The 72,089-nt window shown below is 38.3% G+C and overlaps 1 pseudogene; it reads left to right on the top strand.

Annotated features, from left to right (window-relative positions):
• The first annotated feature begins 19,108 nt into the window (after positions 1–19,108).
• Positions 19,109–19,720, top strand: LOC149261584 (cytochrome P450 703A2 pseudogene; annotated as a pseudogene).
• Positions 19,721–72,089: the final 52,369 nt, after the last annotated feature.

Here is a 72,089-nt window from a genome sequence, read left to right as displayed (position 1 = left end):
CCATGGTCCGTGGACCATGGGAATGTATAAATAGAGCGAGGCTCTAAGTGTAGAGGTTAATTTTTTAGTCTTGATCTTAAGTCATATGTGGGTTTTGAATAAGGAATTTGCTCTGAGTCTGTAAGTCCGAGTCTCGGGTTGTAGTTGTAGGAAGAGGCTCTTTTGCTGTGTGTGCAAAGGCCTGGTAGAGTCTGTAGCTATGTGCGTAGAGGCTTGGTAGATTCTGTAGCTGTGTGCGCGGACCCCTGCAGCTAAGTGCGCAGGGCAGAGTTGGGATTGTAACGGAACATAGGTTTAATAAAAGATAAGTTGATTCTGAAATATTGTGCATCTGCTCATAGATCTGTGTGTTTATGCTTCTGTTATATCTTTACATCTCTTTACAGTTTATGATTGCACGCACTTGTTATGAATTTTGAATGATTGATGAGAATGTTGGGCCCACATAATTAAGTTAAGATCTATAATAATAACACAATAAGGATAAAGGATCTAGACAACCCCTCTTCGTGCTCTGTACCGAGCTACGCAAAGGTCAGACGGCTGCGCGGAGCAACACAAGCACGCAGGATTGGTTCGCAAACTTCCCAGACTTCATCAAGACATCCCCAAGGTATAAAAACCTGGTTCCAGCACCCTCCCATACTACCTCGGGTGAGACCTCAGTCCGCGCACTGCGGATTGTTGCCGAAAGGGCCGGTAGTTTCGGGAATTGTTTCGCTAAATCACTTCTGAACTTGGGTCAGGCCCCAACAAGCCAATAAATGGTTTCGTTGCTAGGACTAGGATCTGCCTAAGGGATGTCTGATGTCGGAACACTGGAATCCTACAAAGAAGGAAATTGAAGAGTCGTTGGACAAGAAGCTTCACGAGTTCATGACACAGGAAAACAAAACTCCGCAGATATCCGAGAAGAGGTGGCTGGATCGCTACGTATATAAGGAAATCCATGAGATATTTTTCACATCCTTCTCTTCTAAACTATATGATTGGATCGCAAGGTTAGCCAATAGCCAAGGAAGGTACAAGCTCGATCAACCGATAGTGTGGACTTCGGAGTTAGTGCGTAGACTAGAGGCATCAGAAGATAAGATTGCACGAGCTGTGGACCATTGGCTTGACAGATAATAGGGGGATTTATCACTGAGTTTGCAGTAGACATGACCATGAGCTATAGTGAAGCAAAACGACGTTTTCTCAAGGGACCACGAGGTAGGTACATTAAATCCCTGAATACCTGGATTAAGATGTTGTTATGTGAAAAGCGGGTTATGCGAATACATTAATGTTTGGAACGACGCGGAGCAGAAATATCTACAAAGGTATCAAAGGATTAGGAAACAGTCCCTTAATTTCACCTTCGCGAGAGAGCGAGGAAGAGCGCGCTCGGGTTTCTCCGAGAAGTGCGGTCAGTTTGATAAGGCAACACATTCCGCAGTTATCACCTCCACTTATGCCATCACCTGCTTCACCTACTTCACCTCCATCTTCACCCACCCCACCTCCACCACCCCCATGGTTCAGCATGGCGAGTGCGATCAAGCTACCTGTATTCAGAGGAGTAGGGAATGAGGATCCGGATCAGTTCTGGTTCGTGGTAAGAGCAGTGTGGGAAGCACAAGGGGTCACGGATGACAACATTAAGAAGGAAACATTGGTGAGCGCGCTGTAGGATCGCGCGCTAACTTGGTATATCAAGCACTCGAATGATTACCAAAATGCAGGAATAACAGAGATCCGGAATGCGTTTAACAGATTATTTAGCCGGCCGAAATCAGAGACACAGTCAATCATCAGATTTAAAGAGATCGCGATGCTTCCAGGTGAGACCCCTTGGGATCTGGATCAGAGGCTAAAGAGTGTGATCCATGACGCTAATATGACGCTAACAGATGTGCAACACCGCGCATGGTTCGTGGCCTCGCTGACACCACACCTGAGGATGACGCTGTTGCAGCAGAAGCTTTCAACCCAGGCCGAAGCGTTGGAAATGACGATGAGGTTGCATGAAACACCGATACAGGATCTGGGATTGGGAGTCCAACAGATCCATGCGCAACTATAGAATCTTTGCTTGGAGATGCAGAGTTTGAAGCAGGATAGGGCGCCACAGCCGGAGGCGCATGAGGAAGTGTGGTGCATAAAATGCAAAGGCCAGGGCCATGACAAAGACCACTATCTAGTATTTGCGAACTACTTGGCGGGAGGGGGGCCAATGCCATTGAGACCAAAGGCACAGGCAGGGCCGAGTGCGGCACCCATGCTTTGGTGCGCTATCTGTTAGATAGGAGGAAAGCACATGACGGATAACTGTCATTTGTTGCAGAAGTATATACAGAGCCCCCAACAACTGTTTTGTAATTTTTGTAGATCAGTGGGCCACGATGAGAGTGCTTGTCGGAGCTACGAGTTAATGATGGATCAGACCCTAGCCTATCGAATGTAGACAGAAACGCAAGCCCTCGACCCAGCAGTGGGAATGGTGCGCAGTGGATTTCAAGGGTGAGGTCGAGGACGAGGAGGAATGGGACCAGGAAGGGGTTGCGGACAGTTAACCTGTTACAATTGCGGAGGACCAGGGCACTACGCTCGCGATTGTACCAACCCGCCGAAAGTATCTTGTTCATACTGTGAGTAGTTTGATCATGAAATGGTAGATTGTCCTACACTGATCACACAAAGGTGCGAGAAAGGGGTACTCCAGCCTACTCTGACTCAAAAGTTCAAATGATGAGGTCTGAACCACGCAAAGAGGACCCAAATGTGAATATGGTGCTTATAAGTGGCGTGACCACAAGGGAGGATAAGAGGAAGCAGCCTGAGGAAGATACATGGGTTTGCAAGGCTCCTACAAAGGAACATGAGTTTGATTTGGAACGCGCAAAGGAGACGTTTATGGAAGCTAAGAATAGCTTCGCGGAGGCCTCTACTTCAATTAGTAAGGATCAACCAGAGACAGGAATGGATCCTTCTATGCTAAGTATCTTTTTAGAGACATGCATGAAATTGTTGTGCGACAATAAGGTGATTAAAGGACTACAGGAGTTGATAACTAGGTGCGCAGGGTCAGGGGAACCGCGTGTATTCTGGAAACTGGGAAAGCATGCATTGCGCACTGGGAGGAAGATGAGATTAACGACGCAGATTGGCAAGTATGAAATGGACCAGGTAATCCTAGACCTAGGTTCAGAGGCAAATGTGTTACCAAAGCAGACATGGGAACGCATGGGCAGGCCCGCGTTGTAGTGGTCCCCTATTCAGTTACGAATGGCGAACCAACAGAAGATTTTTCCCATGGGGAGATTGCAAGGAGTAACAGTTGATGTTGAAGGCACGAGCACACAAACAGACTTTGAGGTGATAGAGATTGTTGATGAAAGAAATCCTTATCCCGCGTTGCTAGGAAAAGACTGGGCGACTAATATGAATGGAGTCATCAAATTGAAGAAGCGAAATATGATATTCGAGAAAAAGTCCCTACGCATAGTAGTTCCGCTAGACCCAAATGAAGGAGCACGCTACATTGAACCTGTGCACGACGATGAGCTGGACTGTATCTACAAGATAACTACACGAGATCAGGATTGGTGAATCTGACTGCAGATGCAAGGATCTCATAGGAGCGCGCATGTTCCTGCACCTCGGATTCAGACAAAGAAGACGAAAGCTGGCACAATCGGTTGAACGAGGCGAAAACACTGAATTCCAACATGATGACTAGATCACTGCATTGCGTAACAACCCAGACCCAAGATCTACCAACATATGATGGACTAACAGTGGTGGATGAATTCTTGAGCAAGTTTGAGAGCGCAGTACTGGAACAACAACAGTTTGATGCATTGAAGTGGGCGCTGCGTGCGACACCTGCATGTTGGTGGGGAACACATCAAGGAAATTTTGAAAACTGGTGCGGCTGTAGGAGGATGATGCGGCTACGATTTGGGAAACCAGAACTATGGCTAGCAGATAAATACGATGGATGTGATGACCCGCGCACGCACCTCGCAAAATGGACCAAGGCCTATGGAGAAGAACCTCAGCCTGAATGGGTACACTTATTCTATCATACCCTGGATGTCATACCCATGAATTGGTATACCGAGACAAAACTCCGACATGGTACGGGCGAATGGGATGTCTTGCACGAGGGATTTTTGTTAACATTCACATTTGAAGACCGATGGTCGGATACTGTTGACGATGCACTGCAAGCCATAAAAGCCACCATCTTCAAAATACCACAGGAACCACGAGAAGTAGTTCAACCAGCATGGACGACCCAGTTAAGGAATGCCCTAGAATGTTATAACGTACAATCAGAGGAGGATGATGACGACCCCTGAAATATTAATATTCCAGAATTTGAAGGGTGTCGCGAAGTTTGAGGACCATCAATTGAGGACCCTAACATCAAAAAAGTAGGTAAACATTGGTACAGACGCGGAGCCAAAGTACGTGACGCTTGGGGACTATTGGGACGATGCTACGGTAGATAAGGTCACTGAGTTACTCCGTGAATATCAAGATTTGTTCTCGACCAAAATCACAGACTTAAAGGGGATCATTGGCGATTTAGGGATGATGAAGATCACTCTGAAACCAGATGCGAAGCCAATTAAGCAGTGACCTTACCGTTTGAATCCAAAGTATAAAGAAAAGGTCCACGAAGAATTAGAAAAAATGCTTGCAGCCAGAATTATTGAACCAGTGGAAGAATCCGACTGGGTGAGTCCTATGGTAGTACAGGAGAAAAAACAGAAGGGTGAAATTAGAATCTGCATGGACCTCAGGAAGCTTAACGACGCCTGTGTTCACGATCCATTCCCGACACCATTTACAGATGAAGTATTGGAGAATGTTGGCGGACAAGAAGCTTACTCATTCACAGATGGCTTCTCAAGGTACCATCAGATCAAGATCACGCAGGAAGATAGGAGTAAGACAACCTTCGCAATTGAATGGGGCTGTTTTCAATACACTGTTATGCCTTTGGACTCAAGAATGCGCTAGTGATATTTTCGTGCGTAGTGGTGGCCGCGTTCAAGGAATACATCCACAAGTTCTTAGAGGTCTATCTGGATGATTGGACTGTATTTGGGTTAGTTAAACACCATATAGCGAGCTTATGGTTGATGCTGGATACTTGCCGACGACACTAGATTGCGTTGAATCTTAAGAAGTGCACCTTCCTTGTCCCCTTTGGAAATCTGCTTGGCCATGTGGTCTGCAAACAAGGCCTGATGGTGGACCCTGCGAAGATTGCTGTTATTCTCAATCTGGAAGCACCGCGAAGTGTCAAACAACTACACGCCACGTTGGGGCACACTAGTTATTATAGAAAGTTTATTAAGAGCTATGCACAAATCACAGAACCAATGGAACAGTTGTTGAAAAAGGATGCTACATATTGTTGGAATGATGATTGCAAGAAAAGATTGGATGTTCTCAAGGAAAAAATGGCATCCGCTCCCATCTTGGTCTTCCTAGAATGGGACATCGAATTTCATGTACATGTTGATGCATTGTGTATCGCGTTGGGAATTGTACTTACTCAGGAAGGTGTGGAAGGCGTGGATCACCCGATCGCGTTCACGATTCAGCGGTTGTCCAAAGCCAAAAAGAACTATTCGACCACTGAGCGCGAAGGATTGGCAATGGTATACGCACTCCAAAAATACCGCCACTATTTACTTGGGGGGCACTTCAAGATGTATACTAATCATTCCGCGTTGAAATACTTGGTGAACAAGCCTGTGTTGGGGGCGCATATGCAAATGGCTGTTATTGTTTCAAGAATATGACTTCGAGGTCATCGTAAAGCTGGGACGCCTAAATGCAGGACCAGATCACCTATCACGAATTGAGACCGGCGAGGAGCCAAAAAATTTGGAGGAAGGACTACTTGATGCACAACTCTATGCAGTGCGTGTCGCGGATGGCCACTTCGAAGACATAATCCATTTCTTAACCACAGGGACTACGCCACAAGAATATTCAGTCCAACAGAAGAAGGAATTGGTGGTACATGCGGCGGACTTTTCTGTCATCGCGGGGCACCTCTACAAAATGGGAAACGATGAGATATTACGAAGATATGTACCTAAATTTGAATGAGGACAGATCCTCGCAGAAGCACATGGGGGGGCTGCAGGAGGACACTATGCAGGATGGGCGATGGCACAGAAGATTCTTCGCACTGGGCTATGGTGGCCAACCTTACATCAAGATTCAAAAGCATACTGTCGGGCCTACGATGTATGTCAACGGACTGGGAAACCATCACGAAGGGATGAGATGCCACTCAATCCACAGATGACGTTGCAACCATTCGAAAAATGGGCAATAGACTTTATGGGGCCAATCAAACCTCAGAGGAAGATGGGTGCGCGCTACATCATCACCGCAACAGAGTACCTAACTTGATGGGTGGAAGCACAGTTGGTTAAGGACTGCACGACTGCCACAACCGCGAATTTTTTTCGACAATGTGTTGACACGGTTTGGATGCCTGAAAATTTTAATGAGTGACCGCGAAACACACTTCCTAAATGAAACTATCAACGCAATCACCGAGGAGTTCCAGGTGTATCACCAGCAAAGTACGTTGTACCATCCACAAGCTAATGGGACAGTAGAAGCATTCAACAGGATTCTAGATATTGCGCTGACCAAAGTATGTAACGCGTAGCGAAACGACTAGGACTCGGGCCTGCTGTATTATGGGCATACAGAACTACGTGCAAGAAATTCACGGGTCAGACACCTTTCAAGTTAGTCTACGGCATAGAAGCAGTCATGCCAATGGAATACATCATACCAAGTTTGCGGATAGCAGTAATGATAGGCATGTCGGACCACGAGGCCTTGGAAGAGAGGCTCGCGCAATTGGAGGAACTCGAGGAAGAATGGTTTCTGGCAGGATTCCATCAATAGGTACAAAAACAACATGAGAAAGCTTAGCACGATCGCCATATCAAGTTGCACACATTCAAGGTAAACGATTTAGTGTTGCTGTGTGACAGCACGTTCGAAAAATTTCATGGAAAACTCAGAATGCATTAGTTGGGACCATATGTGGTAAAGGATGTCACAGACGAAGGCACAGTCCAGTGAGTCAAACTTAACAGAGAGCCCTTCCTAGGAAGAGTAAATGGCAATCGCCTGAAGCCCTACATAGGTGGGTTGACTATCTGACTAACTGACCGAAGCACAGTCTTCACGACCCGACAAGTCGGACAAAGGTGCGGGACTATAAACACAGGTACTAGAATCCAGCATTGAAGTAGAGAATCAAGTCAGACGCAGATGATTCTGAAGCAGAAAGGGAGCAGATCCAGACAACGATAGCATGGGGAGTTACAGACCTTCACGACACACAGGCATAGTTGGATGGACTTCGCGCAAGGATTTCCACACTAGCCGAGTGACTCGGGACGAGTCACGATGATTGTGTTAGGGGCCTGTTAGGTAGCGGATCCCCCCATAGCGGGTTTTTGGGGCTTAAAGCCGAGTTTTGGTCAATGTAATGTAAAGACCCCGCAAAATGCGGGCACGGAGCACGAGAGTCTAGGGTTGTCCGCCCTAAAATATTGTAATTTAATATAGAATGTGTTGGCCTACCCATGGTCTGCGGACCATGGGAATGTATAAATAGAGCGAGGCTCTAAGTGTAGAAGTCAGTTTTTTAGTCTTGATCTTAAGTCATATATGGGTTTTGAATAAGGAATTCACTCTGAGTCTGTAGTTCGAGTCTCAGGTTGTAGTAGTAGGAAGAGGCTTTGCAGCTGTGTGCGTAGAGGCTTGGTAGAGTCTGCAGCTGTGTGCGCGGACCCCTACAGCTGAGTGTGCAAGGCGGAGTTGGGACTGTAACTGAACAGAGGTTTAATAAAAGATAAGTTGATTCTGAAATATTGTGCATCTGCTCGTAGATCTGTGTGTTTATGCTTCTGTTATATCTTTACATCTCTTTACAGTTTATGATTATGCACACTTTTTATGAATGTTGAATGATTGATGAGAATATTGGGTCCACATAATTAAGTTAAGATAATAACACAATAAGGATAAAGGATCTAGACAACGCCTCTTCGTGCTCTGTATCGAGCTACGCAAAGGTCAGACAGCTGCGCGGAGCAGCGCAAACACATAGGATTGGTTCGTGAACTACCCAGACTTCATCAAGACATCCCCAGGGTGTGGAAACTTGGTTCTAGCACCCTCCCATACTACCTCGAGTGAGACCTCAGTCCGTGCACTACGGAATGTTGCCGAAAGGGCCAGTAGTTTCGGAAATTGTTTGGCTAAATTCTAAACCTGGGTCAAGCCCTAACAAGCCAACAATGTACCTGGGTTGAAGAAGAACTTGGTATCCATTGCCATGCTTGAGGATAGAGGCTATGATGTGATCTTCTCGAAAGGAAAGGTGTTCCTTCAACACATAGCCATGGGTCAAGTAAAGAAGATAGGGATTCAGGTGAAGAATATCTATAAGTTGGGGGTAGAGGAGTGTGCTGCTTTGAGCTCAAAAGAAGAAAGGGAATAGAGCCGAGACATTGGCGAGTTGTGGCATAGGCGATTGGGCCACTTGCATCATGGGGGTTTGAAGATATTGCAACACATCTCTACCGGTCTTCCAAAGGTACGCTTGAGCAAGTTGATACATGCAAAGGGTGTACTTTGGGAAAATACACCAAGTCTTCCTTTCACGATAGAGAGAATCGAGTTGAGGCTATTCTAGAGAGAGTCCATTCAGATGTGTGTGGACCATCCTTGACAACATCCATGACCAAACACAGGTATTATGTTATATTTGTTGATGATTATTCTCGTAAATGCTGGAGTTTTTTCGTGCAGAAAAAGGATCAAACTTTCAAAAAGTTTTGTGAGTTTAAAGAATTTGTGGAGAAAGAGTCGGGCAAGAAGGTTAAATCTCTATGGATTGATAATGGTGGTGAGTATGTATCAAACGAGTTTAAGAAATTTTGTGCAGTGGAAGGGATTAAACGGGAGTTGACGACACCCCATAACCCTCAGCAGAATTAGGTGGCCGAGAGGAAGAACATAAGCATAGTAGGGGCAGCAAGGGAAATGTTGCATGATCAGGGCCTACCACTACACTTGTGGGCTGAGGCATGCAACACAACAATTTATGTTCAGAACTGTAGCCCACATTGGATACTTGAGATGAAGACACCAGAGGAGGCTTATTTCGGTAAGAGGCCAGATGTTGGTCACTTTAGGATTTTTGGGTCATCGTTATATTTCCATGTGACCAAAGATGCATGGAAGAAGCTTGAGCCAACAATAGAGTTGGGGATATTTGTGGGGTACACTGATACACCTCACAACTATCGGGTGTACATGTCGACCAGTAGGATGACAATGGTTCACAGGGATGTTAGATTCGATGAGGAGAAGGCCATGCAAGTTTCCCTTGAGAGGGAGCTTGAGCTACATGTGGATGAGGAGATTTTAGCTCCTAAGGTTGAGGATCCTCATATTGATGTGTAGCAGTCACATGCAGAGGATCCGAGAGTGGAGACATCCACTCAGGTAGAGTCTTCCAGAGAGGGAAGAAAATGCACCGGAGAGGGTGATAGCTTGTTGGATGATGCACTTGAGAATGTGGGAGCACCCACTTCTCAGCACAAACAGAGGAGGTCACCTAAGAGGTACACTGGATAAATGGCTCTTATCGGTGAATGTGTTATGACAGAGCCATCTGCCTTTAAGGAAGAAGTGCAGCAGCCAGTTTGGGTTGATGCCATGGTGGAGGAGTATTTCTCCATAGTTCATAACAGTGTTTGGAATATGGTCCTGAGATTGGAGGACAAGTCAGTGGTGAGATCCCGTTGGATTTACAAGGTAAAGAAAGTTGTAGATGGTAGTGTGGAGAAGAATAAGGCTAGATTTGTGGCCCGTGGCTTTTCACAGGTAGAGGGGATTGACTATGATGAGACCTTTTTTCTTGTTGCAAGGTACTCATCAATCAAATCTATATTGGCACTATCAGTACATATGGGTTGGAGCAAACACCCCGTGCTTGGTACACTAGGATAGATAGTTAGTTCACCAGGTTGGGCTTCACGAAGAGTGAAGCGGATGCGAACCTGTACCACATAGTGGTGGAAGGTAAACTGTTGATCATTTTACTTTATTTAAATTATCTTATACTGACAAGTGACGATCAACTAATCAAATCTTGCAAGGAGGACCTTGCAAGAGAGTTTGAGATGAAGGATATGGGGCTCATGCATTACTTTCTTAGCATGGAGGTATGGCAGGGAGATGGGGAGTTGTTTGTGACTCAGGGAAAGTGTGCCAATGAGATACTCAGGAGATTCTGCATGGAGAGTAGCAAACCCATGAAGACTCCTCTAGCAGGTAACTAGAGGAAGGAGGATGCTACTTTAGGAGAAGTAGTGGAAGCCACTGTTTACAGGAAGCTTGTGGGTTCACTCATGTATTTGGGAACACATGACCAAATATGTGCTAAGCAATTAACCAACTTAGTCAAGCGATGGTTAAGCCTACCAAGCTGTATTGGAAGGTGGGAAAACATTTGTTGAGATACCTTAGGGGCACTTCTTAGTATTGATTATGGTATAGGCTGTCAAAGGGAGTGAAGCTTCAATGCTTCATCGATGCAGATTGGGCAGTGAGTCCATCCGACTGGAAGAGCACATCAAGAGGGATCTGCAGTATTGGGTCAGTGACAGTTTCTTGGTACAATCAGAGACAGAGATCGGCTACACTTAATTCGACAGAGGCAGAATACATGGCTACAAGTCATGTAGCATGTGAGGCCATCTGGATGAGAAAGATCTTGGTTGGTTTGTTTGGTCAATAGATGGATCCAACTGTGATTTATTACAATAATCAGAGTTGTATCAAACTCTCTGAAAATCCAGTTTTTTATGATCGGTCCAAGCATATTGATGTCTGATATCATCATCTCAGAGATTTTGTATTGAGGCGGATTATGTTGTTAGAGTACATTCCCACGGAGGACAAAGATCCCGGCATTTTGACAAAGGAATTTTCAAGATGTAAATTCGAGTTTCACAGAGACAGGATCGCGGTAGCTGATAATCCCTTTCTTGTTGAGAGGGAGTGTTGAGAAATGGCAACAAGAAATTCTAGTTTAATTTGTCCTTGAATTAAACTGAGAATTAAAATCGAACTCTATTCTCATGGCAACTTGTAAATAGTTAATTAAGTTTAATTAACTTAATTATCTTAGGAATTTTGATTTGGAAGTCTTTTTGAAGTCATGTATATGTTCTCCCTATTTTATAGGGGTCCAAGATGAGTTAAGTATGAGTTGTAATTAGATAACTTAGTTTATTGAGTTAATTTCAGGTAAATTAGTTCCAAAATGTTTGAGGAACTAATAGCAAGTTAACAGTCAGTTGAAGAACTATTGCATTAACTAGTGTTACTCCAGTTAATTGAAGGTTCCCTCATCAAAGACTCATGCATGCGATTCTGAGAAAGACCTAGTTAAGACTAGAGTGTAGGGACAATGTACTATCAATTGTATGATTTACTAAGTTGTATAGATCATGCATCCAATTAGGAACTGAACCTTGAAGACAATGCGCAGTTTTGGATGCACTGGCCTCCCATTAATATGGGTTTATTAGCCATAGGAATTGAGCAAGGAATAGGGACTTGGAGAGTAGGAGAATTGGCTAAGTGTTGGCCAAGAGTTTGCTTGTGAGTTGGAGATTGATCTTACTAAGTGCTGGGATTGTTCTTGTGAGAACAAACATTGTATTATCATCTTGGATTTCTGATATATGCATTATAGATAGAGGGGTTTTGAGTTGTGGCTTTCCTCGGATATTTATTGTGTTATGTGTATTTGATTATCTTCCTCTTGTCGATTATTGTTTTCATCAATCTATTGGCTTCCACTGAACGAAAGTAGAAGTAGATTCTTGTCCTGTGCTTTAGTACATTGCATGAGCTTGTGAATCTATAGGATTTTCTACACAGATATTAGTAAGGTATGCACTTTTATTTCAATAGATCCATGCATCTCCTTGGAGATATTACATATCTGAATGATTTTGACAAATTTTAAAGCTTTTGACAAATATCACTACAAATCATAATCAAGTGTCTCTCTCACACTCCAACTCTTTACGATTATGTGCTACCTTTGATATTCACTAGGATTTGATTCCAATTGTTAGGATCACGAAAGCAAGAGAAGTGGTGGTGTCTCAAGACATTTTTGCTTAGATCCCAACTGCCACCAAGACGAATTTACCTAGAATCTTACTGCCTTTAAATAGGATACATTAGAGATGAATACCATGGGAAAAATATGGGTTCTCATAGAAGTGGAGCTTCAAGACCTCTAGTAAATTGATTGAGTCAAGTTTACTTGAACCACCCTAACAACATAATTGCTTCAATCATATAATTACTATAAACCCATATGATAGTGGAAGTAGTACCCATTTATCACTTTTAGATCACTCTTCTGGTTCATTTACAATTTTGGTAGAAGCATATAGTAGCAAAGTATTTGATAAATTGAGAAGAAAACATAATAAAGCATAAGCATACTATCATAAAAAGAAAGCCTAAATGTAGCTAATTGAGAAAGCTTATCATTCCTTATTATAATATTGATTCAAATCAAAAAATTTCAAGTCCTTAGCATCAAGTTCTCAATTATTATTATATTAAAAAAATATTAACTACTATTAATTACATCTACAGATTTATAGGACTAGAATTACAAAAATAAGCATTAATTGGAGAAAAATACTGAGAGGTTTCCGCATATAATGCAACTTCATATTCCAACTATTGTAATGAATCCCTTATCATGGAAATTAAGAAAGATATTCCTAGTCAACACTTGTAGGATAATTGAATTCAACCATTTTTCTATAGGCTATATCCAATTCTATATATGTTTCATAGCTAGGGACTGTAGTAAATAAATTTTGAGCTACCATAAGAGGTTGAAATCATCGATTACCTTGTCCACAATTGTTTGTCCTTTAATGCACCTAACATGTCTAAAAAACTGTCAATTTTATTTCTCTCTTTCAAATGAAACTCTTTATATCCTTATTATGAGTTCAAAGATCCTTTTTTACTCTACCAAGTGGGTAAACCCATCTCATCCAGATTGTTGAACTTGTTGAAAAATGTTCCACATTTCTTTCAATTGCATTACATTTATTTTGAGCCTATCGGGTGAGTTTTTTTAGTCATGACCTCATTTTTCTTCATACTTAATGATTTCATGTCTATAACCCTTACTTCATTCAATTCACTCCAACTTTTAGAATTGAGAAACTTAATAATTTTATTGGCCATTAGGGATTTATCATCTAATTCATTCTAAGCTTGTTGAATAACTTGATTTTTCTGATAAGATAATGTAGATTCATCTCCAACGAATGAAAGATAATTCCTTAATTTTTTAATTTCAAACATAATCTAATCCCATAAAATATGTTTTTCTTCTTAAAAGACAATTAAATTGGCATAAGTTTTAGCACAAGTACATCAACTTTTTGAGTACCTTATTTCCATTTTCATGCCACTCCATAACCTTTTTTTCCCACATTGATACATTTTTTTATCAAAGTACAATTATCTTCCAATTATGTCACTTTACTATTTATTCTTATGTATTTAGGAAGGAATTTACCTTTTTATGCTAACCTATGAGAATCCTTGAGAATCACTTCAAGTAGGTTCAAGTAGGTACTCTTAAAAAATGATTAAATATAGTTTCTATAACACCCTGCTGTATCGCTACGACACTTTCAGGTTGCAACAACACCCCTATATAGCTACTATACCCTAGGTATCATTTTGCTACAATAGGTCCTACAAGTCTTGCTGTTGTAATACAACTAAAGAGTTGGTGTTGCAACTCATTGTTGCAACATGACTAAAAATCAAGAATTGAAACTCCAGGTGCTACAACATGAATAGGGTTTATTTCTACAACATGACAAAGTGCAGTGCTACAACTTCATTGCTTCAATGCAACGAAATGCGGTGATACAACTTTGTTGCTGCAACACAACAAAGCTAATAGAACCAGTGTCACAACACACTTAATTTTGATGTTGCAACACATCAGAAAGTAAATTTTGAGGGTAACTGATGTAAATCGGGCATAACATGTATAACGTGCCTCCAAACAACCTCCAATTGCACAATTGTTATCGAAAAATTACAAGTTGATCATTTGACTACCCAATGAAGAAAGTGAAATGAGATAATTGGCTACTAGCAAGGCAAAGTTGCCTGCAATAGAAAATTGATCCAATTTCCTCTTGTCAAAACAATTGAATGAGTTAGTGCTTGTTAGATCATTTCTACTTTTGGTGAATTGTTGTAACCGAGAAGGAAAAACCTATGAATTTGAAGATTCTCAAGGTTTTCCTTCAATATATTAATAAAATTAATACTATAATTCTTTATATAAAACACCCTTATCTACTTGACCGAGGGGAGGACAAAATAAGTGTAATTTTAACTTTGAGTTTCTATTATTATAGAGTTTGTGATTATGTTCCGTTTCATATTTTGCTTTTTGTGAATGGTGTGCTACTAACATAGGTGATATGCTTCTCTAAATAATGCCTTGCCTAAGTAGGCCACCCTCCTTATTCATGTATTTCATGTAACAATATAGATTAGTTTATAGTTTCATTTATATTTTTTGTTAACTTAGTAATTATTCTATTTTTGTATGCTACTACTAATAGGATGAATTACTATGTTTATTTATACTTCTACAACTCACTAATATAACAAGTAATTATGTCTCTTTATGTTGTTGCAACTCACTAATTGGATAAATAACTTTGTTTCTCTATGTTGCTAATTAATATGATAAGTAATTCTATTTCTGTATATTGTTGTTCCCATAAATATGAATAGGTAATTTACTCTTATTTTGAGGATCATGTTTCACTTACTTTATTTTCGAAATTTATATTGTTGTCTTTAGTATATTTAGTTGGATTGGATTCTATATATTGCAATTTATCATCATTCTACCATTTCATAAGCATCTTTGTTCTAGGGACTAGGATCACCATGTAGGTTTTAACCCTGTACAAAAATTACCTGCAAACGAATTCTTAAAAATTGAAAACTATACAATGGTAAGATCATAAAAATATACACAAAGATTTTCTCATGGAACCCAAAACGAGAAAACCAGATTGATTTTTCTTTATATTCCTTTCAATGTTACAATACATTATATATATGCTAAAGCATTCATAAACCCAAATCCATTAACCTTAGATTAGAACATAATTGTAACTTCCTTGACCATATCTACAAAATACCATAGGAAAAACCATCACGCCAAAAAACATGCACACAAAACACGTGTAAAATCATGGGTGGGACGACCCCCACATAAAAACAAATTTCTCGGGGTGCTGCCTCAAACCCTGTGCAAGTGGGTTACTGCATCTTACAACCCCCCGGAAAGGGGGGATGTGGCCCCCCTTGTGACCCCCTAGATGTGCCCCACACGATGTAATAATGCCTTGGGCTAGTTGTGCAAAGAATATGACACATACCCAACATTCCCCCACTTGATGTTTTCTTTCCACACAGGGGGCCACAAGAGTGCATAATAATTGGTCCAATGTTGCAACACCCATTGTGTTAGAAAATTATATATTATGGAGCAATGGAACACATAGAATATTACAGAAATATAAACACAGAAAACGCATAGAACAAGAGAGACACAGATATACGTGGTTCACCCAGTTTGGGCTACGTCCACCCCGAACAGCCAGTCCTTCCTTTCTATTATCCAGCAAAATGAAGAGACACAACCTACAGCAAATCTGTTGTAATATCCTCTGTTTTCTCTCACAGTCTCACCTCTCTGTTTCTTGCTCAGAGAATACACATCTATATCACAACCCTTCTAGGGAAAAAAAACCCTAAACTAAACATAAGTTCTACTATCAGATCATTCACCTAATGAACGGCCCAGATTTACTAGAAATTACTATATTTTTACAAGGAAAAATTACATCTATTTTTGGCTTCGGGGGCGCTGCCCCTGAACCCCCGCCGGGGGACCACTGGCCCCCGGACCCCCCAGCTGGGGGGGATCGGCCCCCCCTGACCCCCGCGGGGGGACAAGTACCCCCCGCACCCCCCCGCATGGAGGGGTGTACAAACTTCCTGGGGTATACATCCGACTGAAACAAAATACCTCTGAACAATCATGCTCCACACACAACACATTGTTTATCTACACTACGAAAACTCCTCAGTGCTCACAGACTTTGTCAATGCGTTTGCAACATTCTTCAATGTCTCCACCTTTACTAGCAACACCTTTTTGTCTTCAACCATGTCCCTCACAAAGTGATAATGAACATCGATATGATTTTTCTTTGATGATAAACAAGGTTCTTTTCCAATAAAATTGCACTTTGGCTATCACAATCTATCCTTATAGCTCATTGTACCAACCCCATACTTGAACATAATCTAGGCAACCAAAATGCTTCCTTGCTTGCATGAATGGCTACCATGTATTTAGCCCCTATAGTTGAAATTGGCACAACAGACTGTCTCTTGCTCACCCAACTGACTACTCCTCCAAATAATTTAAACACATACCCACTTATCGATAGTCTCTTATCCACATTTCCAGACCAATCCGCATCAATAAAACCATATATGTCCAACACTTTCCAAACCTAATCTTCCTTGATATCACAAACCATAGCCACTAGTGCTACAGAAATACCTGAAAACCCACTTCACTACTATCCAATGCTCCTTCCCTAGTTTTGATATAAAACTTCTCAATACCCCCACTACATGTGCAATGTCTAGTCTGGTACAAAACATTGCATACATCGGGTTACCAACTGCACTCACATATGGAACACGAGACATGTACACTTCCTCTTTTTGTGCCTTGGGACACTGTTTAATAGATAAATTTACACTTATAACAATAAAAACCTTCACTGGTTTTCTTTCCTGCATATTAAAAATCTATAATATTGTCTCGAGATACTTCCTCTGGTTTAACCAGATCTTCCTCTTTTCTTGATCTCATTTAATTTCCATGCCCAAAATATAGTTTGCAGCACCAAGATCCTTCATGTCAAATTTAGAGAACAATTGGGTCTCATAACCTAGATAATTTCTCTATCATTGCTAATCAATAATATATCATCCACATATAAGACCAAATACATAACATGATCACTAGTTAATTTAAAATTGACGTACTGATATATTTTTTTCCTTCTGAAGCCATGTCCTTGTATGTATGTGTCAATGTTTTGATACAACATCCTTCGTGATTACTCTAACCCATACAAAGAATTTTTTAACCTACATACCAGTTCTTTCTTACCCTTCGCCAAAAATACTTCTAGTTGCTTCATCTATATTTCATCTTTCAGATCCCCGTGAAGAAATTTTGTCTTCACATCCATCTATTCTACCTCAAAATCAAAATAAAAAAACAATAGATAAAAGTAATCTAATCAAATCTAACTTGGTAATAGGAGGAAAAATATCACCAAAATCAATTCCCAACACTTGGGAATAACCTTTTGATACTAACCAAGCTTTGTATTTTACGACATTTCATTTTGCATTCATCTTCTTCTTAAATACCAATTTGTTCCCAATGGGTTTCATTCCAGCCAGAAACTCAACTAGATCCCAAGCCTCATTTTTGTCTAAATCTACCATTTTTTCAACCATGGCCCTTTTACAAATTTTTCCATCCTCTGAATCCACTGCCTTCCTGAAATTTCTAGTATCATCATTAGTAATATATAAAACAAAATTTGAACATAAATAAAATGGACTATACCTCTCTAGTTGCCTTCTCTCTCGAATTGATCTCCTCAAAACTAGAGTGTGAGATTCTTCTTGTTTTGATTCTTATTCCTCTTTAGAGTCTGATTTTTCATCCTTCAGTTCAAACTCTCTCTTCTCTAGTTCCTTTTCCTTTGGTAGGACTTCATGTTTAATAACATCTTTCACTTCTTTAAACACCACATCTCGATTGTACACAACCATCCTTAATTCTAGGTTCCAAATCTTGTAGCCTTTTAAACCATTCTTATACTCAATAAAGAAGAATCTTTCAGATTTACTATCCAACTTGGTTCTTTTCTCCTTTGGAACATGTACATATGCATCACAACCAAATACCCTGAGATGAGAGAGAGAGAGGGTTTTTTACTAATCCATACCTCATGTGAAGTCTTATCCTCCAACACTGATGAAGGTGATCTGTTAAACATGTAACATGCAGTATACACTGCTTATGCCTAGAATTATTATCCTAACCTGACACCACTCAGCTTGCACCTTACCTTTTTCCATTAACATCCCGTTCCATTATTTATGTAACTCCATTTTGTTGAGGTGTGTATGGATTTTTCTTCTACCATGATATACCACACTTTTTATAGGGCTCTTCAAATTCCTTATTACAGAACTCTCCACCATTATCTGTTCTCAATACCTTAATCTTGTTCTCTCTCTAATTTTCCACCAGATCCTTAAACTCTTTAAACTTGTCAAAGACTTTAGATTTATTCACGAGGAAATGTATCCATGTATTCCTCGAGAAGTCATCTATAAACGAGCCATGGTACACATATTTACCCAGTGTTGGAACTACCACAGGTCTAAACACATCACTATGCATAAGCTCTAATATCCCTTCTACCCTTTTAGCACTAGAGGAGAAACTCACTCGATTCTACTTCCCATGTACAAATGTTCACAGAAATTAAATTCCAAAGAGAAATTAGAAATACCTTCTACCATACCATTACCATGTAGTATTCAAAGGCCCTTCTCTCCAGTATTTCCCAGTCTTTGATTCCATAGGATAGTCTTTTCACCAGAGACTAATATTAGAATAATACGCTGGTCCATTACTGATATTAAAAGTTATAAATATAATTGATATATGTCTATCAACCTACATCAAACACATTTACAAATATTAATGTAATTGGGTTAAATCCATACACATTTAATGTGATTGTGTTATATCTGTGAAAAATTAACTTTGAGTGTGAGGGAGCAAGACATGATCGCAGCTGCAATGGACACTTCGTCCGTGACAAATGAGTGGGCAATGGCACAAGAGATAAATAACCCTCGCATCCAGAGAAAATTTCAGGAAGAACTGGACAGGGTGGTGGAGCAAGAGAGAATGGTGGAAGAGTGGGATTTGAACCAACTCCATTATCTTTGTTGCGTTGTTAAAGAAACCTTCAGAATGCACCCGGCAGGACCCTTCCTCATACCACAAGCATTTGTGAAGCCCACAAAGCTGGCAAGATACGACATTCCAAAGAGATGCAAAATATTCATAAAACCATACACTCTTGGACGTAACTCCAAATTATGGCCAAAAAGGGTTGATGAATTCTACCCAGAACATCACATGAAAACCTCCACAGAAGATTGCCTCATAGAAACTAGACATGGCCCTGACTTCAAAATCCTTCCCTTCAGTGCCGACAAGCACAAGTGCCTCGATGCTTCCTTGGGTACATGCTTCGTTCTACTTGCCTGGGCTCGCCTCTTCCATTCCTTCCATTCGTATCCTGTTCCACCCACCATTGTTGATGACATCCTTCCATTGGTATCTTGTCCACCACCCCATAGTCACAAATTTGGCTCATCGCGGTTTTGATTTGGCTTCTTATCTCTTCTGTCTTCAACTCAACCAGAATTAAAGCACTGAGTTTCTTGTTTAATTTCTGTCACATGGTGATGGAAATTTGTTAACCAAGGGGGTCTCCCCGATGTGAAGTCCCATTGAGACCTAACACCATTTTGAATAGGAGCCACATTTGGGATATTGACCTAGCTGCCATATATTATTATAGGTGTTCCTTGGCTACACAGTTCAACACAAGAGATCAATGCACAAGTGATCTCAGATCAGCAAGTGAGTATGCCTGATGAGTGTTCAGTTGTATGTGTGTCAAGATTATTCTACTGTAGAGGGAAAGGAAAGTGAGCCCTTAGGAGAGAGGTAATAGTACCACTATAGTAGAGAGACATGCACACAAAGAGTATATGTCTAACATCTAATGAAATAGTCCACAAATATGCAACGGTCACTACAACCATTATGAATAAGAAAGACCTGTTTATAATTCAGTGGAATAGTCCACAAAGATGCAATAGTCATCACAACTATTACAACACATTAGCAATAAGATAAGCACTAGAATAACTAAAATAGTTCAAGTACGTTAACACACATGAAAGAAAACATGAATTACAAACATCCACATAATAGTTTTACAAATATTCATAACCCATGCATGAAGAACGTGTTGGCCATGATGCTTCTGATATTAAGTAAAATTCCCAAGACACATGTATACAAGGAACACCACTAGCTCCAATAGTGGAGATTTGGAGCCACTTCTTTCTCCCCAAAAGAACAAACTTGTCTGTCTAATGCCTTGCAGGAGGAGCTGATCTGGATTTAAGCAGGAACGCAATAGATTACAGAGATAACCATAAATACAGAGATGCGATAACCATAAAAAACAGAGATGCAGCGGAAATAATACTTCATTTCATTAATGGAGAATATTGAAATATGCTTACAAATAGAAATAACCCAGCTAGGGTGATGGTAGCTTATCTCTGAGAAGAGATGTGTCGGCTACATGCCTCTGAACTGTTTCGAACTCTGTTACAATGAGGCTCGGGGGCCTATTTATTGTTGAGAAACAATGGAAAACCCTTCACATTCCAAACCTAACCCTAGAAGATGAAACGCCAAATTGTGGGCCCCGTTTTTGGGTAAGTTGGTACATCAACTTCCCGGGGTCGCGAATTGGTCGTACTATCTCCGTTTGACGTGCATGATAGCCCGTTGGAAAGATCTCTCCCAGGACTACGACGGAAAAGACGTTTTTTAGACAGAAAAATCGCTGGCGGTGGATTTCCCAAAAAACGTCGTTTAGGGCCTGAAAACGGCTCCGGAAGTTTAGGACTCGAAAAACTGCTAAAAATAGTAAACTGTGATATAATTAAGGAAACAGAAAAAAAATGAAAGAGACAGTTGTGGGGGTCCAAATGGGATAGGTGGGTGGCCACCAACATCCACCTGGATCATTCCTCCCCCCTTAGGAAGCAATGGTCTCCATTGCGTTGAGTTCCTCCCTGAGATGAGGAAGCTTTTGCAGAGCTGGGTCTCTAGTTAGCTGTTCTGCAATCTCTGATGTGTCCAGAAATGGTGGGGAGCATGGTCGGCGACGGTCCACATTGAACACTCGGTGCAAGTGAAGGAATGGAGGAATGTTGTGCTTCAAAGCATTGTTTCCCGTAGCCTTGTTACTGGTGTAAGGACCATGTCGAAGTGGTCTGAGTTTCTGATGGGTTCTGGTAAGGCACTCCCTTTGCAAATGTAACCAAACTTTGTTGCCCCCCTGAAACTTGTGTGGTACCCCTCTGGGTAAGGAGAAGTTGTTCCTATGTTCTGTCACAACTGTATCCCTCTGTTGCTGCTGCTGTGTGGAGGAACCCTTTGCGGGGGTCATGGATGTAGCAACGATCTTCCCCTTACTTTGGGAGTGAACCAGACAGAAAATAAATTTCCTAGTTTGTGAGATGAGCTTGCTGCCTTTCTTAGCAGTGATCAAAGATGTGGCGGTAGGTGGGGCTACCTCTGGTATCCTGTATAATGAATTATCCAAAGAAATGATGACAGCGCGAGGCCTTGACTCATACACAGCATGTCGCCTCCACAAGTATGGCTGGCCTAATAGTACATCACAAACATCCAGAGGTGTAACATCACACAATACCTCGTCTGTGAAGGGCTTGATGCTGTAGGGAAGGCGGCACTGCTGGCGAACTTTTAGATCTCGTCCTTCATGAAGAAAACCGATACTGTACGGCTGTGGGTGTGGTGTAGTTGGTAGGCCCAACCGCTTCACGACCTCTGCTGAAATGAAGTTCTTTTGGCTTCCACTGTCGACAATGAATTGCAGCGGCGAACCCTTCACCCACATCTGTGAGTGGAAAAGACGTTCCCCCTCCTCTGGATCTTCGGGCTCATTTTTCTGGATCTTGGCAGTAGCAACAGTGGCGCTGGGATCCGCATCAATGATATGCTTCCCTTTGTCATTCCCCTTGTCGGGTTTTGACTCAGAGTCTGAACATGCATCTGATTCGGAAGCCTTCAACTCGGCCACCAGCGACTGCTTGGTTCGACACTCACTTGTGTTATGAGTGGGACTCTTGTGGAACTCACACCACTTTCCTGTGTCCTTCTTCGGCTTCATGGTGTTGTTCTTTTCTTACGGCTTCGACGGGTTGTCTTGGGTCACCCCACCTTGGCTTTGTCCTTTGGGCTTTGGATTTGCAGATCCAAAGTCTCGCTTCTTCTATTTGAACTTTTGCTCGATTTTGACAGCATATCGGTATGCTGTGCCGAGTGAGGAGATGTTCAAGAACTCCATCTCTTCCTGGATGTATCTGTGTAGGCAGCCGCGGTATTTGAGTACCAGGTGCAGCTCAGAATCTTTGATACCCAATTGTGTGCGAAGGGTATGAAAAATGTTTGTGAACTCTGGCACATCTTGGTCTCGTCCCTGCCCCAGTGTGGTCCATTTGATGTATTTGTCCTCATAGCTTTTGACAGGGTAGTACTCCTCCTTGATGGCATCTCGGAAGTCATTCCAAGTGGGTGCGGCTGAAAACAGTGAGCCTGTACTTTCATCCTTCTGTTCGCAGTATGTTTCCCACCAGTCCTTGACGTGGGGGCCTGCTTTGAGAAGAGCGAAAACAATCTTTTCCCGACTTGAAAATTCATGAACAGAAAAATACCCATCTAGCAGATTTAACCATTTATCTACGACATCTGCATGTATTTGACCCTGGACGATGGGGATTTCAAAATTAACTTGTACCTTAAACGGTGTGGCGTTTCGAGAGTAGCTGTTCGAAGTCGATGCATCACCTCTGGGTAGCTGCTGAAGGATCTGTGCAAAGCTATCCATCATCGTGTTCCTTTGCTGCTCGAGGGCTTCTTCGAGCAAGATTCTGATAGGATCTCCTGCCCCCTCGTCTTTCTTCTCATCCGCCATGGGAGGTCGTCGAGATTTGCGAGGCTGGTCTTGCAAAGGTTCGACCAATTCAAGCCCTAACTCCTTATATCCCGACCTCGTTGGGGACATGCAAAGAAAAACAGAGAAAAAGCAGACTGCTCTGATACCACTGATCTGGATTTAAGCAGGAACGCAATAGATTACAGAGATAACCATAAATACAGAGATACAATAACCATAAAAACAGAGATGCAGCGGAAATAATACTTCATTTCATTAATGGAGAATATTGAAATATGCTTACAAATAGAAATAACCCAGCTAGGGCGATGGTAGCTTATCTTTGAGAAGAGATGTGTCGGCTACATGCCTCTGAACTGTTTCGAACTCTGTTACAATGAGGCTCGAGGGCCTATTTATTGTTGAGAAACAATGGAAAACCCTTCACATTCCAAAACCTAACCCTAGAAGATGAAACGCCAAATTATGGGCCCCGTTTTTGGGTAAGTTGGTACATCAACTTCGCGGGGTCGCGAATTGGTCGTACTATCTCCGTTTGACGCGCATGATAGCTCGTTGGAAAGATCTCTCCGAGGACTACGAAGGAAAAGACGATTTTTAGACAAAAAAATTGCTGACGGTGGATTTCCCAAAAAAAATCGTTTAGGGCCTCAAAACGGCTCCGGAAGTTTAGGACCCGAAAAACTGCTAAAAATAGTAAACTGTGCTATAATTAAGGAAACAGAAAAAAAATGAAAGAGACAGTTGTGGGGGTCCAAATGGGATAGGTGGGTGGCCACCAACATCCACCTGGATCAGGAGCCAAGGTGAACAATCCTTTTCTTGTACAATGAGGGTGTATATATAACAAACGGGGTGATCCTTCACCTCCCTTGTGACCCCTTGACTACCCTCATGATTGTTTGACTTCTTTATGACCTTTTGACTTCTTACATGAATTTTCACATTACATGAATGACTCTTGGACTTCCACTTTACATTATATTTCTCCAATATTGAATTACATATTCCACAAAATTATGTGGCACATGATGACTCATGACATGACATGAGATGACACTGATGACATGGAAATGTCAAGTCACATTTTGCTTCTGCTTTCTTTATGTATTCTAAAATATGTGTCATGATATTCTTCTTTATCCTCTAATTAGCTTAGAGAAGAGGAGTCTTTAGTGGAACTTGATCTCCAACTGTTGTCTCAATTTGATGTCCCTCTCCTTTCTCTTGATTGATCAACTTGTCTTTCAAGCTAATAAAGTGTCTTCTCGAATGACCTCCTTCTCCATCTCCTTCTTCATCATCTTTCCTAGCTTGATAGAGTACTTGGATCTGTAATCCACTCATGACAAGATGATATTAGTCTGATAAACCTTTCGTCTCAAATTTTGTATTATGATCCACTGACTGAGCCGAAACCAGGTTGTTGGGTTGTGTTATATTCTTTCCACATAGTTAATAGGGGGTTTGAATGGCACCCGTAACCCCACTTTATGGAGTCTTGGGCAGCAGCTCGAAAAATTTTGGTTTTGGACCCTATGTTAGGTTGGGCAGACCCACCTATGGTTTTGTGCATGATTTTCGCACATTTTTTTTGGACACGATGGTTTTCGGTCCATGGTATTGGATGCGATGGTTTTCGGTCCATGGTATTGGATGCGATGGTTTTCGGTCCATGGTATTGGATGCTTCGGCATGTATAAATATGTATTGTAACATTGAAAGGAACATAATGAAAAATCAAGCTGGTAGTCCCGATTTTGGGATCCAGGGGAAAATCTCTGTGTATATGTGTTTTATGTGTTATGCTCTCGCATTGTTTATTTTCTATGTTTTAGAATTCGTATGCAGGTAATTTCTGTATGGGGTTAAAACCTACACAGGTGACAGGCTAAGGGAGGGTCTCAGTGACTGTGGAATTGTGCAACACAGGTAGTTAGGGGTGAAGCTTGAGCCTTGAGACTACACAATGTACTATTCAGGTTGGATTGGGCAAGAAAATTGTTCAGTTTTGAGCTCAGTTTTGGAGGCTAAGGCCGGAGCTTGAGCACTAAAAATGTGAAAGGTGCAATACTAGAATGACATGAGGCTAGGTGATTACGTAGTTTCATAGTTCAAGGGCTCAAGACAATGACATGAGGATTGAGTCTGTACAATGCACAGTTTGTGTTACAGATCCATTTGGGCACATCAAATCCCAACATTTAGATCACTGATTTAGGACTCATCAAACCATAAAATCAGTTGTTTCATTCCCTAAACAAGTCAACCCTTTGAATGCCTCCTTCCCAGAGTGTTTCATGACTTGGCGACATCCAGAAATTGCCTCTAGAAGGACCAACACAGGTAAGCCCTTATGATGGTGCTCTACAGAGCAACTAAGTCCACTGCTAGGGTGCTCTGTAGAGCACTTAGGCTTCCTTTTACCTATGTTGGCGAGAATGAGCGAAATTCACATAGGGTTTGGGAATATTCTTATATTGTGGAGTCATCTAGAAGTTTCCCTGTCTTATCAACTCCTATGAGCTCGAAAATGGATGAGGAATGAGTTAAGGATCATCCTATCCTCTCATCCCTTCCTCCATGGAACTAATTCTAAGTATGGAAGGCCATTCAATGTCACCATTAATGACAAAACCTCCTTCATCTTTCTATAAATTGACCACTCATATAAGTGATCGTGGGCTGGACTATGTTGAATTGTAAGGAGATAATGCTGCTATGAGACTTGACTTTGGAGCAAATGATGTGATGCCACAAGCTTGTCTTGCTTTTGATGTGATGTGGATGGGATCCAAGTTGGAGGAATGACTTTGAATCAGACACTGATGGTTGTAATTCCTTCTTCTATCTAATAAAGTGTTTGAACCTTTTTCCATATTTGTGTTCTTTCATAATGCTTATATGTATGAATTGCTTCTGATTCCTTTCATTTATATTCAATGGATCATATGCTTTGATTGGTTTTCGTCTTTTGTTGTGTTGACAGGGTACTTTTCAAGCGGTTTAAGTACGGGAAGGAGCGACGGAATCGATACAAGGGAGACGAGAGGAAAGTGGAACTACAGGTAGGCCTTCTATCCTCTCTTCTTATCTATTGCTTATAGGGAAAGTCTAAAACACTTTAAACTGTTGTTCTAGGCACAACTACTTGTCTAGTGAATTAGTATTTATCCGTAGATGCTAAATTCTCCAAAACAAATTGGCGACTCCGCTGGGGAAAAATCCTCTTTCCTAGTAGCTTATCCACCTCCTAAGACATGCTTGTAGACTTTATTTGTGTTCATAGATTGTAATTCAATTGTTTACATTGAAAAATTGGTCAAAAATTGAGGTTAGATGACTCTTGAGTGGCCTCTCATAAATCAGCGTAGGCTTGGTCAGGAGACAGTGCTCTCCAGTGCAGTTAGGCCCTCTTTGACCTGTGCTGATCAACCTTAGGTCAATTTCCCACCTTTGGAAAGTGTTTTTTCCAACTTTTCTCTGTTTGTTTTCTTGTTGATTGATCAATGAATGTCATGTCTCAGAGAACAACTTTGTAGCTCCTTTGCCAACCCTACTTTGATTTGATTGATTAATGCTTCTTTAATGTTTTCTTTGTCATTATCAGTCTCTAGTCAAAGTTATAATATATTTTATTAATCTTTGTTCGAAAGAAAGTGTCGTAAAGTCTTATTTTCCTTCGAAATAGAACTGTCATAAAAGTCTTCGTTCTTATGAAAGATTGTTGATTGTATGTGCATATTTCCTTTTTGTTCATCATAACATTAAGGGATTCGAAAAAAAAAACTTGCATCATTCATATTGTAGTTTGTGAACGATTGAAAGGAATAGCTAGGGAAATTGCATTAGTTGTGCTCTTTGCTCTTTGTCAAAGATCTGATTACTCTATCCCTACTAGCTGAGGTTTTCATTGTTCAATTGAATGAGAAGAATGCTTATCATATTAGTTGAATTTTAGGAATTGCAAACATACATCACGTGGTGAACCTTGAAAGGCCAATTATAAAGAAGATCAACTTAAAATTTATCTGAATTTACCTAATGGAGCATTGTCACCTAACAAAAAACATTTAGAGGTCTAGGCTAGAGACGTGTTCTGACGTTGTAAAACAAAGCAGCTATCGCTAACTTGTCTGCAATACATCCCGAGTGTGATACCTCATTCCACGTATGTGAGTATATCGTATCTTGTCCACATACCTTTGGGTATATAGGGTGGTGTTACAGTACGTAAAGTATATGGGAATGTTCTCACTGTGCGGTTTTGCATTAGACAACGCTTATACAGACTAGGCCTCCACGTACCTTCAGGTATATATGTGAGGACAACTCTAGGTTGCTATCCATCCTTAGGTAACCGAGTCAGCCACCTTGTACACTATGATACACCAAACACAACATTCGGGGAGATTTCCTGCCCGTACTTCTCAATTCGCTGGGAGGTATTCTGTAGTTCACAGTTACTTGGTAAACCTTTTGCCTAGATTATCCCTCTTTTGTTTTGTTATGTTACTTTGATTAAAATAAATTTAATTGACCACGGATAACATCCTCCATGCTTACTCCTTAGTTGATCTTAGGTTGAAACATATGGCGACAAATCCAGAGTCCACCGATCAAGGAATTCCTTTTGATGGGAATCCTAGTCCTTTTCCTCCTTTTGGAAATATTGGTGCTCCATATATGGCTACATTGTCCCTTCTGGGATTTACCATTGGCTTTCTAGTATGGTTGTTTTCAACCTCCTTGGTTCAAAATGTCGTGATTTCGCCATAATCGAGTACACCTCCAACTGGACAAAATTAACCTCCAGTTGACCCTTTGCCTTCTTCCTCAGTTGTTTATTCCTCCCCTTCTTCCTCTTCACCTGGTGAAAGCATTGGTACTAGTAACCAGGTGGCTAAGAAGAGAAGAAAATTCAGCAGAGGGGAAACCAAGCAACCATTGCTTTGAATGAAACATCTAATGAGAAACTGTTCGTCAAGCCTCACAAAGTTCGATATCCTTGTAAACTTTGTACGGGAGACCATCTCCTTCGAAATTGTCTTGATATTCCTCAGATCTTAGAAGAATGGTCTTCCCGTTCACATCATCCTTTGTCATCAACTTCTGGAGATGATGCTGGTGACACACCATCAACTAGTGATAGTAAAGTTCATGGAAAAAAGGATAAAGTTAAGTTTCCATGTAGGTTATGTGAAGGGAATCACCCCATTCACCTTTGTCCCTATCTGGATCAAGCCAAAAAAGTGTTGGATAACCATCCCGCTTCACCGCAATGACTTCCATAGTTGCGGTGAAGCAGGAAACTCTCCCTAAATCCTTCACTAGTTGATGAATTGACTGACCAAAATCAACCATTGGTCAAACCCACTCTCTCTGAAGGTGAATCCTATGAGTCTATACCCAACCCAAATCAACAGGTCGAGGTAACATTTGACCCAATTTCACCTTCAGTTAATCGTACCATTCTCGAAGAGAGTGAATATGATACCACTCAAGTTATTTTTGTTTCTTCAGATTCTAATGAGCTTGGGGTAGTCCTCTTGTTCCATCAAGACAGGAGGAAATCCTCCTGCTCTCGTAACTCAAGGGGTTAATTCTCCTGTTTCTACGGTACCCCCTCCAAGTAGTCTGGTCACTTCCTTTGATTGGAATCGACTGGTAGGATTCCGTCTTCCTTCTTATGTGCCTTTCCAGATCATAGTAGAGGTTTGTAATATGATTGTATCTGGCACTATTATAAATGAAGGTGCATCTGTGAATATCCTTTCCTCAACTGCTTAGCAAGCGCTCGGTTCGTTGTTGCTTGTGCCTGTTACCCAGAATCTATTGGCATTTAACAGAGGAACCATTCAACCATTAGGGATCCTTCCTCAGTTGCCTATTATTTTGGGAGGAAAAATCATTTATCTGAATGTGATAGTAGTCCTAGGCCCTTTAGATTACAATTTACTTCTTGGGCGTGACTATGTTTATGACATGTGAGCTATTGTTTCAACACTCTTTCGAGTGATTTGTTTCCCGCATTAAGGTAGAATTTTCACCGTTGACCAGATTTCATTTCCCGGTCCAAATATGGATCCTTGTCAACCATCTTCCATAAATGGTCCTTTTGTACCAATGGTATCATCCCCGCCACGGGTCAATTATGTGGCAACCCGTTCCATACGTACATCAACTGAAATCAATTCAGTGATGTTGTACATCATGTACTAGGGGCATTAGAACCAGATCTCTCCTTCATGACCTCTTATGAGTTGTGATATAAGCAATACGAGGATAGTTCCTTGTCTTGTGTCAACCTCATTAAAAAATGAAACAAGGAGTATGAGGATGGTTCTTTTACTGTGTCAACCTCGTTAAAAAATGAAACAGGTCCATGAGGATAGTTATTTTACTATGTCAACCTCGTTAAAAAATGAAACAGGTCCACAAGGACAGTTCCTGGTCTTGTGTCAACATCGTTAAAAAATGAAACAAGGGTCCATGAGGATAGTTCCTTATCTTGTGTCAACCTCGTTAAAAAATGAAACAAGGAATACGAGGATAGTTCTTTTACTGTGTCAACCTCATTAAAAAATGAAACAATCCCATGAGGATAATTCCTGGTCTTGTGTCAACCTCGTTAAAAAATGAAAAAAGGAATATGAGCATAGTTCCTTGTCTTGTGTCAAGCTTATTAAAAAATGAAACAAGAAATCTGAGTAGAGTTCCTTGTCTTGTGTCAAGCTCATTAAAAAATGAAATCCACGTCGAGTCTTTGATTAGATCTTGTAAAATCCCAGTCGAGTCTTTCACTTGATCTTGTAAAAAAACCTTCATTCCATCCACCTGATAGCCACAAGTAGTCTACTTAGGTGGATGTAATGAAGCTTGGGGGGCATGCACCTAGTGGTAAAAGTCAAGTTTCCCTATAGGTTATGTGAAGGGAATCACCCCATTCAACTTTGTCCCTATCTGGATGAAGCCAAAAAGGTGTTGGATAACCGTCATGCTTCATCGCAGTGACTTCCATCTGGTTACAGGAGACTCTCCCTTTCATCCTGATGGGGGCATGTAAACCAATTTCAAGCATAGTTTTTCCTCATTTCAAGCTTGTGTAATAATGAAACCAGTATGAAGCAAAGTTTTTCCTCGTTTCAAGCTTGTGTAAAAATGAAACTAGTTCCAAGCATAGTTTTTCATTTCAAGCTTGTGTAAAAATGAAACTGAATCCAAGCATAGTTTTTCATTTTAAGCTTGTGTAAAAATGAAAATGAATCCAAGCATAGTTTCCCATGGTTCAAGCTTGTGTAAAAATGAACCCATCTCCATTTTTAACCCTCGTGATTGCCATTCTATCAGCCACTTTCATCAGATGAGCCTTGGTTGTTTTCATCCCATTGCCACCATCCTTTTGGCCGATCATACGCTTTCACTTGGTTGTTTTACCCTTTTTGAGGGACAGTTGCAATGAGTGGTCTTATTAGCCAGCCTCTTCACATAAATAAACATGTTTTGAGAAGTTCCAACATCATCGGAACTAGTTGCTACCCTAGACACCACTCGTTCCTCAAAATGGAGTCCTCTTTAAGCTCTTTTCAGACTCTCTAAATATGAAAATATTGCCGAGCGCTTGTCCTTTCCAGCTCGTTAATGGATTGGAAACAATATCTCTCTTGTATTATTTTACGCTTTTTCAGACTTGAGAGATTAATTTACGAAAAAGAACTTGTGGAGTTTTCTTTTTGTACCTTTTCAAACTCTCTAAACATGAAAAGGACAAAGTTATCTTTGTCTTTAAACTTGTTAAAAACATCAAATAGCGACAAACTTGTCCATCTAGACAAGACCGAGTTTCACCTTCGCTAGACTCGTTAAAACATCAAATAGCAATGGATTCGCCAGAAGGGTTAAATTATACAACAAGCACATGTTATCCTCCTCAATATTAATAAAAATAAAGAGGTATTGGTCAGCAATGACTGGGGAAATGGAAAAAGGGGAAAACCACTTTATGGTAGTAGGTCGCTCTTGAACATGACACTTTCACTCCATCATCGTGACTATCTAGGTTGGGTTATTAGCTTGATGGTTATCACATCGTTGGTCTATCATACCATCCATTGATTTGTTTTGGGTCAATGCTACCAATTCACTTTAGTGTCGTCGACATGTTCAAGAGAAGTCATCCAGTCAAAATCCATCTTTTGTAATACCATAAACCCTCATTTTCATGACCGCCATTCCTAAACTTTGTGTCGTCATTCAAATTCCATCTCTAAAATCACTACACTCGTTCTATGTCATTGGTGTGGGGTACATCAAGCCCCTCCTGCGACGAGTCGCTTCTTGTCGACATCAACTCATTATCCAAGAAGCTGACTTAGAAACACCCATTCAATACCTTGAGGCTGGCATGCATCAATGGCAGGTTTCTCACTTTTGGCGATAGGCATACATCAATGGCCTTCGACCAAAAGACTTTGTATGGTGTTCAACATCAAATCATCCATTCGTACCATGCATAATGTACTGTAGTACCTTGAGGATCATTATCATTATCGGTGATTTCTCTCGCATCTGTTAACAACTTACATCATCGGTTGGTAATCAGATGGTGTCTTCCCATGTTCGACTTCAGATCACATATTCACATGGTTAGACTCATACTTGAGCAAATGATTGAATGAGATTGAAGACCCCAGATCTAGTTTCATCCATTCGGGCTACGATATCAGGAGTACTAAATCATATTTACAATGGCTTTACATTGATAGTCATTCCAATCATGGGTCTATATCTATAGATGACTATTTATGTACATATAATGAAAGTTTATAAGCTGAGCATGGGTGTGCCTTCCCTTAGCTATTCATGTAAAATAAAAATATCATGATATATGTATTGTAATTGATGCAGGTTACCTTCCACTTCGATACCTCCTCATCACATCGTAATGAATTTCATTCGACATTGGAATTTTTCCGACTTCATGCTTTAGGGGGCAACTGTTATAGATCCATTTGGGCACATCAAATCCCAACATTCAGATCAGTGATTTAGGACTCATCAAACCCTAAAATTAGTTGTTTCATGCCCTAAACAAGTCAACCCTTTGAACGCCACCTTCCCAGACTGTTTGATGACTTGAAGACATCCAAAAATTTCCTCTAGAAGGACCAGTGCAGGTAATCCCTTATGACGGTGCGATGCAGAGCAACTATGTCCACTGCCAGGGTGCTTTGTAGAGCACTTAGGCTTCCTTTTACCTATGCTGGGCGAGAATGAGAGAAATTCACATAGGGTTTGGGAATATTCTTGTCTTATGTAGTCATATAGAAGTTTCCCTGTCTTATCAACTCATATGAGCTTGAAAATGGATGAGGAATGAGTTAAGGATCATCCTATCCTCTCATCCCTTCCTCCATGGAACTAATTCTAAGTATGGAAGGCCATTCAATGTCACCATTAATGACAAAACCTCCTTCATCTTTCTATAAATTGACCACTCATCTAAGTGATCAGGGGTTGGACTATGTTGAATTGTAAGGAGATAATGCTGCTATGAGACTTTACTTTGGAGAAAATGATGTGCCACAAGCTTGTCTTTCTTTTGATGTGATGTGGATGGGATTCAAGCTGGAGGAATGACTTTGAATCAGACACTGACGGTTGTAATTCCTTCTTCTATCTAATAAAGTGTTTGAACCTTTTTCCATATTTGTGTTCTTTCACAATGCTTATATGTATGAATTGCTTCTGATTCCTTTCATTTCTTCAATGGATCATATGCTTTGATCAGTTTTCAACTTTTCATCTTCTGTTGTGTTGACAGGGTACTTTTCAAGTGGTTTAAGTACGGGAAGGAGCAACAAAATCGATACAAGGGAGACGAGAGGAAAGTGGAACTACAGGTAGGCCTTCTATCCTCTCTTCTTATCTGTTGCTTATAGGGAAATTCTAAAACACTTTAAACTGTTGTTCTAGGCACAACTACTTGTCTAGTGAATTAGTATTTATCCGTAGATGCTAAATTCTCCAAAACAGTTTGGCTTGGCTGGAGAGAAAGATTATGCTTTTCTCGGACTCAGAGGTTGGGATTGAGCACTGAGGTTGCTAAATGCGTAGTTCTGGGAGGCAGAGATTGTGCATTTCACATTTCAAAGAGACAAGGTTGTTTCTTGAGGACTGATAATGTGCAATGCATAGTTTAGGAGGGATGAATGACGCTGAGTGGCCCGGTCGGGATATTTTCCAATTTTAACATTGTGTTGGATCAACGAGAGGAATATGAGCAAGAGAGATAATATGAGCATGATCACACACTTAGATCACTTAACGACATGACAAGGAACACCTATAACATATTAACACATACATTATTCAATGCAACATCTTTGTGACGACTCCTACCAAGTGCGACACAAAAAATACACTTTGCGACAAAAATGACGACACTTGTGCACTAATGCTTGAAAATTTGTAAATGAGTGAAAAACTACATTATAGGGCCAACTCATTGTCACAAATATTTCCCCTTGAAACAAACTAAAACTCCACTTTACGCAATAAACGATAGTTCCCACTCCTAAAGACCACACTTGCAATATGACAAGAAAAGTGTGAACGACACTTGCAAAATGCGAATGACAGTGAAAGAAACACATGCCAGAGTGAAGATAACATGAAAATGACACTAATTAGAGTGAGAGAAATAAAAAGAAACAGTCAAAAGCATGAAAACGACACTTGCGATAGCAAGGGTGCACATAAGTGATAGTTTGCAAACCTCACTAAAATAGAAGTACAAACGCAGATGGATGTGATAAACTATCAATGTCAGTGCAAACCGACTATCAATGTGGATTGATCATATCGCAAGCACTGTCTTGATAGACTGTACTACGATTATTCAAGCTTGCATGTAGGATTGTGCTAATGAATCCATTGCGGACTTAGTATGTGTGAGTAGGTGAATTTGACACTTAAAACCCAATAGGGAGCTCAAAGACTTAATAGAGCTATAAGTGACTATAGAAATGTCGATCGCAAGATCCATGGTAGGATCCAAAATTTAAATATAGGAGAAATTTTGTAGGGTGTTTTTCGCAGCGACAACACTTAGTGACACACTGGTATAACTCCAGCTTCTCTCCCTTGGTGAATTCTTTCTTGTATGGTCTATTTCTTCAAGGAGTATTCATTCATTGTTTAGATTACCATGGCCTCCCCACTTACCCCATTCATAAACACAATCCCCTTCATTAATTTAATCGGTTAAACACAAACATAAGATCAACGATCACACAATGTTTCGAATCAAGATAGGGTAATGAAGTTATCAAGCTTTATATTTTACGAGTATAGTTTTTCATCTTTGGTGTTGCTCCATTGCTAACAAGCCTAAACAATACCATGGTGGAGTCACTTCATGAACACAAACATTTCTCTACTACCAGTGAGCTTGAACAGTACCTCGGTGGAGTTTCTTGTTTCACTTCTCTGCGTAGGAATCCTTTCTCTTCTTTTTCTTTTATTTATATAGGACTTTGCATTGACACTTATTTATTTCATGGGTGAAGGATTGATCTTGACTTATTGAGAGAAGGAGAGGTTGTCCCTTTAAAGAAGCATTTATAAGACCTCTAATATTGGTTTTCTCATTTATATTTTACCCTTGTCCTTCTCTACTTGATTGGATCTTGAAAATAATGAAAAATAAAGACTCGAGTGTAGGGATGAGGTTTCCAGAATGAACTTGGGGATCATGGTTTGACACAAGGCTTTCCTAATGCAAGGATCATATTTTCCCTCAGAACATCATCGGACAAAATGTGTTACTAAGATAAGGAAGAAGGATGGAGAGTTAGCCAAATGTTGGAGTGTCACAAAGTCCTTCTCTATTTTGCCATATTGTCTTTTGAGCCTAAATAGTACATCCTTCATGAAATGTCTTATCAACAAAACAAAAAGGAAAAGACATGACACAACAAGAAAGAGAAACCAAAGCACAAACAAAGGAGGCTAAACCAAGCATGATGGAAGGTAGAAGTAAGAAAAGACAAGAAATACTAAATAGAAGAAGTGCATAATGAGTGCAAGAGAGATGAAACTAGAATTAAACTAATCATACTCCTAACCTAACAGCTAGAAGGTCAGGGTCACGTATAGTGAAATTTCCAATGAAGCCACAACATTCATTCCCGATCTGCAATGAAAGAGATACGATTGATTACAATTGATATAAAATGATGTGCAAGAGAAAATATGAGATCTTGAAGAACTTGTAAAACAAAAGGAAGGTCTTTCCTGTGGGAAAAAAGATGTGGCACAACTACTACTTTTATTCAATTCACATTATTACCTTTTGGATGGAAACCATAATCAGAAAAACCTCGAAGGCTTCATGTGAATTCACCTTCTTCTGTGTCAGCCTTCTTAGAAAGCACGAGAAAAGGTCGAATCATGTTATTTGCTTGCCAAGTAAGATTTCTCCAACCATTCGACGATTAGATTATGAAATTCAAAACAATCCTTTTGAAAACCATGAAAACTTTGAAATAATGAATCTTCAACTAAACGCGCGGAAACAGGATACGGATATCATGAGGTAATATAGATATGATCATATTCAGGAGACATGCTAAGATAATGAGGACTTGACATAACCATCCACAACGAATGAAGTGCCTCATCTATTCAACAAGTATCTGAAGGGTGGGATGTTGAAACATGAGGATCAAAGGATGTAAAACAACTGTCATTGGATACACTAGAGGGAAAGTGGTGAAATGAATGACAGTTAATATCATGATTAGATGGAATATCTTTGGCACGAGATTTTGGGTTACAAAATAGCAAAGATAAATTAGTTTGAAAAATTTCACAAATACTTTGAATAATATAATCATCTTCTTCACATGAAAAATGAAACACCGCATTGGCATCGTAATCATCGAAAGAAGTGAAAATGAATGTTAGTATAAAAAACAAACGAGTCCAGTCAGAATATAGTGAACAAAGAAATTTTTTATTAACACAATAACTCATCCATTCATTCGCACTCAAGAGGATTTCAGGTGCTATGAAGACCAAGATTCGTGATATGATATTTATAAGGAAAAACAGGAGCCACATATCATGAAATAAATCAGATAGATATAATTCCATCGGCCAAAGATGATCTTTTAGGTGATAAAATTCACAGTTCCATGAATTTAAGAGAGATACACATTCCAAACCTAAGTTTGATGCAAAATATTTGCATGAGGATGAATCAACTGAAGAAGATTCTAGAATCCAATCAAAAGTGAAATATTAAAAAATTTGAAAAATTACATCTGAAATACCAAATGTCTTTCAAAAATAAATTTACATCAAGTGAAACCATGCAAAGAGAAGGATTGTGCAAGATAAACTAGATTTGAATTAGTTTGAGGGGCTTAGCAGAGGCACAAGATCCTGACATAACCATAAATGGAAGCTAAGGTGTCTCGACTTGCTGACAAGTTCCAGAACCGTTAAAGATTGTAAAATCACATTTTGAAGATTGAACCAGCTCATGCATGGTGTGAGGATAACTGCTACCAATGGCTTCAATAAGACCACTACTCATCGAATGGAAAGCATATCTGTCATTGATTTGACTGGATTTTTCAACTTCAACAACCAGATTACTCAAGTTGAAAGATTCTTCTGATCGCAAATCTGAGGATGTATGGATAAGAGAAATTTCATGAGCAAGATGATTTGAAGAGTTTTCTTCATGCAAGAGAAGAGATAATGAGGGATGGAAAGAGTACTCAATGATTTTATTGTCTTCATTTTCATCATGGATAATCTCACCACCCTGTGTCAATTGAGAAGTTAACTTGTCGGATGAATAACTTGAAGAGCATGGATTATCTCCGTCGTAAATAGATCCATTGAAAATGATAGAGCACAAGGGAAATTGATATGGAGAGGAAGTTTTGATAAGTAAATCTTCTTTGACTGAATCAAATTCTAGATCTAAATCAAGATCTTCATGAGAAACCGAAAGATTAGTTGATGTACCTAGCCATTCGTCATCGGATACATAAAAAAATTCATTATCATCAGAATTATTGTTGCCTAAGGCTACAAATTGATTGCATTTGATTCACTACCGATATTAGAAGATTGGAAGTCATCTAAGAATGGAAGCACATTATCTTGACATGGGGGACTTTGAAAAAGGGAATATAGATAAGAAGTCTCTTCACTTTCCTCCTCCTCTAGTGTAATGTGGTTGTGTTGCATATGATCATAATTTGAACTAGTAACTTAGAAATCGAGAGAGCATGAAGAGCTAGTTGGTGGAGTAGATTGATCAAGCAGATCATGATATTCATAGTCATAAAATGTAGATGATAGAGGATGATAGATGTTCCTTGTAGAAGTAACACCTTCAATGGAACCATATTCAATATTTCTGTTGAGAGTACTAATGTCATCTTGAGGAATGAAATAATTAGCCCTCACCCTAGACTCTATGAGCCATTTTGTGGTTTCTTCCATTAGATCTAAATTATGAAAAGTTAAAGGAGGATGAAGATATGGGTTAGGAATTTGATCTGGAGATTTCCCAACTTTGTTATCATCACACGAAGGCACCCTCATTGGAACTAGAAAAGGAGGAGGACAAGGAATAAAAGAAGTAGTAAATTCCTCCTTTGAAATTAGAGGTGTCTGATAATTCACAAGAGTTGGGGAAGTAGAAACATCAGGGTGTTCAGGTTCACCGTGCAAAGAAATGTGAACCAAACACTCAAACTTGTGCTTAAATAAATCCCAATATATGTCTTCTCCAGGAAATTCATAACAAAGGTGAAGGAATCGACCAGATAAATCCTCAACTGATTCATTAGGCTTCATTCTTAGTTGATTGATTATTTTATAAACATCTTGATAATCATACCTATCGAAGGATTGGTAAAGCTCCTAGAGGAAATGATGAAAAGAATGGATGGAAGCAGATGGTAAGGTATGACACCATCAATTAACATGACCTTCAAGGGTGAGGAAGAAATACACACAAGCAAAATCTTCATCATTGATTTCGTAGTATTCACAAAATTTAAGAAAATTATAAATGTGCTTGGTTATGGATGTTCCATCCTCACCATCAAAATTCAATTGGGAAAAGTGATAAAGATGATCATTGGGGATTAAATTTTTACCAGAGGATAGGTTAGAAAAACACCTCGAGAGTATGATTTTAGGATGAGCCATTTAAGATAAGAGATTCAAATCAGACTCAACATGCACAACTTGTCATCTGGCCCTCCTTCTAGTGCCATTTTGTTGACGATGTTGGAAATATGTCAACCAAGGGGGTCTCCCTAGTGTGAAGTCCCAATTAGACATCACACAATTTGGAATAAGATCCCCATTTGGAATATCGACCCGATTGCCATATATTCTTATTAGTTTTCCTTGGCTATAAGGTTTAGTACAAGAGAGTAATGCACATGTAATCTGATATCAACAAGTGAGTATGCTTGGTGAGTGTGCGGTTGTATGTGTGTCAAGATTATTCTACTGCAAAGGGAAAGGAAAGTGAGCCTCTAGGAGGGAGGTAATAGTACCACCCTAATTGACACACACACACACATAATATTTGTCTAACATCCAACGTAATAGTACACAAAGATGTGATGATCATTAAAACCATTACGAACAAGAAAGATCTGTCTAACACCTAGCAGAATAGTCCACAAAGATGTGACATTCATCACAACTGTTACAACATATTCTCAATACTATAAGTACTAAAATAACCGAAATAGTTCAAGTAATTTAGCAAAAATGAAAGAAAACATGAATTACAAACATCCACATAATAGTCTTAAAAGTATTCATAATATATGCATGAAGAACGTGCAGGCCATGCGGCTTTTGATATTAATTAAAAGTTCCAAGACACATGTATAGAATGAACACCACTAGCTCCAATAATGGAGAGTTGGAGCCATTCCTTACTCCCCAAAATAACTATCTTGTCTCTCTAATGCCTTGTGAGAGGAGCCAAGGTGAAAATTCCTTTTCTTGTACGATGAGGGTGTATATATAACAAATGGGGTGATCCTTCACCTCCCTTGTGACCCTTGGACTACCCTCATGACTTTTCGACTTCTCTATGACCTTTCAAATTCTTACATGACTTTTCACATTACATGAATGACTCTTGGATTTCCACTTTACATTATATTTCTCCAATATTGAATTACATATTCCACAAAATGACGTGGCACATGATGACTGATGATAGGACATGACATGACACTGATGACATAGACTACATGATGACATGGCAATGCCAAGTCATGTTTTTCTATTGCTTTCTTTGTGTCTTCTAAAAGATGGGTCATGATCTTCTTCTTTGTCCTATAAATTGCCTAGATATGAGGAGTCTTTAGTGGAACTTGATCTCCAACAACTGTCTCAATTTGATTTTCCTTTGATTTATCTTTATTGATTAGCCTCTCTTTGCAGCTAATAAAGTGTATTCTAGCATGGCCTCCTTCTCCATATCCTTCTTCATCATCTTTCCATATCATGATAGAGTACCTACATCTCCAATCCAATCATGACAAGACAACATCAGTTCGATAAACCCCTGGTCTCAGATGTTGTGTGATGATCCACTGAATGAGATGTAACTGGGTGAAAAGTTGAGGGAGAGGCTCAACGATTGTGCAATTACACAACTCAGACAATTAGGGGTGAAGCTTGAGCCTTGATTTTGCGCAATGCACAATTCATGCTAGACTAAGAAACAAAATTGCGTAGTTTTGGGAGTTAGTGGGCCGAGCTAAGAGATTTTTCACTGTTTCAGCTAAATGCATAGTTCTAGAAGTCAGAGGAGGCCAAGTTACTACATATTTTCGTAACTCAGGAGCTCAAGGTTTGGGATTGAGGTCTGCGATTTCACAATACACAATTTAGGTCTAGATAGAGGGCATAATTGCGTAGTTTTGGAGGCCAAGGCCCGAGGTTGAGCACTAAAATTGGGAAATGTACATTACTAGAAGGACATGAGGCCAGGTGATTGTGTAGTTGCATAGTTTAGGAGCTCAAGAATGAGGCTTTAGGTTTAATACTGCACAATGCACAATGCAGGCTTGGCTGGAAAGAAATATTGCACAATTCTAAGGCTCGGGGGTTGGGCTTGAGCACTGACGTTGTGAAATATGTAGTTATGGGAGGAAGAGATTGCACGTTACACAGTTCCAACAGACAAGGTTGCTTCTTGAGGACTGAAAATGCACAGTGCATATTTCAGGAGGGTTGGATGAGGCTGAGTGACACGGTCGAGAGATTTTCCAATTTTGATGAAGTGTTGGATTAGGGAGAGGAATATGAGAAAGAGAGAGACTATAAACATGATCACACACTTAGATCACTTGATAAAATGACAAGGAACACTATAAAAAAATGGATACATACATTCCTCAATGCAAAAAATTTGCGATGACTCCTACTAAGTGTGACACAAAAGATACACTTTGTGACGAAAGCGGAAACACTTGTGGGCCAATGCTTGAAACGTTGGAAATGAGTGTGAGACATGTCTACATGACAAGAAAACCTCATTATCACAAATATCACCCCTTGATACAAGACAAAACTCTACTTTATGTGATAGTTCCCATGCCCAAATACAACACTTGCAATATGACAAGAAAAGTGCGAATGAAAATGAAAGAAACAAATGTTAGAGCAAAGATAACATGAAAATGACACTAATTACAGTTAGAGAAAGAAAAAGTGACAGTCAAAACCATGAAAATGGCACTTTCTACAGCAAGGGTGCGCATAAGCGACATTTTGCAAAACTCACCGAAATAGAAGTACAAACACAACTAGAAGTGAAAAATCTGTCAATGTCAATTCACACTGATTGTCGACATGGATTAATCATAGTGAAAGAATTATCTTGATAGACTATGCTAGGATTTTTCAAGCTTGCGTGTAGGAGTGCATTCATGATTTCATTGTGGACTGATCATGTGTATGCAGGTGACTTTGACACTTACAATTCAAAAGGGATCTCAAAGACTTAACATAGCTAGAAGTGACTATGAAAAGGTCGATTGCAAGATGCAAAGTAGGCTCCAAAATTCAAGTACAGGTGAAATTTTGGAGGGTGTTTGTCAACAACAATTTCATTTGAAGCTTCTTTATTGTTTGGATCAAATCGATGGACAAAAAATTGCTTCTTCACTAAGCCGTTCCTCAAGAGAATCTGTGGATTTCTCTGAGTCTAGTGCCTTCCCTTGTCACCTTGTTTATCAAATAAGTGTAATTTGTAATTTTGTTCCACCATCCTCAACTATAAACATTCAAAGGTTAAAACTTTATGAAATATTTTAGATCAATAAAAATTTCTATTTTTCACATAAGAGGGGAAGTTTAGCCAGTTAAATACTTACTCGTAAATATTATGATATCTTGAAAGTTCATTATGACACACTAAAAAAAAATCCAACAATTCATCCACAATTATTTGTCATTATATTAATAAGAAAACCACTACTAACATAAGTCTAAATTTATATAAAAAAATCACGTTATATCTTGGGCACTTGTATCAAAGAAAGACTTTTTTTTTTATATGGAAGTCTATGGTCACGTCATGTTCGAAATTGCAGTAAGTGCTAGAAGTTTTCTTGGAAAGGGTGAAAGGAGAGAAGATCACTAAAGAGCATGCAACATCTTGATTTAGTATGGCATCATGGATAGAAGCATATGATAGTAACATGTTTAAAAGTATACTTGGTTGAGTTGCTTGAAATCATCTAGTCTTTTAAGAATAAAAATCTTGGGGACCATTTTGCATAAATATTCATCCATACATTGTCTAACATTATGTTAGAGGAAGTCATTTTGCTAATATGGATCATCGTGATCCTGTAAGAGTCATCATCTTAGAAGGCTCTTGGAAGAGGCATTATGATAGGATCAGTATATATTCCATATTGTATAGAAACAATACTTTGAAAAGGATGAAGGAATGCAATCAAGTAAGTTGCAAGCTCATTGCAGGACACAAATAATTAGATGATTGTGTGAAAGATTAATAATGCATGTTTAAAGTAACCTTTGGAATATAAGATTCATATAATCCTGTAAGGAAGGTTGGTCATATGCATAGTGAATCTTTCATTTAGTTATATGATGCCTTAAAACCATACTATTCATGAGCTACAGGACATGAGAGCAAGAGCTACAAATAAGTGTGAACCATACTATCCAATAATGGAAATTAGAGAATAAACACTTCAATAAAGCTTTATGTTGATCAAGAGGTCCCTAGGAGCTTGTATTTTATGATTGAGTCAATAGGGATCAAACAAAGCCATAAAATACTTCACATAGATAAGTTGATTCATTCAAGTGAAATGGATACAAGTCTTGGACATCGAATGATCATAAATGTTTGAATACCATGTGAAATGCAACACATAAAGGTACTAGAAATGAAACACATAGACTAACCTTATGTTTAATTATTAGGGTATTTTACCATTAGCAAGGGAATCTTTCGTGAGCTAGTGGACTTATACATTTTTCCTCTCTTTCCTATCAACATCAAGGGACTAGCTAACAACCTAGTTCTGGGTAAACTCCAATTGACTCTATGTCTATAACTAGCCATAACGTTTCCCCTGCATCACCCCTAGGAGCATGTGCATATGCCAGATACCTATTTTGAGCTCGTTGCTTCACCTTTCATTCATGGTACCCCAGGGGTGGTTCCAGTCAATCCAATAAGAATTAATGCACACAAAGGAATTCTACATGACAACATTCTAAGACATATGTGGTCATCATCTAAATCTCTATATTTCTTTACAACTTTCCAAGTTTTTGTTTAATCTTTAAGTTCATTATGAATTCTTATATAGCATTGATTACAAGCTCAATGGAGAAATATTTTAGAACCCCTTCATAAGTAAGAAATGCGATCAAACGTCTTGAAAGGGATGTTATGCTCAGATTATTGTTGGTTCCATAGACTTCCAGGGAGTTGATACTTGGGTTACAAACATAATTTTCATCTCTTTCAACTTTGATCATGGACTCTTGAGAATGGATTGTTTTACATGCCAATCTTCTATTAAAAATAAATGCTCCTTTGACTACATATCCATTATTTAAAAGACAAAACTAAATGAGCAAGGGGTAGACCTTTGAAATCTGATTGCTCAAATGTTTTCCTTCAAATACATTTTTTGGGCATTGTGAAGCTAAATCTTCAAATATAAATCCAATGCTATTAGTATGTATTATAATCTCTTCATTCAATTCATAAAATCCTTTTTATTCTCATCCAAACATGGTATATTTTCCACACAAATAAAATTTACATATGAGATATCACCACCTAAGGGAATGGTTTTTGAAAGAACTAATGTAAATTGAGTTATGTACTTATTCAAATAACATGTACATGCATAAACAGGCATCGCACCTCATGGATAAATTTTGTAAACAAAATGTATATACTGTTTTCATCTACTTTTGCAAATGATTTAGTGCAAAAAAAGCAACATTTGACTGATGATGACATGGGATTTTTCCTTTTTTCCTTACAACCATCCTTAATTAAGCGCTATAGGGAGAGGGCATGTCAAGGTCTTAATACATGTGTGACAAGTGGCGTAGTTGGGTTCACATGACAAGAAACAAGAGCGTATCTGAAATGAGGGATCTTAGTACAGTAGTGTGAGTAATGGACATAGGCCCACGAAGATAACTTGTCGATTACTACTTTCCCATTTAGAGAGATCTTACTTATGCTAGATAAATATATATATATATATATATTTTGTCCATACTAAATTCAAAAAGAGTCAAGGGATCTCTACTTGAATGGTTCATGAGGCACAATACTTGCTAAGGTTTTGCAAATGGGGTAGCAAGCTAAGTGGGCTTGATTGTGGGGAAAAACTCCACAGTTAAGCGCGCTTGAGCCAGAGGAGTTCTGGGATGGGTGACCTCCTGGGAAGTCCTGGTTACCGGGTGCAAGCCCCGAAAGTGATGATTGATGCTATGTGATTCGTTCTCCACATTTCACTAGTTTCAATCCCACTTCTTCACCCCTGTGAGCATCACCCGATGCAATGAGTGCTAAGTGAACTATTCAAAAATCATGAGAAATTAGTCACTTTACGACTACCTCTCATGGAAATGGTCATATGTTTGAATGACTTACTTAACGCAGTTGAATCCCAAAAATGATATCTAATATAATGCACTGCGTAAATCCCCCATACTAAATTCAAAAAGAGTAAAGGGATCTCTACTTGAATGGTTCATGAGGCACAATACTTGCTAAGGTTTTGCAAATGGGGTAGCAAGCTAAGTGGGCTTGATTGTGGGGATAAACTCCACAGTTAAGCGCGCTTGAGCCAGAGGAGTTCTGGGATGGGTGACCTCCTGGGAAGTCCTGGTTACCGGGTGCAAGCCCCGAAAGTGATGATTGATGCTATGTGATTCGTTCTCCACATTTCACTAGTTTCAATCCCACTTCTTCACCCCTGTGAGCATCACCCGATGCAATGAGTGCTAAGTGAACTATTCAAAAATCATGAGAAATTAGTCACTTTACGACTACCTCTCATGGAAATGGTCATATGTTTGAATGACTTACTTAACGCAGTTGAATCCCAAAAATGATATCTAATATAATGCACTGCGTAAATCCCCCATACTAAATTCAAAAAGAGTCAAGGGATCTCTACTTGAATGGTTCATGAGGCACAATACTTGCTAAGGTTTTGCAAATGGGGTAGCAAGCTAAGTGGGCTTGATTGTGGGGAAAAACTCCACAGTTAAGCGCGCTTGAGCCAGAGGAGTTCTGGGATGGGTGACCTCCTGGGAAGTCCTGGTTACCGGGTGCAAGCCCCGAAAGTGATGATTGATGCTATGTGATTCGTTCTCCACATTTCACTAGTTTCAATCCCACTTCTTCACCCCTGTGAGCATCACCCGATGCAATGAGTGCTAAGTGAACTATTCAAAAATCATGAGAAATTAGTCACTTTACGACTACCTCTCATGGAAATGGTCATATGTTTGAATGACTTACTTAACGCAGTTGAATCCCAAAAATGATATCTAATATAATGCACTGCGTAAATCCCCCATACTAAATTCAAAAAGAGTCAAGGGATCTCTACTTGAATGGTTCATGAGGCACAATACTTGCTAAGGTTTTGCAAATGGGGTAGCAAGCTAAGTGGGCTTGATTGTGGGGAAAAACTCCACAGTTAAGCGCGCTTGAGCCAGAGGAGTTCTGGGATGGGTGACCCCCTGGGAAGTCCTGGTTACCGGGTGCAAGCCCCGAAAGTGATGATTGATGCTATGTGATTCGTTCTCCACATTTCACTAGTTTCAATCCCACTTCTTCACCCCTGTGAGCATCACCCGATGCAATGAGTGCTAAGTGAACTATTCAAAAATCATGAGAAATTAGTCACTTTACGACTACCTCTCATGGAAATGGTCATATGTTTGAATGACTTACTTAACGCAGTTGAATCCCAAAAATGATATCTAATATAATGCACTGCGTAAATCCCCCATACTAAATTCAAAAAGAGTCAAGGGATCTCTACTTGAATGGTTCATGAGGCACAATACTTGCTAAGGTTTTGCAAATGGGGTAGCAAGCTAAGTGGGCTTGATTGTGGGGAAAAACTCCACAGTTAAGCGCGCTTGAGCCAGAGGAGTTCTGGGATGGGTGACCTCCTGGGAAGTCCTGGTTACTGGGTGCAAGCCCCGAAAGTGATGATTGATGCTATGTGATTCGTTCTCCACATTTCACTAGTTTCAATCCCACTTCTTCACCCCTGTGAGCATCACCCGATGCAATGAGTGCTAAGTGAACTATTCAAAAATCATGAGAAATTAGTCACTTTACGACTACCTCTCATGGAAATGGTCATATGTTTGAATGACTTACTTAACGCAGTTGAATCCCAAAAATGATATCTAATATAATGCACTGCGTAAATCCCCCATACTAAATTCAAAAAGAGTCAAGGGATCTCTACTTGAATGGTTCATGAGGCACAATACTTGCTAAGGTTTTGCAAATGGGGTAGCAAGCTAAGTGGGCTTGATTGTGGGGAAAAACTCCACAGTTAAGCGCGCTTGAGCCAAAGGAGTTCTGGGATGGGTGACCTCCTGGGAAGTCCTGGTTACCGGGTGCAAGCCCCGAAAGTGATGATTGATGCTATGTGATTCGTTCTCCACATTTCACTAGTTTCAATCCCACTTCTTTACCCCTGTGAGCATCACCCGATGCAATGAGTGCTAAGTGAACTAATCAAAAATCATGAGAAATTAGTCACTTTACGACTACCTCTCATGGAAATGGTCATATGTTTGAATGACTTACTTAACGCAGTTGAATCCCAAAAATGATATCTAATAAAAATAATTTTTTCTATGTTCGGTCTAAAGCATCCTTATTGCGTGTATTTTTTCAAGTGAAGTACCTACAATTGTCCAAAGGTGAGGTCTAGTATGGCGGTGGAGTGGGTATAAGCCGTGAAAAATTCCTGTCCTATGGATGTAAAAAGGTAAAGGCGTAAAAATGGATGAAGGGTATGAGAGGCTCTTTATAACGCCAACCAAGGTCAGTGAAACCAAGAATGGTATTTTTTTGTAAACAAAAAATCACAGTAAATAAATGTGCTATATCTAAAAGATGCAACATATTTTTACCTTTTACAAAGACGTTCAACTAGTTTGGAGCTTGTTGGACTAGACTCGACTTTCTGAACATACACATATATCATTCTAAACCATTTTTGTGTTAAATTCTAACCAAAGTAGTTGTCAGCCGCCACAAATGCCACATTTCTTAAATAAAGCTTATAAGAATTCAAACCGGCCATCTCAAGGTCAAAATTTTCATCTCGAGAGAATAAGGAAACAATGAGCAAAAGGTATAGAACTGAGCAAGAAACCAAACAAAGGAAAACTCTAGAAAAGAGTGACTCCAATGGATCTGAGCTTCTAGGAAATTATTTTGATCATACAATCGACATTGACCCAAACATTACTTGAGAGAAGGGTTGAATTGCACTACGAGATTGACTATTGGTTCATTGGATGAAATTTATGGGAGGAATTTATGAATTTCATGGACGATGAGACTTTGTGGGAGTAGAACGACAATTTTCATGGATGATGAGACTTTGTGGGAGGAGAATGACAATTTTCATGGATGAAAAACACTCTTTCGCCACACCTCCATCTTCTTGAAGAGTTTAACATCAAATCAAAGCCCACAACATGAACTCTTCAAATCCAAGACAAAAACTTGATGCATTTTAATTTATTTCAGACCAAAAAAAGATCAAAATGGAATATTGCGGTATTGATCTATGTTGTGTTGTGTGAAACTAGGAATGGTTAGAAGAATGAATAGTTTTGTTTTTCCCAATAAATTTCCCATGTTGAGAGAAGAATCTAGGGCATCATAGAGGTTAAATATTTAATAAGATCAATCTGGCATAATAACTAGGTTTCTCTACCTATACAACCCACCATACAGGTGGTTCTACCCCTTATTAAAGAATCTATCATTACGACCAATGAGTGGAAGAAATCCCTAAATTATTTTCAGATCTATACAATAGCAAGAGGGATCCTTCATTGACAAAAAGATAAGACCTTACCACCATATTTGTTGGTGCCTATATGCCTCTTTGCTGCCACCTACCCACACCTACCATGACCACCTATCCTTATGCCCTCATTCCCTACAGTTAATTCTCTGCTCTATGATGGGTTTATGTTTGATGCATGGTTTATAATGTTTGTGTTAGAAAATTATATATTACAGAGCAATCGAACACATAAAATATTGTAGAAATATAAACACAAAAAACACATAAAAAAAGAGAGAGACAGATATACGTGGTTCACCCAATTTGGGCTACGTCCATGGAGAAATAAACAGTCCTTCCTTTTATATTATCCAACAAAATGAAGAGATACAACCTACAGTAGATCCACTATAATTCCCTCTTCGCTCTCACACAATTTCCTCTTTTTTTCTCTTTTAGAATACACATCTCTACATAGCTGTAATACAATTCCCTCATATATAGTGATGGGTTTCCTTCTAAGGAAAAAAAACCCTAAATTAAGCATAACTTCCACCGTCAGATTCTAGCCTAATGAAAGGCCTAGATTGACTACAAAATTACAACATTTTACAAGGCAATTTACATCTATTTTTAGGTTCGGGGGTGCTGCCCCCGATCCCTTTCCAGGGGGGCTCTAAAGAATCGTTGTCGCCCCCCTTGGCGACACGCATAAATGGGGTCCAAAGTGGCGATACCTTTGAATAAAGAAGATAACCAAGCTCCACAAACAACAATTTGTTTTTTTTTAATCCTTCTCTAATACATAATTACTCATATAATTATTATATTATTACATTTTGATTTAAAAGTTGTTTGATATCCGATGGGAGTTCCTCATTTGTTGGATATTATACAGTAAAGGACCCCCATCAGATATACGACAATTAAGGAACTCCCATTAGATATCCAACAGTAAAGGAAATCCCATTAGATATCTGATGACCGTCAAGGTTTAAAAGACAAAACAAAAAAAAACCTATTTAACTTTTGACAATATTTCTAATTTTATCTGGTCCATCGGATTCCTTCGTTAGATTTCCACCCGTGTGTATTAGTGCATCAAGCATATCTAAAATTATCACCAAATATGGAGTGAATTCAACTCAATTTCCTGTACCTTAGTGTTTAATATGTGTTATATATCTAGGGGGGATAACATGGGGTACAAAGGGAGGTATCCAAGGGAATAATATAATACTGGGATGGGCCATAGTAATAAATAAGGTGGTTAACCCATATCATGTAAGGGACCACAAGTAGTTAGTAATAATGTAATGGGCCCATGGTATTAGATAGATGGTATTGAGGGAACCATGGTAATGACCCATGGTATTGTATGTATGAGGCCTATAAAGAGGCTAGAGACTCCACATTGAGGGATGTGAAGGATTATTGTATGAACAAGCATATGGCTTGTGGAGTGTTCCCCTTCCTTAAGGAGTGAATATATGGTGTTTCCCTACCTTAAGGGTTTGATCAATAAAGAAGCATTTCTATATATTTCTATCTTTTTATTCTTGGGTTATTTATATTCTCATAATATCTTTGGGTTAGATCTATAACAAGTGGTATCAAAGCACTTTCTTGAGCAAAAGTGGAGAATTTTTTGCAGGATTTCGGGGGCGGCGAGTTTGCAGATCATATATGTATGTTTTGGTGTACGATCTGTAAAATATAATTGCAAATATGAATTATTTGTGAAAAAATAGCCGATTTCAAAAAAAAAATCGATTGAATCGGAGTCCGGATGAAGGAGATATCACTGATCTAAAAATCAGTGGGGTTGCAGACAATTTTTCAGGGCGGGGAGTTTACACCACAGATCTGGACATCCTGGCACAATGTATACAAAATCTAATTGTAGATCTGGATTCTATGTGAAAAAATACCCGATTTCAAAAAAAAAATCGGTCGAATCGAAGTCCGGATGAAAGAGATATCGCTGATTTAAAAATCAGTGGGGTTGCAGACAATTTTTCGAGGCAGCGAGTTTGTGGCACAGATCTCGACGTCCTAGTGCAAGATCTACAAAATCTAATTGTATATCTGAATTCTTTGTGAAAAAATACTCGATTAAAAAAAAAATATCGGTCGAATCGGAGTCCGGATGAAGGAGATATCGCTGATCTAAAAATCAGTGGTGTTGTAGACAATTTTTCGGGGCAGCGAGTTTGCGGCGCAGATCTGGACGTCCTAGTGAAAGATCTACAAAATCTAATTGCAGATCTGATTTTTTTGGGAAAAATTACCCAATTTCAAAAAAAAATCAGTTGAATCAGAGTCTGGATGAGGGAGATATCGCTGATTTAAAATCAGCTCTTTTTTGCATAAATTTTGGTGACGACGGGAGAGTTGTAGTGCAGATCTGAAATTCCAGTGCCTAGATCAGGATTTCTATCACATGGGTAGATGCAGAATGGTTGTTCCATTTCCAAAAATAGGTCATAATAGGGATTCTGAGCAATATTGACGAAATTGTGGCCATTTCAAATTTTCGCCAAGTAAGTGAATTTTTCTCAAACCCTCTTCATGGAAAATTTTACTGGAAAAGATGATAGCCCTACTATTGAAGAATACATAAAACAAACTAAGTTAGTATGGGAAAAAAATTGGAAGGATTCAGTGTGGCTTAATTTCAGAGATGAGGCTTACAAATGGTATTTCTCACTTGACGACAAGCAGTTGTCCAAACTTTCAGATGCAGAATTTGAAAGTGTCCTTTTAAACAAATGGTCTCGGACTAGAAAAAAGGAGAATGAGACACGTAAAGGGTTATTTTCTACGGGTGTCTCCTTATTGCAGGTTCATGGATTGATTCAGAAGGATAAAATCGTTGTATCTATAAATCCTAGTTGCAAGCACAATTTTATGAATATTAATTTGGTAAAAAAATTGCAAGTTCCAGCAAAACACATTGAAAGCACACAAGTGGATGATGAGGATGTTCAAGTGTATAAGGATTTGAAGATTTCTATGGATAAGTATGTGTGGCATGGTGGATTTTATACTTCAGAGATGGATAATATAGATGTTGTTTTAGGATATCCTTGGATGGAATCTATGGGTACTATCAATATTAATGTGCAGAAGAAATTCCTGAAGCTCTGGTATAAAAAGAAGAAAATTACATTATAGGATATTTCCATCAATAAACAAGTAGAGTCCATGAAGGTTGATGCAGAAGATGTTCCAGGGATTGACATATCAGATGATGAGCCATTGATGATCGACAATCAAACACAAATAGAGGCTGAAGCAGAAAAGGATACAGGTGTTGATACATCATATGAGGGCTCAGTGGTTGAAGTAATATTGGAAGATAAGACACCACAGCAGGCACCACAGCAAGGTGAATTAAATAAAAAGACACCGTGGGTTAAAACTTCAACATATCATCACCCACATCACCCCGCAAGAAAACAACCAACAAAATGGCAACCAATTAGTCACAAGGACAACAACCTCCGCATGACAGATAGAGAGGAGCGAGGATCCACCTACTACACATCAACACATAAGAGCTACCACGGTCAACTTCCATCTCAAGCGAGCGAGGCACCAGCAAGACCGAGGGTTCACCTTTCTCTTGGATGGATAGATGCACGTGCATGGTACCATTGGACTATTCTTTTGAGTAGATCTTATTATTTGTGTTCTTCTCATGTTTCGGGGACGAAACATGTTAAGGGGGGGTGGAATGTTATATATCTAGGGGGGATAACATGGGGTACAAAGGGAGGTATCCAAGGGAATAATATAATACTGGGATGGACCATAGTAATAAATAAGGTGGTTAACCCATATCATGTAAGGGACCACAAGTAGTTAGTAATAATGTAATGGGCCCATGGTATTAGATAGATGGTATTGAGGGAACCATGGTAATGACCCATGGTATTGTATGTATGAGGCCTATAAAGAGGCTAGAGACTCCACATTGAGGGATGTGAAGGATTATTGTATGAACAAGCATATGGCTTGTGGAGTGTTCCCCTTCCTTAAGGAGTGAATGTATGGTGTTGCCCTAACTTAAGGGTTTGATCAATAAAGAAGCATTTCTATCTATTTCTATCTTGTTATTCTTGGGTTATTTCTATTCTCATAATATCTTTGGGTTAGATCTATAACAATATGGTAGATAGAGAAGATATTTATGTAAATATTTGAAACATATAACACATTTTGAAATATTCCATAATCAAGGTCCAGACTTCCTTATCCCCATGCTCTCTTAGGTGTTTACTCTCCTACTAGCATAGGAGGTCTAGTACACGTTACCGAGGAAGAAAATGAATCTTTTGATGTAATCATATAATTGGAGGAACCTAAGTATAAAATAAATTTATTAGATGATGAATCAATAATAATCAAAACATGACCCATACCTTGAACCTTTGGTGGCTTGTCTTCAAGCTTATTTTTAAATATTTTTCGGTATGAAAAATGCTAGGTTGTATTATTCAAGTACTTTTTTGACACCATAATAAACTCTCTAGATGAAATCCTTCATTACAGTGATTCCACTTTGTTATCTCCTTATTAGAATTTCCTATGTTGGGTTTTGAATTCTCCTTACTAGATTTGATATATTCTCCATCTAATAGATCATTATACCATTTTTTGCTTGTTCTTCTTATTATCACCCTTCACTATGAGCTCATGGGAATTGGATGAATTTAGAGCACACATATGAATGATATTGTTTTTCTCTTGAATAAATGATTCCATAAATTTATTTAAAGAATTCATCTTTCTATATTTACCCATGGGGAGTTTAGCAGCATTGAAAGAATAAGAAAACAATGAATACTCAAGTCCTAGCTTTGAAAGAATTGAAAGAATTAAATCATTTTCATTTCTATCAATGCCACAAGATTTTACCTATTGAAGAAACCTATTGAACCTAGATAAAAATTCATTTAGTGTCTAGAAGTTTCTTGGTTTCAAATATATAAGTTCATTCTTTAGTTGATTTCCTTTGAACTCATCCATTGTACCAAATGAACCCTTCAGCTTAGTCCATACTTTTTGGAGTTGTATAAGAATCAAGATGAAAGTGTAAATATGAGAAATGGACAAGCACATGATCCCATATGTCTCATCCCTCCTATTGAATTATTTTGACTTATTTACAACTGAATTTGGCTCTAGTTCAGTCCCCATAGTGATTGTAGAGAGCCTCTTGCTTTTTAGTTGAAGTAGGATGTTTTACTTCCACTCAAAGTAGTTGAATGAAGTAAGCATCACACTAATAGTGAGTTGATCCACCCCCTTTGAGTTGTTCAATCTTGTGTGACCTGAAATAAATGCTAGTATTTCTCATAAAAATTCTAATGCTCTTATACCATGTTGGATTTTAAGGAGAAGAACAATTTCTAGTTGTGTAAAAAATACTAGACCAACAAGTGTAAGATAAGAAATAAGATAGAATGAAATTGAACTCAAATATACTAAGTAGAAAAAGGACCAATTTGAATTACTTGATAATTATTGTGTGCATTATCTATGGACATGAATACATATCTATAAATTAAGTACGTTGAGAGGGAGATGTTGTGCACTGAGTTGGGGTTCCATAGTGCATGCACACTAGAAAATAGAAAACCACTATCCCTGTTTACCAACTATCCCATACATGGCTTTGCAAGGCCTAAAATAGTGTGGGGGTTTATAATTGTGTTGACTATTAATAAGATGAGTTAAAATAAGTTAGAAGTGAAATAATAATTCTCTCGTGCAAATCCTAACACAAAAACAAAAACAAAAAAAGAAACTCCAAAAATAGGAATGAAATTCAAAGACTAAGGCAAAGTGGATAGGGTTGTGGATAAGTTAGTTTCCTAAAATAAGAGAAGAGGTGCACATTCTTGGATAAGGTGGATAGTTTCCTAAAATAAGAGAGGAAGTGTGCATTCTTAGATAAGGTGGATAAAGAATAGGGAATGAATATTAAAGGATAGGAAATAGGCATGTCACTACCATATGTCATTCTAGGTGGCACCCTCACTAAAATAGACTTACTAAAATAGAAAGTGATCCTAAAGGGTAGGGAATGCCTAGAAGGTGGTGAAAAGTTGTCAAAATTGGTCCTAATGTGCATGTAGGTTGTTACACCGGTTGTTGGACTAACCAAAAAGATATTGTAATGAGAGAATTTCTAAAATTTGCAATGCAATGGAGGTTGAAGATGAGTATCATTTCTTTTAACGTGCCCAACGTTTATTTTTTTTTACCTAGTTTCATATTTCAAGAACTTTTCATCACCTCCAAGCTTATAAGAACCTTGATATTTTCATTTCCACTATATTCAAATATATAAATAATATTCTAAATTTAATTTGTGTATTTCCCTTTATTTGCATGATAGACCTTGTTGATCTTATTGGGACAATAAAAATGATCATTGTCCTCAATAATTGCAAAAAAAAAAAATTAACTTTAGAAAAGAACATATACCATGTAGTTCATGCATTAAATCATGAAGGAAATGCACAACATTGTTATAAATATTATGGTAATATACTCATATTGAATTAAATAAGGCATGAACTGGAAAACAATTGAGTAATCACATTAAATGTTGTCAACATAGGCCAATCAAGCATGAAGTGTTATAACATATACAAAAATGAAGTGTAGGATATTATGTGTTAGCTGAATGGATAGGGATGAATAACTTCATGCATTATTTTTTTTTATTGACGTGATATATACATAAATACATTTAGGAGTGATATTTTGTTTCATCTTCCAAGAGGTCCAAAAAATTATTCCTATTCACCTATGTCTTTTCATATTCCTCCTAAACCAATATTTACAAGAATATTTATAATATACCATAATCCCAAGGTTTAGGTATCTAACATCACCCTACCTTAATCTAGATGTGTATCTGTAAGCCCAAGAATCTTTCTGAACTTTTCAAATTTTTCTCTTCCAAGTGATTTGGTGAATATGTCTTCATTTTTCTCACTTGTCGAACGATGTATCGACTACATGGTCATTGCCTCTGCATGATCAAATGGTACTTTGTGCTAATGTTCTTGGTTCAATCTTGGAATATAAGAATCCCATCCAGCATGATTTTAGAAGTGTTACCAATTAGAACCAGAGTAGAAATCACCTATTTATTTGAAAAATCCTTTAATATATTCCAAAGTCACACAATCTCCTTTGCCAACCTTTGTAATAGCCACATACTTTTCCTCTATATTGAAATCTACTATAACAAATTATTTTTGTGATCTACAAGATATATCTACTAATACAAGACTCATGAGATATCATGAAGTAGACATTCCATTCTCCTTGGCCCGATCAAACTTTGAATTAGTTTGAATTTAAACATCCAATCAATTTGATGTAATTTACCTTAATGTATTTGATCCAAAAGTCTTGAGTTGCCTTCAAATGCCCTAGAGATCTCCTTGTAACATACCAATGGCCTTCACAAGGTTTTGCATGAATTTTGAAGGAATCCCAATTGAAAATCAAATATTTACTCTAGTGGTAGTAAGGTAGATAAGGACCCCCATTAGCTATTTATATTTAGTTTCATCCTCAAATTCATTCCCTTATTTTATTAAGATTTAGATTTTACCAGTGGAATAGAGAGAGGATTCAAAATAGCCAAATTTGTGCAACAATTATGTAATGTCCTTATTTTGGATATGATTACATGCTTTGGATTATAAGTTACTTCAATACCCAAGTAGTAGTAAATATGTTTGATGCATCTCATCTCAAAACCATTCTTCAATTCTTTCTTTATGGATGCAATATATGCGACATTGTTTCCTATTATCAAACAATCACCTACATACACTATAAGATATACAAACAAAATTTCATCTTTCTTGAGAGACAAATTTGTATAATTAAGATTAAAATGCTTGAAATTTTTCTTCAAAATATTCTCAGTTAAATTTTCAAAGTACGAGCTATATGTTTTCTTTAGGCCATACAAAAACTTGATCAACTTGCATACCTTATGTAGGGTTGAACCGTTACAATAAATCCTTTTAGTTGAGGCATGTAGACATTCTCTTTCAAGTCTCCATTTAAGAAGGTTATCTTCACTTCCATGTGATGAATCATTTCCCTATTTTGTGCTACCAAATCCAACAATGCATCAATGGTAGCTCATTTTTCCATGTGATGAAAAAACATCTCATAATCTATGATTTCTTTCTATACAAATACTCACATGAAGACCCTTGCTTCATGCTTGTCAATTGATCCATCTAATTTGTATTTTTCTTATAGACCCACCTACAACGAATTGGTTTGGTTCCAAATGGAGTATCCAAAGACTTCCTCTTCCCATTCTTGATAAGAGCATCATGATATGTCGATTCTTCAAAAGAAGTTGGCTCAAATTTAATATATAAATTTAATTCACAATCATAAGAAACATCATTTCCCTTCATTTAATTCCTTTACATAAAGATCTAGAGATCCCATCATGACACTTAGATGGTAGTTGAGGATTGATACTGACCTAAATCCTATAAAAAAATGCAAAGGAGCAATTACCCAAAGTTCAATCCTAGGATTGGCTATGGCCAATGCTCTTTAATCGTGTATGAAGGATTTGATGTTTTGTCAATGAAAATTTGCTTGAATTTGGCATCATTTCAAAGAAGAAGCCTATCATTAGGGTTTTCTTTTGGTAAATGATGACATGAAACCTTAGCTATAAGGGTTGTGGCTTATCTCTTAGTAGTATTCATGGCGATGATATGCTAAAGAATTGATGTGTTGAAGAATTTGACATTTAACAATGTCAATGTGATTAATTGACTTTTAATAATATAACATTTTTTTTAAAAGAATGATTGCTATTAGTGAAATTATTATCTGAATCAATTAGAAGTAGCAACATTCTTGTAAATTCACTCTACATCCATGGGTTATGGTGAACTATATATCTTTCTTTGTATTTCGAGTTTTACTAGAGATTACCAAGGGGGAAAATAGTGTTGATTCAGTCCCATGAGGCATCCAATACAATTTTTGTGACCAAATCAAAATTACAAAAGTAATCAAATATTAATAGAGCCCATATTTCATGCAAAACAACCATCACATAGATACCCCTAATACTTTGAAGATTTTATACTAACTTTTATACATTTTATTATTCTATTATCCATGAATGATCAATTGTATTCACCTTCACAAAATTCGAAATGTACTCACCCATCACATGTGTAAAGAATATGAGGGATTAGTTACCAAGCATGAAACATTCTCTCTCGAATACTTAGCCACGAAAGAATTTTTTTTTTTTTTTAAGAGAAATAACACCCAATAGTTTTATTGAAAGAAACTGTCTTTCTCAGAAGAAATAAATGGCAATAGCTACCAATGTAGTTGCCCTGTAACATAACCTCTGCTAGGATGAGTAGGTATAGGATGTTATGGAGTTATAAAAAAATATTAACCTCACTTTGATATCATTAACAAGTTAGAGATATGAATAACTTCCTGCTTTAAAAGATTGATCTTTGGTTTTATCTTTGAAAAGGTTTAAATAACTATTTCTATCCCCTTATGACTTTTCCTATTCCTATTCTCTTTGAGTTAAAATTTACAAATATAATATAATATACCCAAAATCCCAAAAATCCCAAAAATCAAATATCTAACATTATCTTAAGGATCTTTCTACAAATTATACTGATTTTTAAAACAGTTATCATTTATCCTATTTTGAAGAATGATAAATTAGTTTTAAAAAGTCAATATACAACTTCATAGATACAAACTTATATTTACTAGATCATTATTAGAGATGATTAATAAGTTAGTAAAAATTTATCCACGATCTATTTGTATATTGAGAAACCTCTCGAGGTTTATCAATTTAATGAGAAATTCAACAACTTTGCATGTTTATTTTGAATGAAATCTATTCAAAAAAATTGTGTTGCTTGAACTAAGGCATTTGAAGTGCGAAAGGATTGTAAGCAACTAAAAGTTGTATTGTGAGCGCTATAATTGATCCAACTTGAAATTACTATCAATTAGAGCATTGCTTGGACGCTTTCTAATTATTTGTACACTTGTAACTTTATTGTATAGTCTAATTTTTTTTAATTAATTAAAATTGTTTTATATAAACATATTTGATTTTTTAGTGTTGTTTTTGTTTATAGGTGGGAAATTTATCATAATTCAGTTGTCTTAAGGACAATTATCTATTGATTTATTATTGTTATTCAAGGAAAACTACGCTACCTGGAATAATTTGCTGGTGAGTCTTGGGTCGTTAACCTATTTTTTTAGGTACGAAAAAAATGTACTCTTAACCAAGCAAAAGCAATTTTAAAACATACTCCAAGCCCAACAAAAAACAATTTAAGGCATACTCCAACCCCTTTTCTTAATGATATTATACTATTTTATATATTATTTGATTTAATTTTTCTTATTATTAGTTTTTTATATATTTAATTAAATTGAAATTTGTTTAAATATCACAATTTTTTATTTTTAGTTAAATTGAAATTTGTTTAAATATTACACTGCACTGGATAATTTGGTAATTGTCCATTTGAGATTAAGATTATTGTCCATTGATGTGATTAATGTTCTCTATAATGAGTATTTCGTATTGGTTTTTTTTTTTTTTAAATATTATACTAACTAATATTAATTCGTATTGGTATTTAATTTTTTTAAATATTATACTAAATAATATTAAAGTTGATGTAATTAAATATTATTATGAAAAAAATAAATAATAATTAATGCAATGAAATATTATTGCGAAAATAATAATAATTAAGTAATATTTTCAGTGACAAGTATAGTGAACCATTCAAATCTTTGGATCACCCAATTATATTTTTATAATATATGAAATATTAATATTTAAAATTCATTTTTTTAAATATAATTTAAAAATTAATTATATTTTAGATAACAAATTTATATTTTAAAATTTTTCATATTTTAAATTGAAAAAGTTTTTTAAATTAATTATATTTTAGATAATAAATTTATATTTTAAAAAATTTCATATCTTCGTAATTGAATGAAATTTGAAAAGAGGTAAAGTATAAAATTTGCGAATGAAATTTTGAAAAGCTCATATTTTGCATTATAAAAACCGAAAAATGCTAAAAGTAAAAAAATCATTGAATTTTTAATAAATTTATTTATATTCAACCAAAAATTCCTTGTTTTTATAACTACTACACAATTGAAAAATACTAAAAATAATACAATTATTGTTCTTTTAATAAATGTAAACTTTTATTCATGTTCATTAAGAAATGAATTTTCCATACTTTCCAAAATTATATAAATATACGGAAAAACTACATAATATTAAAATAATAAAATGAATAACTTTTAAAAAAATATATAATTTTAGTTTCTTATTTTTTTCTATATCCTTTTGCGTATGAGTAAGAATTAACATATTTGTCCATCACCATAAGTGAAGTGAGACTCCTCTCTTTCTCTCCCTTTGTAAAATTACTAGAAAATTTATTAGAAATGTCTCTAATGAGTATTTAAAATTAGAGAAGATCAAAATATACAAATCCCTAGTTAAAAGGGGGAAAGATCTTGCACCTATCAAAGCTAGATCCTAAGAAGTTTTCATCATTTTTTGACTCATAAAACTAGAGAAAATAATATAATTCTCCTAAAGGGTTGGAACTCCTAACTCAAAAATATTTATGAATCCCTTATTATTGTGGAAAATATTTTAAATGTTTTTATAGAGGATGAAGTATTTTCTATAGAAGATGTAAAGCATGGGGTTAAGTGAGTCACAAAGGGGAAAACTAAGGACATCGAAGGCTACAAAGCCAAAATCTAGAAAAATGAAGGGCCTATCTTCATCCCTCACATACACAAGCTCTTCAATTTAGTAGTCAAGAAAGGCTTCCCTACACCCTAGACTCAAAGCCTCATTGTTCCTATATTTAAAAGTTGGGGAAAAAGTAACCCCTATAACCATATGATCATTACAATTAGCCCTACATAGCTAAATTATATTGAAGTATTTTGGAAAGGAAGATCATCATATTGCTTGAAAGCCATTGAAAGAAAGGTAAAGAACAAGTCAACTTTAGATGACATCATTGAATTGCAAACTATATTGTTATGGTTTGGATCATTATGGAGGAGAGTAGCAAAAACACAACTAATATCCGCTATTTTTCAATGATTTTAGAAAATATTTTGAATTGCCAAACACTAACATTTATAATATGTTACTAGGGCTAAAATTTCCTTCTTAGACGAGAGTTGTTGTATAAATGCTATATGGGAGTGTTATTGACACGTTTAGGAACACTAAGGGCTATTTGGTGCTAATAATTGGGCACAAGCATGACATGAAAAGAAAATTTGGAAACAAAGACTTTTATTCATTCTTGAAATATTGTATTTATCACAAGATATGGAGTTATAGTACAACAATTTGACAATTCTAGACCTAGATCTCACTAAAAATTGATCAATAAATTGTGAAAATACTCATCAAAGATAGGCTTATAGCTCATGACAATTTAGGTCTTAGGATTTGTGATTGTATAAGGACTCATAGTCTAACACTCCCCCCTCAATCATAAGCCTGAATTGATTGTGTCAATAACTTTTGTCATCTTTAATCTTAAACTACTGAACTAAGTTTCAACGAAGATATGCTTAAAGAACTTATGATATCCAAAAGTGAATAACTTTCATGTCTAAACTTTCCTATTCTTTTTTATTATCATTGATTTTGAGGTGACCATTTGCTATGCTAGAATTCCCAATTGTTGATTGAATTGTCATGGACTTTGAAACTCGAAGCTTGATTTTCATATTTGACATTTGATACCCCCCCTGTTAAGTGTAAGGTTGGAATTTTGTTGAAAGGATATAAGTTGGAACTTCATATTCTTTATGTGGTGGTTTTTTTGGTTGACCACTAATCATATTCACCTCATTTGGTGGTATTTTTAGTTGGATACTAACCATATTCACTTCATTTGGTTGTTTTTCTAGTTGACCACTAACCATATTCCATGGATACTAATAGATAATGATTTACCACTAACCATTTTCTCTTGAACAATTTGGTGGTTTTGGATGACCACTAACAATTTTCACTTAAATAATGTGGTTGTTTTGGATAACCTCTACGCAATTCGATTTAAAAAATGTGGTGTTTTCGATTTACCACTAACCATGTTCACTTGAATAATTTGGTGGTTTTGGATGACTACTAGTCAATTTAATTTAAATAATGTGGTGGTTTCTGGTTTACCACTAACCATCTTCACTTCATCAAGTTCATTTGCCCCTTGAATTTTTATAAAGTGCATTTTCTTGAATGTGCTCCCCACACTAAGGTGTGGAGAGTACCATTTGACTTCATAGAACATATAGAATTGGATCTAGGTCATGCCCAAAATCATATGGAATAACTATATGATATCCTTTTTATTTTATTTATTTATTTTGTGTGTGTTTGTTTTTACCTCTATCTTGACTAGAAAATAAGAATTATGAAACTTATTTACATGTACATTCCATCTCCAAGAATTTATCCATCCCTGTTGAACTATCTTCTTAACTTTCTTTTGATTTCATTATTTTTCTAATAGATGATTTGTATTTCCACAATGAAGACAAGGATGAATCTCAAAACAATGACTCTCCATATGACCAAATATTTGATAATGTCGACACTTATTACCATGATTTTGAACATATTCAATAATTCCCGCACTCACAAATTGAATTGTTTTGGAGTAATCTAGAATATTCAAGCTATTTCCTTTTTCATATCCTAATGCACACAATTTTTTTTTTAATGATAACTCTTCCCAAGGTGTAATAAACATCCTAGAAAGACAATTTGATTGTTCTTTTGTTTCTTCATATTTTCCTTTGCTACAGCTACTACTATCACCATGTGCTTATTGTTATAGACATTTTTGGGCACTGCAACCCCAAGCATAAAATGTCCATAAACCAAGGGCTCCTAAGTCCCTAAAAGTGTTGTTCTAACCCCTAAAGGAACAAGGTCAACTGATTACAGCTTCTCCCAGAAGTTATCCATGAAAAACTACTCAGAACTGGTCAAAACAGGATCATTTCACCTGCTCCATAGGCAAAGTGCGTTGCATCTCACATAAGTACACTCTGTGGGTGTGTTGCATTTCAAAAATCCCTTCTATGGGGTGCGATGGGCGAGAAGTGACAAATGGCAGTGTCAATCCACAAGGTGGAGAGGCATGGAATCTTCCAGAAACTTCTCCTGTGACACTTTCCTCTCTGAATTCGACCAAGGATGAGTAAGAGATCATCAATCTCCAAGTGGAAGCAAGAACTATCAGAGGGAAGACACTAATCAAATCACAAGCTGACTCATCTCCCTTGCAGATATCTATATATGGATCCCTCATCCTAGAGATCCAGAGGCTGGAATTTTGTATCTTGTAAGGAATTGCTGTTGGTTTCTTGAGGCAACATCATAGTGTTGGGTGATCTAAGCTTTGCATGAGGTGAATAAGGGCTTACTTGCTAAGAGGATGATGCTGGGTCAGAACAACTAGTTGTAACTCTCTTGGCTCTTTCTTGATTATCAATAAAAGCTATTCAAGTTTTCCTCCATACTCTTGTGTCGTTTATGTTTTATGCATTTGTATGGTCAATTTATATCTGATCCTAGATTGTTTATGATAATAGATCCATGTTCTTGTATAGTGTTATGCTACTTTGATTCTACAGGTACTCTGTGAAGTTGGGTGTACAAGGAAGCAAGTAGCAAAGGACTATCAGAAGAGAGAGGAATCAAACTAGGGGCCAAGCGCAAGACAGAGGTTGGTCTCCTTTATTCTTCTCTCATCTATCTTTCATAAAGGAAAAATGAAAGTAGCTTTACTTTGTTTGTTTCTAAGGTAGCTACCACACCTTAGTGGGATTAGCAGTTCTGCATAGACACTTTTCCCTGTAACAAAATGGCGACTCCGCTGGGGAGCGACTAGGTTGTTTGTTTATCTACCTTGTTGTTTATTTTATAAACTTACAGACAGAGCCTGAAGTTGAGCCAGGTAGCTTTCGAACTGCATTTGCTATGCAAATGCAAAGTAGATAAATGTCGCTTCAGTCAATCTCCAGGTTTTGTTTATGAATTAAACAACTGATTTACAAACTCTCTAATTGCCCTTGTGGTGGCTCTAGTAACCTCCTTAGATCTACCCCTGTTGTTGATTTATTGATTGCCACTTGCTCGGCCAAAATCCCTGAACTGAACTGCAAACTGTGACCCGGAGCCCAAGCAAAGTCTCGTCTCTGGCCCAGCGCAGTCTCTGTTTTGTGAATCTGAAATTCAACGCACTTCCCGAGTGTAGTAGGTGCGCTGCATTTCAAGTTCACTGTGTTACAGGTGCGCTGATCAGACTAGGCATTGTTCCTCAATTTTGGTTTATGTGTTCATTCTTTTCAGTTCTATTCATGAATTTTGCTGCCTGTAGTTAGTATACCTCTGTTTGAAACCCCTTTCCTTGCTGATATTCCGCCTCCATTGTGCAAAGAACTGTAAATGTTTTTGTGTATTTGTTGAGTCATTTTCAGTTCTCCTTTGCAAAAAAGTAACGTAATTGTACTATCGTTTCCTGATTTGAAAGTGTCGCAAGTGTCGGTTTCAGCCATAGGAGAGAGTTTGATTGCTCTTAATAGTCAATTACCCTGTTACTATTGTATTTGATCTGAATTTGTAGTTTTTCTAGTGCCGAAAGCAAGTCTTCATTTCTAAATCGCAAAGTATTATGATTGTCTTCATTTTGATTTTGAAAAGAAACTTGTTAGTAATTGTCGCTTGAAAAGTAATTCAGATTTGCGCATTAGCTTTCTTTTTATCATTCACATATTAAGAAGGTTGAAAACAAATACATGCATGTGCATTTGCATTTAGACTGTTTGATTGGTTTGATTTAGGACAGTGCATATAGTGTGTGCTCTTTGCTCTTTGTGAAAGAATACTATCTCTCTTTCCTTAGTAGCTAGGATTTTCATTGCACAAAGAAGATAAAAGACTGTTTATCATCTTAGATTGCATTTTAGGAATTGTACATCTACATCACGTGGTGAACCTGAAAGGCAAATTTCTTAAGCAAGATCAACTATAAAATAAATTTAATGAATCTAACAACGCTTTGGAACCTAACGCACAACATCTAGAAGTCTAGGTTAGAGACGTATTCCGGCGTCGTAAAGCCTGGTAACTGTTTTTCTCACTGTTGGTTGGGTGATTCCTCCACTTTGAGACAATAAGTACCAGTACGGACTTGTGCTCCCACGTACCGTCAAGTATATTTTGGGAGACCACAATAGGCTTAATCCTTTATCCATAGGAAGCCATTTCTGCCGCCCTATCGATCGCAATGCACTGAACACAGCATTCGGGAAGATTGACTGTCGTACCGTAAAAAGTATTCTGCAGTTTTGCGATTGGTTTGGTAATCCCTCTGTCTAGATTTCCAGAGCAGTCCCTTTCATTCCTTTTCAGACTCCTTAACGGAAAAGGTCTGTCTGAGCACTTGTCACTTTAGGCTCATTAAAAATCAAAGGCGACTAGAGTCATCTTTTGTTTTTTCTCGACTCTTAAAAACAGAAAAAACAAGTTGTGTCAAAGCGTCTAAAATTCATCTTATTCGGAAACATACTTCCCCTTTATTTTTAGTTGATCGAGTAATCCGCAATCGTGGAAGAAAGTCAATTGAAACCCCGTCGTTCGCGGAGGCTTACGAGTCAACCGTCTTTGTCTCCGGAATTGAAACTATTACGGACAAAGCAAACTCGGTTAACCGGTTCTAAATCCCCTGTAAAGTTAGAACAAGTGTTCCAACAACATCAGAGACTCTGGTTACTCTAAACATTTCTGGTATCCCTGCCTTTACAGAAGAAGTTCAGTAGCCATCGAAGGACAGTAGTACTGATCCTAGTCTAAGGGTAAATGCTTGTATCACTGAACCAGTTCCATCTACAATCGGTTCGGAGAGTGTTGTTCCCCAAACATCTATCACTGCAGATTCCATACCTTCTTCGGCACCAGAAATATTCTACAGACCTGACGGTCTACCTCTTCCACCTGGTCTGATTGCTATAGAAGAGATTGTGGAGGATCCTCCATCTAGTACTCCATCACAATTTGGAGTCGGGATCACTCTGTATCCTTCTTCATCAGAAATTAGTCTACCGCCAGCGGAAGCTCCTGTAGAATCGCTAGGTAATCTTTTGGATAGACTAGAAATGTCTGAACAACCATCAATACCTAGGACTGTGTCGTCTGACACAGCGACGGCAGAACTTCCTGTTATCACTCCAACAATGTTCTTCGGTATACCATCTGTCCCAACTAGCTCTCAATTGCTAGAAGGAGCCCACTCAGGGGCTATTTCGACGGTATGGTCCGTTCCTATTTGTTCATCCGGAATAATATCCGGAAACTCTTATGTTGAGTCTCAACGAATTGATCCATTTAGAGGTCAATTTGGGTAGTCCGGTCCTCAAGGGAAAACCATTCCCTTAAGTACCAGGTTACCGCCGTATGGGGGGTAGTATACCCTTTCATTGTCCCCTCCAGGAGGACAGCCATACGGGAGTTCACAACAAAATTTGGGTTATGCTGGAATTACGTCAAGCCGTTGGGTACCAATACTACCTCAACAACCAAGAGTTGTATATTCGATGCAACAATGTTTACCTATGTCAAGTATACCAACTACGCCAGCTATTGTGACGGTGTCACAAGTTCAAGCGCTACCTGTTGTATGCCAACCTCAGGTTTCTCAGGTTGTAATGCAACAGCCTCTTGACCCTGCAACTCAACCAAAATCGCCGACTGGTGGAATGACACAGGTTCAAACGGGTACAATTATCCCTCATCTTGGTCAAACAGTTAGTATCGGGCAACAGCACATGGCTTCACAACCATGGCTAGTGTAATACCAACAACCGCAGTTCCAACAAGTATACCAAGGTTTTGAGCAATAAATCTTTGCAAATAGTGGGCAGCCGTACATTCAAAACAGTCAAAATCAACCATTCTACAATGGTCATGCCCACCAACCTTACCAAAGTTACCAGCATCAAATGCATTATGCTGGTATGCAAAGACCAACTGCTCAGGTGATCCCATCTTATCCTGGGTATGCTTCACCTAACCTGAATCAACAGTTACCCTTCATGGCGACTTTAGAGTTACCTGATTTAAATCGGTTAACAAACGATCCAATTGCTTACGCCCCTTGGTGGCCAGTGATTCCGCATAAACTTCCATCAGATATTCCTAAATTTAATGGAAATCCAGGTGAAGATCCGTCGAATCATGTGATGACCTTTCATCTGTGGTGTTCATCAAACACCCTAAATGATGATTCGATTAGGCTTCGCCTTTTTCAGAGGACGTTAACTGGTCCGGCAGCAAAATGGTATATCGAATTGCCCAGATCTTTGTTTGACAACTTCAGTACCCTAGCCACAACCTTTTTAACCCATTTTCAGTTACCGATAAGGTACGAAACAGGAACAAAACTTCTTACCAATTTCAAACAAACAACGGCCACTCACATATCTGATCATATACATGAGTGGCGACGTCGTCGTAGAATGGTAAAAACGTATGTTCCTGATCAGCTTTTAGCTGAATGGTTTATTAATTCATTATTGCCTTCCATCACGGAAGATGTGGCAAAAGGGGGAGTCGTCACTAAAGAGCAGGTTATCGCTCGTGTACAATATTTGGACTTGATTTACACTCAGTCTGGCACGCTCTACGATAAAATACCTGACGCTCCTAAACTGGAATTCTCAGTCCCTCCTCCTCCTAAACCAAATAATAACTTTCATGCCGGCGATGGCATGATTGGCGCAACAGACACGAAATCGACAAAGGCTACATCTAAAAAGGCCCGTAAGATTTCCAGTCAAAATGCAAAAGAAGACCTTCTTGCCTCGGAAGTAAATGCCGTCTCGACATATAAAGGCAAAGAAACCAAGCAACTAGGGGGCAAGAAGAAAACAAAGGGAAGAAGAAGAAACAGGAAGAATCCTCACCTGAAAAATCTTCTGCAAACCCTCCTGGAAATAGGAAACCAAGAAATCCATGCTTTATATGCGATGAGGATCATTGGACCGCAGATTGTCCACACAGAGCTGAGCTTAAAAAATTCTTCAAGAATTCAAAAACCTCGGCAGTATTAACTGATCCGTTTCCAAATCCAGGAACAAATCTGGTTGACAGTGGAAATGCTTCCCCATCTCAAGTACTGATGTTGTCGGTTTCCAAACAGCAAAATGATGCTTTGATATCGACAAGGAACAAAGATTACGGGAATCCACAGCTGTCGAACAACAAGGATAAAGATCAACCTAGTAGTTCGACAACAACTTCGACAGAAGTTGCGCCGCCCATCATTCCTGAGTTGACAATAAAAATGCCAAAGGGAGTAGTACACAAGTCGACGTTTAATCCTCGTGCTAGAGCAGCACAACATTATAATATAGTGGAAGATCTGGCCCAATCGCCATCCGCTATGTCGACACTTGAGGTACTACAAAATTGCCCATCCCAAAAGCAGGCTTTATTATCAGCTATTGGTGGGATAGACCCAAAGGATTCTAATCTTGTGTCCTTTAATCATAAAGGATATAATCCTCAGTTACCAGCTCAACTAGCTTTCCTCATTCAAGTGAAAGCCCTCAACAAAACTGTTCATCGAACAATTATTGATGAGGGGGCATCCACATTTATTTTGTCGATGAGTTGCTGGAAAAATTTAGGATCTCCAACCTTGTCACGATCTTCGATGACATTAAAAGCATTCGACGGACGAACATATACCCCATATGGTATTCTAAGTAACTTGCAAGTTGAATTGGGGGGCAAAACAATAGAAATTGATGTTGAAGTAATCGACGAAAACCTCGATTACAACATCCTACTGGGAAGGCCCTGGATATATGCCGTGGCCGCAGTTGTGTTGACCTACTTTAGGAAGATTTCATTTCCCTTCAAAGGAGGAATTACAATTGTCGACCAACAAACATTTCTCCCCAACAGTTCACAAGTTACGGGAAGCATTCCAATGATCCATGGAAGCAATCATTCGCTTCAAAATATTGGAGTAGGCCTCCTAAAAGACCTTGCCTTAATGGGTACTTTTTCCCTACCGCCTCAAAGTAATCTGGCGGAAGTGGCCACAGTGGAAACCTACAATATGAAATCTTCTATATCTAATGGATTCAGAAGATTCCTAAACATTTTGTCAGCATGGATCATCGCCATTTTAGAAATATTGTAGCAATCAATTTTCTTGGCTTCGAGGGCAAACCCAAATCAATGCTCATCGAGTGTTTAGATAGATAGGTCTAAGGAATATGGCACCTCTTCAGATCCTTGGTCGCATGTACATTCTACAGATGAAGGAATCATTCAATCAATGATGATAGGAGAGGCGCCATGGGAAGATTACCACCATCGCTCCCATCTTCCGGATTACCACGAAGATTATTCCAGCAACCTTAATCATCCATCAATTTTTGATTTACTATCAAATACTGTAAATACGGTGGATTTCGTGTCGACCTCGTTAAAAAATGAAACAAGGAGTCATGAGGATAGTTCTTTTACTGTGTCAACCTCATTAAAAAATGAAACAAATCCCCTTTCCAAATCTCAAAGGTAAACCTTCATTCCAACCACCGATTTGAATGCAATGAAGCTTAGGGGGCATGCACATCGATTTGCATTATTATGCTGTGGGCATGCAAACTTATCACGAGTAGTGTTACTGCAGGGTTCAATCTCGTTAAAAAATAAACCCGCCACGAGCAGTGTTACTGCAGGATTCAAGCTTGTTAAAAAATAAACCAACATCGAGCGGTTTTATTGCGAAATTCAAGCTCGTTAAAAAATAAACATAAGCAATGAGCAAGTGTTTCCCCCCGTGTTTAAGCTCATTAAAAAATGAACTAATTTCCGGTAAATAACCATCGTGAATGTAGTATTTCAGCCTTTGAAGCCTTGGTCATGTTCTCATCATCACCTCCACTCTGTATTGGCCGATCATTCACCTCCACTTGATTGTTTACCCCTTTTGAGGAACAGCTGCGAAGAGTGATCTTGTTAGCCATCCTTGTCACACTGCTGTGATTGGAAAATTCCAAACCTTACCTAGAATCAGCTGCTACCCAATTTTATCACTCGTTCCTCGAAAACGAGTCTCCTTTAAGCTCTTTTCAACTGACTCGTAAAATATGAAAAGATTTCCAAGCCATTGGCCTCTCCAGCTCGTTAAAGGGACCGGAAGTGCTATCCCTCCTTTAGATTTTAATCTTTTTGGAACTGAGGGATTATTACACAAAAAGATTGGGCGCTTTTTTTGTTCGGCTCGTTAAAAAGTATCGAAAATTCATCCCTTCTGTATTATTTTATACTTTTTCAGACTTAAGGGATTAGATGACGAAAAAGGATTTTTGGAGTCTCCTTTACGTCCCTTTTCAGACTCTTTAAAATTGAAAAGGACCGAGTTATCTTTGTCGTTAAACTCGTTAAAACTTAATAACGACAAACTTGTCCATAGCAGACAAGAACGAGTTTCACTATCGCTAGGCTCGTTAAAACATAGCGATGGGTTTTCCCGAAGGGCAAATTATAGAACAAGCATATGTTATCCTCCTCAAGCTTGACAAAAATAAAGAGGTACTGGTCAGCAATGACTGGGGAAAAATTGGGAAGAAAAACTTGAAGAAACTTTGTTGGTAGCAAGTCGCTCTTGAACATGACACTTTCACTTCGCATCCAAGTCGGGTTGGGTTGTTTCATTCACCGGTCACATCACCATGGTCCCATCACACCATCCAAATTTGGGGTTAATGCTACCAATCCATCACTTCAGTGTCGCCGATATGTTCAAGAGAAGTCACTTAGAGAATTCACCTGTGTCTCACCCGCTGCAATACATTTACACTCCATTCTTTCATGACCGCCACCCTGAACCTTATATCACCAGATCATTTTCACCTCCATTAAAATCATTTGCTCCGTTCTGTGTCATTGATGTGGGATTCATTAAGGCCCTCCTATGACGGATCGCTTCTTGTCGACATCAGCTCATTATCCAAGAAGTTGATCTAGGAACACCCCTTTCAGTACTTTGAAGCTTGCATGCCTCAATGGCAAGTTTCTCACTTCCGGCGACAGGTTTAGATCAATGGCCGTCGACCGAAAGATTTTTCGTGGTGTTCGATGCCAAGTCCTTTATTCACACCACGTGAATTGTACTGCAGTATCTTGAGGGTCATTATCATTATCGATGATTCCTCCCGCGCCTGTTAACAGCTTACATCATTGGCTGGTAATCAGGCGATGTCTTTCCATGTTCGACTCTAGAACATCTCTCACATGGATCGACTTGTACTTCGAGTGAAGATCAAACGATATTGAAGACCCCAGATCTAGTTTCATCCATCCGGGCTGCGATATATATTCAGGGAAATAAAGACATCAAATGTACATCATTGCTGCACAGATAATCATCCAATCAAAGGGATGATGGCTCTACCAGAATCATTAGTCTACACTCAGACGATTGTCTGTCCTATGTACATGGAAATGAATTTATAAAGCTGAGCATGGGAATGCCCGCCTTAGCTAGATCATGAAAATATTATGAAGATAATGTATTGTATTGTATCTTATTACAGGTCTCCTCCCAGCTTGAAAGAACTTCGTATCCTCATGATAAAGCATTTCACCCAACATCAAAAAAGATTAACGACGTCATGCTTTAGGGGGCAACTGTTATAGACATTTTTGGGCACTGCAACACCAAGCATAAAATTTCCATAAACCAAGGGCTCCTAAGTCCCTAAAAGTGTTGTTCTAACCCCTAAAGGAACAAGGTCAACTGATTACAGCTTCTCCCAGAAGTTCTTCATGAAAAACTACTCAGAACTGGTCAAAACAGGATCATTTCACCTGCTCCATAGGAAAAGTGCGTTGCATCTCACCTAAGTACACTCCGTGGGTGCGTTGCATTTCAAAAAGCCCTTCTATGGGGTGCGATGGGCGAGAAGTGACAAATGGCAGTGTCAATCCGCGAGGTGGAGAGGCATGGAATCTTCCAGAAACTTCTCTTGTGACACTTGCCTCTCTGAATTCGACCAAGGATGAGTAAGAGATCATCAATCTCCAAGTGGAAGCAAGAACTATCAGAGGGAAGACACTAATCAAATCACAAGCTGACTCATCTCCCTTACAGATATCTATATATGGATCCCTCATCCCAAAGATCCAGAGGCTGGAATTTTGTATCTTGTAAGGAATTTCTGTTGGTTTCTTGAGGCAACATCATAATGTTGGGTGATCTAAGCTTTGCATGAGGTGAAGAAGGGGTTACTTGCTGAGAGGATTATGCTGGGTCAGAACAACTGGTTGTAACTCTCTTGGCTCTTTCTTGATTATCAATAAAATCTATTCAAGTTTTCCTCCATACTCTTGTGTCGTTTATGTTTTATGCATTTGTATGGTCAATTTACATCTGATCCTAGATTGTTTATGATAATAGATCCATGTTCTTGTATAGTGTTATGCTACTTTGATTCTACAGGTACTCTGTGAAGCTGGGTGTACAAGGAAGCAAGTAGCAAAGGACTATCAGAAGAGAGAGGAATCGAACTAGGAGCCAAGCGCAAGACAGAGGTTGGTCTCCTTTATTCTTCTCTCATCTATCTTTCATAAAGGAAAAACGAAAGTAGCTTTACTTTGTTTGTTTCTAATGTAGCTACCACACCTTAATGGGATTAACAGTTCTGCATAGACACTTTTCCCTGTAACACTTATGACTCATCTTCAATCGTCATTTCCTTATGATAAATGGACTAAATGATTCTATCTTCATCAAGTCTTCTATATCAAAATGAACACCAACCATCTGTACTATGTATTATGTGCCACAAGTTGCATCAACCTTGGTCCTTTTTCATGATTTCATCTATATCACATGTTGCATTAGACTTTTGGATAATATCTTTTCTATTACATGCAACATCAATCTTCTCTATTATCTTGTTTGTGTCTCATCTTACATAAGCCTTCTAGATGATTCTTTTGTACCACAGGTTTCATTAGTATTTCGTATGAGGTGCTCTATATCACAAATCACATGAACCTTAGCTGCAAATGTTGCATCAAACATGTCATTAATTTGATATTGTTTTTCTTAAGTTTATTTGAAGTGCATCAATCAATTGGTCATTCACACATAAT

The sequence above is a fragment of the Pinus tabuliformis genome, chromosome 6 (genome assembly GCF_031772625.1).
Source record: "Pinus tabuliformis cultivar Carrire ecotype Pingquan chromosome 6, CPIR1, whole genome shotgun sequence".
Taxonomy (NCBI): Eukaryota; Viridiplantae; Streptophyta; class Pinopsida; order Pinales; family Pinaceae; genus Pinus; species Pinus tabuliformis.
Note: the sequence above shows the minus strand (reverse complement) of the source record. Positions and strands in the feature narration are given on the sequence as shown.